We start from the raw sequence: 70,691 nt of genomic DNA on the forward strand, positions 1-70,691 counted from the left end.
GCTAGAGTAAAGCAGCTCCCACTCTCGCTGTAACCTAATCCAGTTGGCAGCCTGTTTGTTTAAAGGGGTGATATTATGCTTTTCCCTTAGCTTTAGACTGTTCTATGACGTATGTATACATGTTTTACGTCTGCTAAGCTAGAAAAATAAAGTCAGAGCAAAAGTGAGTATTCGCGCCCACCGAGAACGCCCCTCAATAAGTGTTTGAAACGGCTTATTTGTGCTCAAACTTTACTTCCCTAATAGTGTGACGTCAGACAGCAGTCAAGCCTCCTGGCTACCCGCACTATTTACAACTTCTCGGGGGTGTGAATTTGCCGACATGCGTGAAAAGTGTTCGACCAATCCCAGCAGACTGGGCTACTCGGGAGGGGGGGCCTTAAAGCGACATGATACTAAACTGAACAATTTTGAAAGACGCTGAAATTGTATTTTCAGAAATGAAGTGTGAGAATGATAAGGGTTATTTCTAATATACAAGTAACCCTATTCTTGTAGTACCCCCAAATGCAATTATTAACCCTAAACAAAAGCATGATATGGGATCTTTAATATACATCGCTAAAGTATCATAAAATGTATTGTAAATCTTGCCTGATGTTAATCTTCTCATCATGAAACCCCAACTGTGTGGAGTAATAATTAGGTATTGATTTCAAAGAGGCTTGCAGTACAGAGTCACCAAGGCAGCCCTGTCCCATGTACGATATATAACCACCCTAACGCACGTTGCCTAGGTTCACGGCAGAGGCAGAGGTGGATCTGAAGGCCCCGTTCTCAGCCCTTGGACTTACAGACATGTTCGCTGATGGCAAGGCTGACTTCAGACACCTCAGTGAGTAGAAACAAGTCATGAACGGGACAACAGGGGAAACTTATTTTGGAATGGATCCTGCCAGCTGAAAACTGGAATCAAATTGTTCCCCGTTGTATTTCCTCTTTTGGTCACTGCACTACTTGTGGATTGTGCTGTGAGTGGACGCTTGAGGAGTGTAGCACCCCTTTATGGTCCAACGCCATCACTCCACTCGGTTGACGGTATGTGGTTGCTCCTTTCTCCAGGTTCTGAGCCTGTGCATGTGTCTGCAGCACTGCAGAAGGCTAAAATCGAGGTCAACGAGGATGGGACGAAGGCATCAGCTGCCACCAGTAAGACATAATTCTAGGCTGTTTTTGTCTTTAGTCAAACCTTAATGTCATCTTCCTCAGTTATTCTGGCTGATAATAGGCATGTGTGCTTGCAGAGGAGTTGGATTTATCTTGGCTTTTGTTTGTTGTTGATTCCTCTCAAATGTTAGCCGTTTAACAAGTTGTGTTAGCCTTCACACAATGGTATTAAGTGTTAGGAATAATGCATTATTAATTTAAATAAAATCGTTTTAAAATGTCATACTATTTGTGAGTACCTGGGGGGGGGGGGGGGGGTGGAACAATGCTATAAACCGAATAACAATTGATTCTACCTTTTCTGTCCGCCTGGTAGCTGCCATTTTGTTGGCGCGGTCCTCCCCTCCCTGGGTCATTATAGACAGACCTTTCCTCTTCTTGGTCCGACACAACCCAACCGGTAAATATTGTCTCTTGTTTCCGCTCCCATTTTGTTAATTAGATGGATGGATAGACGGGTCAAAATCAGACTTTAATTGACCAGAAGCCTGAGGTCTAATATTGCTCTCTTGTACACAGGTACTATTCTCTTTGCAGGCCAGATAAACCAGCCGTGAGCCCACACGTCCATGGCCACGTCTAGAAACCCAGGACACACACAGACGGCCTGGAAATGAATCAGAGCATCAAATGTTTTTGTTTTAATAATGCCTTTGTTACCTTTTTTGTAATATATCACATACCTTGTTGTGTGTTTTGTAACAACTAAACATTTTCAATAGTTACAATTTCTTTGCTACTGTTTTTGAATTCTTAGTATTTGTGCTGAAAATCAAATAATGCATTTCATTGGAAATGGAGATCACCAGTTTATTTAAAGTTTTCCTGCTTCAATTTGGGAAGTATTCAGTGTGGGTCGTATTATTTGTCCTGAAGGTTAAGATTCTGCCTTTTTTTATTTTTATTTTTATTTAAAATGTGTCAAATATTGACACATTTTATATTTATTCCATAGTAAATACATATTTCTAACCGCTGGCTGTGTTCTCCTTTGTAAATCAGCTGGAGGGGGGTGTCGTTATCTCTGTCGGGTGTACTCTGGTCATATTGGTAATCCTGAGTGTATTCTGGGCCCAGTTTTTGAAAAGTGATCCATTGGGATTTCGGATCACGGATTGGATCAAATCATGGAAATGGGTTTTTCAAAGCAAAAGAGGGATTCCGAACTAAAATCAGATCATGTAATCGGATTTGACATTTGATCTGGCTCAAACCTTTCCTTTGGGGAATTCAAAACTTTGAACTCGGTTTGGGATCTATTTGATCCAAAAGACCAGGATTACCCTGATCCCATCGGAAGGGTGGATTCAGTTGGTTATCCTGAAATGTGGTATTTGGATGACAGTGATCCAATCCAATGTTCCTTTAAAAACGGGCTTGAAAGTAAGATGGATCAGCTGATCCTGGACAGCAAAACATGGGATTTCCAAATCGGGATCAATTTGATCCAGATAATTTTTTTAAAGGTGACCTATTATACCAACAGGTGTGAGTGTGATTAGCCAAACAAGCTGTTTCGGAAATCTGCCCCATATGACATCACTAGTTGGCGTGTCCACCTAGATCTGTGCTGGATAGATTAGCAACGTGCCCTTTCAAAAAAACTGGACCCAGGTCATATTGGTAATCCTCGGTGTACTCTAGACATTACGGTATTCTTGACTGCCTCTCAGCAGTCAGCTTTGGGGGGGGAGGGGGGCGTTATATCTGTCTGGTGTACCCTGGTCAGGCCTGCCTTAACCTGCCATTGGGCCCTGGGGCTGAGAGGTAAGTCCCCCTGAGAGGGGGTCTTACAATGAAAATGTGTAAATGCCATTTGTCTAGAGTGCAAAACGTATGAGTGACCCTCTCGCGACATAACATGATATACGTATATCTATACATATATTAGTAGTTTATAGATGACCAAATCATTTAAGGATAGACAAGGTGATTATAAAACAATGTTCCATGAAAGTTTGATTTACCTCCAAAAGAACACGTGATGCGGTCTGCAGAAACACAAACATGCCTAATAACAGCATATTAACAATTAAGAGCTTCCTCTTTGGCCTCGGCGGGCCTTGGGAATCCATCACACACACACACATTGCAAGTCACCGATGGTTAGTATGGGGTCAGAACAGTCTAGAGGATTCACAAATGTATTAGGGTTAGGGCTCCATCACCGGCATCGCCGCTTGCTATCGCCGCACCGTTGCCACTCGTTGATGTTGACTTGCCTTTTTCATTTGAAGGTTTAAAAAATCCAATCAGCTTCGGGATCTTTTTCAGTAATTCTTTATCCCGAATCCCTTTGCAGTCTTTTTGAGCGCCACTCTCAAACTTTTTATTTTCCGACATTTTGCCAACTAGCCATGACAACCTTCACGCCTCTCATTTCAATCTATTTGAAGCACAAGCCAAAACATTCCTCTACATTTTGTGATAAGCTGTTGTTTGATGGTGCCCACGTGGGTCAAAGGTAAATTGGGTCATTCAGAAGCCACAAAAATTTATATCAAGAATTCGACAAATTATAAAGTAATGCAATTATTTTTTTTTTTTTCTTGGCTCATGATAGGCCTCTGATCTTTGTAGGCCCCAAACAAAAAATCACATTGTTTTGGGCCTACACCGATCGGGGGGCCTATATGAGCCATATAAAAATAAATAAATATATAAAAGCGATTAAAAAAAATTATCTGATTAATTATAGGCTCTGTGATAAATTTATCTAAATTAATCGCATACTAACATTTTTCCAAGAAAGTATTTCAAAATAATTTAATTCAAGTAAATTATGGCAGATGAGTGATTCAATGAATACTAGACATAATAGACTTTAAAGTTTATTTGGTAGCAAAACATGTGAAAATGCTGGGTTCGCGTGGACAGGGAAGACTGAGGCTTTCAGAAACATAACGTTCGGTTGCCATGACACGGCCATGACGCTGCCACAAGCTTGCGCTCGAGACCGAGACGCTCATCAAAAAAATGGCAGGTGAAATGCAAATGATGATCTCTCTGTAAAATGTACTAATTTACCTCCAGATACAACTCGACATATTAGCTAAACTCAAACATATTCGTTGCTCCAATGCCGGAGGCGAGCGCTGTACTTGATCTTCTTCAGCGATGGTAAAAAATCCGAAAGACGGCAGTTCAAACCCAGTGTTGGGGGTAACGCGTTACAGTAAAGATATACTTTTATGGGTAACGAAGTAAAGTAACGCATTACATTTCAACTATAGGTAGCCTAACTACACTACTTTACTAGACTATAGTAACGCGCTTTCCTGCGTTACCCAAGGCGTGTTTGCCTGTTTGTAAAGTTATGATCTGTTTAAGTCTGCACGTTTGAATGCAGAGTCGGGTAAATAGCCGGTGGCTCTGCTACCACTTGTTGAAAGGGCAACATCGCCACTTATGCCGCTTTTCCACCGCATGGTACCAGCTCGACTCGACTCGACTCAGCTCGCATTTTTTGCGTTTCCACCGCGAAAACATGGTATCTGGTACCTGAAGTGGCTGCTTTTTCTAGTACCGCCTCGCTCTATAGTTCCAAGCGAGCTGAGCCGATGCTAAAAGGTGACGTTGGCAGACGGCCGGCCACTGATTGGCCAGAGAGTGTGACGAAGTCACGAGAGCGACATGGCAACCATGCTGGTAACAGCCATAGCAGCGCCGCAGCCAACATATTCCACTTCTTCAACTTCTTCAACATGCCAGCTAATAATACGAACACGAATACCATCGCATCGATGTCCTCCATTGTTATGTGGGTTCTGTCCATGTGTGGGTTGCGTAGGTGTTGTTTGCGTCGCGTACAAAAATACGTCACGGCCCTTTCGCGCAGCCGACCACGCCCACGTCCAGGAGGTACTATTTGCGGTGGAAAAGGACCCGTGCTGCTACCGTGTCGAGTCGTGTCGTGTCGAGTCGTGTCGTGTCGAGTCGTGTCGAGTCGAGCTACATGTGCGGTGGAAAAGCGGCATTAGTGTAGCGGTCGGAGTAAGCCATGCTCCGGCAATAGAGTACTTACGTGTGACGTCACGTTTCCACAGCAACCGATTTTCGGTTCTGCACAAACGAAATTAACAAGGGGAAATCCTATATAGCCACCTAAACCTTTTATAGGTTTGTGTGGCATAGGATTCTTGCCTCGGCACGTTAGCCTATCATAGTGATCGATTTAACTTAAATCGATCACTATGGGCTTTTGGGATGGCGGGAATTTTCTGTTTATTTAATTAATTAATTGCATTTCTGTTTCCTTTTTATGGGCTTAAGTTAATTTGTTTTAATTTTAAGGGATACCTTTATTTTTATATTTTTATTGACCATGAATCTAATAACAACTTGGTTTTGTTCTCATGTTTCCCAAAGGCTGTGTTTTGAAACTTGTTGCTGATTGACCACCACAGCCTCCTTTATCCTGTTGGTTGTGGATTTATTGTTGTTTCCTATGGTTTTATATGCCATTTTGTATACATGTATACAATAAACACAAGGTGATGATAGAGCTATGATGTTTGTCAATTCATCTACACAGTAAATTAAGAAACGGGAAAAGTAAAGTAATAAGTAGTGAAGTTACTTTTTAAATGCAGTAACTAGTTAAGTAATCTCATTACAATTTACAGAAGTAACTAGTAATAAGTAACGAATTACTTTTTTTGAGTAACTACCCGAACACTGTTCAAACCGTACTTGGAGCGGCGTTTCTGGACAAGACCGGGTCGAAAATTATTAACCAGCTGATCAACTGTAAATATCAGCTGATCGCGCGCCTGTAATCTAAACAGAGAGGCGTGGCGGAGTTGCGTAACCATGACAACAACTGTCTATCAAAATAATTTCAGTGTGGAATGTGGATGCAAAACATTCCGAAAACGATATGAAAACGATAGTGTGGATGGAGATCGTTTTCATGGCGGATGTGCGTTTTTACATTTACCCGGGTTAGTATGGACGGGGCCTTTTTAGTTTCAAAGCAAATGACGCACCGGGTGAAAGGGCACTATAGAAGCGCGATTAATCGGCGTTATTTTTCTGTGATTAATTAATCTAAATTACGGCGTTAATTTGACAGCCCTAATATAGGCCTATATATTAAATACTGCAGCTCAGGATAGGCCCCTGATTGTCGTAGGCTTCAGCCTGACTCTGGTCATTACGGTAATCCTGAGTGTAGTCTTGTCATTACGGTAATCCTGACAGCCTCTGAGCAGCGGTCAGCTGATCCACAGTAGAGCGAACATGGCGGCGGAGATCCACTCGAGGCCCCAGACCTCCCGCCCGGTGCTGCTCAACAAGATCGAGGGGCACTCAGACGGGGTCAACGCGGCCGTTCTGATCCCCAAGGAGGATGGGGTGATCACGGTCAGTGAGGACCGGTGAGTACCTCGCGGGTTATCGAGGGTCGGTAGCACAAGGGCCGAAACGTTAGCCCGGGTCGGTAGCACGACGACCGGAGCATTATCCCGGGTCGGTAGCAGGACCGGAGCGTTAGCCCGGGTCGGACCCGTCTATTTGCTGAGCATCAGCACAGCGGTAGCCATGGATCAAATGCTTTCTCAGAGAAGAGTATCTGTAGACTCAGTTATATATATATATATATACATATATATATATGTATATATATATATATGTGTGTGTGTGTGTGTGTGTGTGTGTGTGTTTAGATATATATATGTTTATGTATGTATGTATATGTATATAATGTGTGTGTGTGTGTGTGTGTGTGTGTGTGTGTGTGTGTGTGTGTGTGTGTGTGTGTGTGTGTGTGTGTGTGTGTGTGCGTGTGTGTGTGTGTGTGTGTGTGTGTGTGTACAGTGGTAAGAATACGTTTATGCACCCATGCTAAAGTTTACTAAAAAGAGGAATAAAAAGCCATTGATCTTAATGTCTTAATTAAACAAATTAGGAAAAACCCAACCTTTTTAAACGACCAATTTTCTTTGTAAATGAAAAATGTATCGTAAATAAATAAATGTTCATCATTAAAATACAGGGTGCATAAGTATAGGATCCCCTATGTTAAATTCTCAAGATGCCGGCACATTTTTTTTAAAGGCCATTTATTTCATGGATCCAGGATACATGCATCCTGATAAAGTCGACTAGGCCTTTGGAATTAAAATAGCCCCACATCATCACATAACCTTCACCATACCTAGAGATTGGCATGGTTCTTTTCAGTTAGCCTATGATGTGGGGCTATTTTAATTCCAAAGGCCTAGTCGACTTTATCAGGATGCATAGTATCCTGAGAGAGAGAGAGAGAGAGAGAGAGAGAGAGAGAGAGAGAGAGAGAGAGAGAGAGAGAGAGAGAGAGAGAGAGAGAGAGAGAGAGAGAGAGAGAGAGAGAGAGAGAGAGAGAGAATATGTGTGTATTACTTTTGTAACGCGTTCCTCCCAACACTGTATACATATATATATATATATATATATATTAGGGGTGTAACGGTACACAAAAATCTCGGTTCAGTACGTACCTCGGTTTTGAGGTCACGGTTCGGTTCATTTTTGGTACAGTAAGAAATCAAAATGCTAAATATAAATGTGCTTCATAACATGTGCTTCAAGTTGTTCATAACACACTTTTGTGCTTTTTACAATAGGAACATTAGACAATACAAAACTAGAATTCTGCTCAAAAATATAAAGATTCTGAAATGTAGAAATAAAAATAAATAACATTGGCTCACTGGTTTTTTTAAGAAATATATGATCTAATGTGCAACAATGAACAATTGCAACACTAAACAGTTTCAAGTTCTTGCTCTGATTAAATAACATGAATAAGGCTCAGACTGTTTCTTTAAAAACAAATCTTTTCTCAATCTAATGTGCAACAATGAACGATTGCAACACTAAACAGTTTCAAGTTGTTGCTCAGAAGAATTTTTACTCCCCCCCCCCAATCTTTAGCCCTGATTACTTTCACTCAATCGTTATGTTTTTTGCCAGAAAAATCTCCTTATCCACATTATCTGCAGGATAATAATACCAAAAATTTGAGTGTACATACGATGTACCCTACATGTTACTCCCGTATACCACAATGCAATGCGGTCGTGTTTTTCCGGAGGAGAAGAAGAAGCTGAATAACCGCGAAAACGAATATATTTAATGATGGAGTCTCCGGCTTTCGTTTAGAAATGTCAACAATTTATTTGTGATTTAACATAGACACCTCCGCGCAGCGGAGGTGTCTTGCTTCGCCATGAAGGGGCTTATTTTACGATAATGACCGGCACAGTTCTATACATTATCCCGCTTATTACACGGCTACTTCCCAAAACGAAACAATTTATTTACAATGTATTTGTTACCAGCATTCACAGTGTTGATCAGCAAAGAAATAGTCTGTCCAAGACGTTGACGTCGTCGCTTAGCAACCGACAGCGCTTGGGTTGATACATATCCCGCTTATTACATTGACAAGTTACCGGACTACGTGCGGAGTGATACCAAAGGCAAAAAGTCATTTTGTTTACCTTGACAGCGGTCATTATTCATCCGTTGCCAATGAATTATCAAAAAATAATTCACCGCCGGAAGTTGTGAAGTGCCTATGCAAGTGAACGGAACGTTGAAATGACCCGTGTAATAAATAGGGAATAGTGAGTGAGTGAATAGGGAACGATTTCGAACACAGCTACGGTGTGCGCAACTGTCCATGTGCGGCCGCAGCATGTTCAACACATGCGGTCCTCTACTTAATATGTCCGTATGGAAACTCGTTCGGTACGCCTCCGCACCGAACCGAGCACCCCGTACCGAAACGGTTCAATACAAATACATGTACCGTTACACCCCTAATATATATATATATATATATATATATATATTACTTTTGTAATGCGTCCTTTTGTAACGCCGTTCCTCCCAACACTGTATATATATATATATATATTCACACAGTGTTGGGAGGAACGCGTTACAAAAGTAATGCATTACTGTAATGCATTACTTTTTGCTTTAACAAGGAAATGTAAGGCGATACAAAAAAAAAAAGTAATATTTAACTCGGCGAGATTCGCAGGGGAGAAAAAAAATCTGCTCAAATGTTCCTTCCTTACTGCTAGAAGAGAAGATCACAGCAGCAGCAGGGGAGTTGGTTGTAGTCTTTTTGCTCGGTTCTCCGTATCAATAGTAGGCTATAACGGAGCGACCAGCCCGCCTTTCCGTTTCCGGTCAAGGAGCAATGGGTCTTCCCACCGAAATCAATGGATTTACAAAATGCCAAATAAAACACGACAGAAACTGTATTACGCTACGATAATTGATTTGGAACATCAACTAACACCACAAACCACTCGGTGAGTTGGACATTTCTGAAAACGAAATGTGCAACTAATTACTTTAAAATAACAGTAACAAGTAATTAATAATGCATTACTCTTTTGAAGTAACTTGCGTGTGTGTGTGTGCCCGTGCGTGCGTGCGTGCGTGCGTGCGTGCGTGGGCGCGTGCAAATGTCCGAAATCATTGCTAATATTCAGCATTGGATCAGATCAACTCAGCCCAGTGCTGTCATTGTATCTGGCCATCCCATCTGCAGACCCCTTTAACGCAAAGACCAAGGGCACACTATGTTAAAGTCTGCCAAACCAGTACGTATGAGGACCCTGCTTTGCCATCATAAGGCGCAGGGCTTCCCCATCAGTCGGGAACCTCTGTGTCCGGCACCTTATGATGGGGAAGCAGCTTTCACTCATGTGCAGATCAATGCCTTTTTCTCACTTGGTGTGGTTCCTCTCCATTAATGCAATTCCCATTTATATTAGTGTAAGTTAGACGGTCCTATTGGTAGCGGGCTGGCTAGTCCAATGAGTGGATAACCTCTGCGCTAAATCAACGACGTGAAACAGGAGTCCCTAGACAGAGCGTCCATTCATCAGGCCGGCCGGTGGTGCCATCATGGTGTGTCAAAGCTTTATCAAACTACCACAAAGTCCAATAGAATAACCGCAACTTAATTGTTTCACTATGTGATATGCATATTTGTGTATGTAGCTACATCCTTTATGGTATAGCAATATCTGATGTATGCAGTCTATATTCTGTGTTGATCAAAGTGGTTAACTTGGTTTTCTTTGTTATGTATCTTTTTTCTATTATGCAACCAGCTGTTAATTCAGAATGGAGGTTAATTCGGGGAAGTGCTATTTTGACACTACTTGATCACTAATGAATGTTGTCTTCACCTAACGGCCAACTTACATCCTGATGATTACTCCTCCAAAGTGAACGTATAGTAGCTCACATTATCAGTAATACTTGGATAGATTTAATAGATACAAATGGTTTGCGTTGTTGCAGAACCATCCGAGTATGGCTGAAGCGGGACAGCGGGCAGTTCTGGCCCAGCATCTACCACACCGTGTCCTGTAAGTACGGTCCGAGTTGATATATGACAGCATTATAAACACCAATAAGCTGTTAATACATCAACATTCATAAACAACGTTATCTCTAGAATCTATAGAACATTAACAGGTGATGACTGTCAATCAATCACCCAGGCAGTGTTATTAAGACAGACAGACTGCCCCAAAAGTGAAACTGAAGAATCCTCCTCTTTTCTTCACCCAACCAAACCCCATGTCAGTCGAAACAGCACTTCTGTTTCTATCAAAGTCAAGCACGTCTGCCTGCATGCATTATTTATGTCGGAAATATGCAGCTTAACTGACTCAGGCATATAGAATATTGTGGAATACTTTTAGGGCTAAATGTATGCAGGGGAACAGGGTTGTGTATAAAACGTTGTTTGCTTTTGTGACTTTGTTAGCTCCATGCTCTTGCATGTCGTACCACCATGACAGTCGACGCATCTTCATTGGCCAAGACAACGGAGCCATTGTGGTGAGTGCCCATTACAGGCTCTCATAAATAGCCTTGTTTGGAAAAGTAAAGCCAGTCTAAATGGTTATTTTAGTTTTAAAGAGGCCCATTGTTACTTTTTGGCTGCCTATAAATGTCAGTGTGTCAGAGCAGAGCAGAGCAGGCTTAACTGAGACTCTGTCCTCTTCCTTAGGAGTTCCTCATATCTGAGGACTTCAACAAGATGAACCACGTGAAGACGTATCCAGGTGAGGCCTCCTCTGAGTATGTGTGTGGTTCACTGAGAGACGTGCGGATAGATACAGAAGATGTTGCCCTCTTTGGTTATGTAGTCAAGAGGAAAAGCCCTTTCTAGTCTGGTAAAAAATTATCTGGTGTGGTTTCCCAGCATGCCCTGGGCCAATGGCCCATCAGTTCTCTCTGTTAGGCAACTCTCAGGAATCACACACACTCGCTTCCCCATGCACACAGGGTACTATTTATATAATAGGAGAGGAATATATTTATATTCACCCAGCCTTTTCTGGTTGCCAGATATTCCAATTGTAATACTTAAAGGGGGGAATATATTTGTCTCGACTAGTTTTATTGGGAAAAGTACTTCTCCTTGTCACTTTAGAATTCTAGTACTTGGAAATGGTGAGACATCTCCAGAAATAGTATCCCGCACATCTTCTGTGGTCTATGTAATGCGAGTGCTACTCTTAAGATATGTTTTCCTATTTGCTGTGAAACAGTAGCAGAGACATAGAGGAAGTGAAAATAAAAATAGAGATAAAACAAAAACATAGCTAGAAACAAAGTGTTTGTGAAGTGAGGTCAGTTCTTTTCATGCAGAAGCGGATCTCAGCTCCTAACAGGGAGAAGGGGGTTGCTTCGTGGATGGAGGTATCCTCCTGAATGTTTTTACCTCTAAGGGAACGGCTTGTTCGTCAACTCTAGTTAACATCAGAATCAGAATTATTTTTAATGCATCTTATTGTACAAGTATGCAAAAGTACAATTCTTAAGGTGCGTTCACACCAAACGCGAAGGGGCAGCATTATCCCATACAAAGTGAACGTAGATACGCAAATCGGGCAAATTATTCGCTAGAGAATACCGGTGACAAGTTTTGATTTGTTGCGCCACACTTTCGCCCTGCACAGGCGAGCGCGTTCACGAGGATCGTATCTAGTAGATCCTACGGACTTCAGTGGGGGTTTCATTCCATCTGCGTGCGGCACCTTCTCAACAATCAATAATCTTCCTCCCACTCAGGGTGAAAATGATAGGTCTTAGCTTGGTCTTAGCTTGTTTCCCCTCAGCCATGCCAACTCGAGCGACAAATTCGCTCGAGTTGAAATATTTCAACTTTGCGGCGACATTCGCGCGATGACAGCCAATCAGCGTTCAACAACGTGGCCACTGAGTGACATGTGTAAGGTAACAGCAAATCAGCGTTCAACCGGCCAACCGTTCCCTGCAGTGCAGTCCAGGGTGAACTGCAGCAAATTCGCCTGACAATGTGTCTTGGTGTGAACGCACCTGGCTTGGTTCCTCAACAGCCACATATCAACGACAATACAAGATCAAGTAAATAAAGATCAGAATAAAGGTAGAATAAAGATAAGGAAAATAAAAATATGTAAAAATGAGTAGCAGCATAGATAACAATAATAACTAGAAAATGCATTTCCTGCAGAAAATGCAGTGAGTGCCATAGTACAAAGTGAGGTTGAAAATATCTTTTAATAAAGCCACATAGATTAAGACATAAAGAAATGTTAAATGGCTTATATCAAGTGAAAGGATTTGAACAGAGTTAAAAAGTCTAAATGGAGTAAACAATGTAAATATGCACACCATTTAACAATAATGTAGAGGTGGGAAACAAAGTGACATCTGAATGAAAAGCGCAAAGCATTGCTAAAAATGCAGAAATTTAAATGGAATTGAACTGAAGAATCTGAAAGGTCAAATGTATTGCCCTGCACTGCTGAAATCTGAAAGGTCAACTGTAAATGAACTGAAATGGAAAACTGACTTGCATTATCTGAAGAAGCAAAGTACATTGTTATTACAAAAGCTGGAAGCTAAACTGTAATACTGTAATACTGTCAAAGCTTGAAGATAGAAGTAGTAGTGGTACTCGCTGTAGTAGTAGTGGTAGTAAATGAAGTAGATGTAGTAGTAGTCGCTGAAGTAGTAGTAGCAGCTGAAGTAATGGTGGTACTAGCTGCACAAACGATATGCCTTATGGCAGGGGTGCCCAACCAGTCGATCGCGGTCTACCAGTAGACCGCCGACAGATCCCAAGTCGACCGCGAGGGGTGAATTATTTTTTTTAAAAATAAAATAAAATTTGCGCGGGACATATACGCGCGGTAGCGCATGCGCTGTCAACAGCAGTTGAAAGCCGTCAACAGTAGTTACGCACTCCTAAACGTTGGCATGGCTGAGGGGAAACAAGCTAAGACCTATCATTTTCACCCTGAGTGGGAGGAAGATTATTGATTGTTGAGAAGGTGCCGCACGCAGATGGAATGAAACCCCCACTGAAGTCCGTAGGATCTACTTGAAAAGTAGATCTTGGGTCAAAAAAGGTTGGGCACCCCTGCCTTATGGTATTGATTGATGTTTGTAGAAAGAATTGTATTAATCCCGCCATTTTTTTTTTTTAAACCAGCCAAAATTGCATATGTTGTAAGAAGTAATCCAATTGAGCGAAAGTAAATCAAGGAGACCAACTGAAAACAAGCCGACATGGAACTTAAACTGTTATTTTAAAAAAAGTATAAAGGTAAATAATCAAAATTCAGTTTTCTTCAATATTGAAGGTACAAGTGTGTTGATTTGTTAAACCTTTGAACGATAACATTTTGAAAAAGTTACGAAGTATTAAATGTCAGAATGACTTCCATTGTAAGGGTGCACTCACACTAGGCCATCTGGCCGTTTTCACACCTCAATTGGTCCCATTGTTCTCTGGCCTGCACTCACACTAGGCCATCTGGCCGTGGCCGTTGGCCATCGCAACTGTGGCCTGGCCACGGTAGGCTCTTGTACATACGTCATCACGTCGTAACACGTCATCACCAAGCGTCCGCTGCATGGACCATAATAAAGTCTGCCGCCAGTCAGAGTTTCAACAACAATGGACAACAACACAGAGAACACAGTTCGCACTTCGCTGAGTCTGTTGTTTTTTTGGAGCCGAAATGCCCAAATGGCTAACAGACACTCGACTTCTCTATGGGACCAACCTGAACCAACAGTTGTACCGCTTGAAGCCATGTTTACCGTTTAATGGGAAAGAAGGCTCGTCGCCTTTTATTATGTCCATGGTCGTCGCATGGACTATACGTCATCCAGCTCTGGTTGCGTAGCCGTGCGTGTGCGTGTGTCGGCTCATTAGCATCTGTACCGTGGCGGGCCGTACCGTAGCAGCACACATCTCCCAAGTGGCCAAATTGGCCTGGCCAGCCTGGCCACACTCACACTGGCAGATTTGAGCACTGTTGGGTGTGAAAACGGCCACGGCCAGATGGCCTAGTGTGAGTGCACCCTAAAAAAGTATAAAATATTTTAGAAATCTGAAAAGAAGTGTGCGATTCCAAGCTAATATGAACATTTAAAAATTGGAATGGAGTCTAGATGAAAAATTGAGGAAGGAGATAGGTCCCAAAGTTTGTAGAGAATAAGAAAGAAAGAAAGAAAGAAACTTAAGAACAATAGTTGAGCGCTACATGCAGCACTCACCTGAATAGTAATAATAAAATAAAATAGAGTAAGTAATTATAAGAGAAACTTAAACTGAAGTAGTAAGTAACAATAAGTAATTCGTCTCCAGAGTTAGCATTGGTCTCATTCAACAAAAGAGATGGGACTCGCATCTAAGTCAGTGTTGTCTGGTATTTGATTGTCCTGATGTGTGTTTCGGTTCAGCCCATCAGAACCGCGTGTCGGATATGGTGTTCTCACTGGAGAGTGAGTGGGTGGTGAGCACCGGCCAGGACAAGAGCGTGAGCTGGATGTGCACCGAGAGCGGCAGCATGCTGGGCAGACACTACTTCAGCTCCTGGGCCTCCTGCCTCCAGTATCCTTTTGCTTCAACTTTATATTGACTAGGGGCGGGATACGGCAACATATCGTCACCCTTCCTCGTGTGATACGAGAATCGATGCACTGGACTCAAATATCAATATATTTTTTGATTTAAATTATTATTAATATTTATAAGAATTAATTTTGGATTTTTATGCTCTATTCCTGAAGAGTTAGACAATAAATATTGCCCCAAAATCCTTATCCTCATCTTCAAACCGCTCCGGGGTTGGGTCGCCGGGGCAGCAGCTCTAGCATGCCCAAAATATCGATATTTAAATTAATAAAACAAGGCGCTTCAACCAGATTTCTCCGCTCCTCGAGGTGGCGCTCAACACATGAATGAAGAAACTTGAACAGAACTTTACTAACAAAGAAAAGTAACTGAAAAACTCAGTTTGGACCATGAATAAAGACCGAAATCCAGCACTTTACCGTTTCACAGGTATTTTGTATTCATCGTTAGAAATATATCGTGCTGTATCGTTAACCAAACGGCTCGTCTTTGTATCGCGTTCTACCGTAGAATCATTCGTGTGAGAGTACCCACCACACTCATGTTCATGTGTATAACGCTCTTTGTTCATACACTGCAAAACAAACACTAAAATCCACTTCTTGTGTCCCATTACCGGTTGAACCAGTTTGGAGAACATCTATTATTTGAGGTTAGTTTTGCATAACTTTATTTATTTCAAATAATGTTTTACCCCCCTCTAATGTGTGCATGTGTGTTTGTGTGTGGTAGTGTGTGAGACCTTAACCCAGCCCGTCAGATACGATCAGGAGACACAGCACGCTTTTGTGGGCGACTACTCGGGTCAGATCACCCTGCTGAAGCTGGAGAGACAGACGTACTCCATCATCACTACCCTCAAGGGCCATGAAGGTGAGCCCCCACCCACGCCTGCGTGCCCCCCAGCTGCAGCCATATAGGAAGGAGATGGCACCAGGAGATAAATCTGTAGACTAGGGCTCCGTTCACACGGAGCAGATTTTTTTGTGAAACCGCAAAACTCTTGTGCGTTTCGGCCGACCGTCCAGACGGATCCAGCGGATCCGGTGACCGAAACCGCACTTTTCTGAAACCATGTCCCAGGGTGGTTTCAAATATATCCGGACCTATGCGGTTTCGTTTTAGGATTCATGGGGACGCCTGAAAACGTAAACGATGACGTCATTAGCCCCCCACCAGCTGTGGGACGTCAGAGTTGCGTTGAATTATTACTATTATTATTTTTAATTGTATTCTTTTTGTAGCTTTAAATACAGCCCCTTGATAAATGTAATTACTAACTCTACATTAAAAAGTATTTCTGCTCAATTTAAAAGATTGAATCTCCTCGTGGCTGGATGTTTGTATAGGGAGATTATTTGTTTATCAACACAGCGGATGCGCGCGCAGAAAGATGGCAAAAAGAACATTTGTTTGACCGGTTGCCATGGTTATCTCTGTGTGGTTAATTTGCAGTTGCAGTGTTATTTAGCGATTTTGTCAGCTTACTGTTACATTAAACTGTAATCAGAAAAGGCGGTTATATGCTATAGACCCTATACTATCTGTTGTATAATGGCTGGGACGAATTTCGAATTATAAATATGTACACTTTATGTTGAAAGTATAGAGTATATAGACCGTCGCGATTACCATTGAAACGAATGGCGCAGTGTTTATTCTTCAAAACGAGAGCTGGTAAGTTGTGAAAAATGAATTAAACTGCAATCAGACAACGCGGTTATATGCTATAGACCCTAGAGTATCTGTGGTATAAAGGCTGGGACGAATTTTGAATTATAAATATGTACACTTTATGTTGAAAGTATAGACCGTCGCGTTTCCCTTTTAAACAAATGGCGCGGTGATTATTCTTCAAAACGAGCGCTGTCTGGCTCATAGCTCAGCGGACTAGAATACCTCCCGTTGCCAAGTCGTAGCTACGGTCCGTCCTACTTATGTGAAAAACTTTGTGTTTGGATTGTAAAATGCATGAAAATATAAATGAATGATCTTCATTTCCTTTCTTTGGCAAGTTTTATCGATCGTAATTAAAGGGGACTACTTTTTGAGGGAGGTAAACTCAAACGAGTATATATTTAATAAGCATGCAATACGAATAAGAAAAAGCATGATTATTAAAGTATTTGAATTGTTTTATTATGGTGGCAAGCAAGAAGTAGAATAAATCGGATAATCAGTCTTATTAAAAGGGTTTGTTCAACCAAGCGCACAGCAAGATATGATTGCGGTTGTTGTCGGTCTCGTCTCTTTCTGCCAACGACATGCGAGTAGAGCGGGGAGTGATGTAGACTGATCCCTCTATACAGCGCGCAGGCTGTATGCGTGCAGGCTTGATGCGCTCCACTTTTTTTGTGGAGACCCAGTGCCTTGAATATTTACTACAGTGTTTCTACAGCTCGATGCGGTTTCGCAATGGATCCGTCTTTACGGAGATATTCCTGTACCGCATTAAACTAAAACGGATCGTTTTCGCCCGTGTGGACGGGGCCTAGGAGTTGGCTGTTACTCCTTCCCTTGACGCCTCATGGGAATTCAGAGTGCTTGCAGCAGCAATCAGGCTTACGGCTCCAGGCTAGCCCCAATTGGCCCTAATCCACACTCACACACACACACACACATGGACACGAGGGCCATCTTAATGGGGATTGCATTACATTTGTCGGTTTATTTTCCTAACTTTTCTTTGATTGATCGCAGACACAACAGACGTTTAGCGATGTGAGGCCAGATGAAACGTGTGATGACTCAACGATTCCCCTTTTCTTCCCTTAACACTAAGCGCACACACACGCACATGCAGACACGCACGCCCTGACTGCCAGCTCAGCCACTTTATTGATCTAAATAACTATTTACGTCCTGGCTATCAACACAAGCCCCTTGACATGGGACTGGCAAGTGTGTGTGTGTGTGTGTGTGTGTGTGTGTGTGTGTGTGTGTGTGTGTGTGTGTGTGTGTGTGTGTGTGTGTGTGTGTGTGTGTGTGTGTGTGTGTGTGCGCATAAAGATTTTAGTGGTATGATTCTGAGCTTGTCCTGTGATCAAAACACTGGGCCAGCCATGTGATGCAGCGCTCCCTGCTGCCACTGGCTGGCGCCAAATAACTGCTCCTCCTGGCCGCTCGCCACGCTCACTCCTTCATCATCACATCGCTCAAACACTCATCTGACGTATAAAACATCTTTAAATATACGGTAGGAGCTAAGAGAGGCAATAGAGGAAGCAGAAAATGGCACCATTTATAAAAAAAAAAAAAAAAAAAGAAAAAAAAAAAAAGTGTTGCAGTTACATCACACGCCTGTGATGGGCAGGAGGGGTTCCCAAGCCAATCAGAGAGAGACGCCCTGCTGGGCGCGTTCTCAAGTCTGATTTGGGCACCGTCAACTCCCGGGAGTACTCTCATAGCACAGGTCATTCACCAATAGCCGAGGTGTGGCATCACATGACACTAAACAGCAGCCCTTAAATCTGACCAATCAGTCCTCCCTCCACCCCGCCCCCTCCTCCAGGCAGTATCGGGGCCCTGTGGTGGGACCCGGTGCAGAAGCTGCTCTTCTCAGGGGCCTCCGACCACAGCGTCATCATGTGGGACATCGGCGGGCGCAAGGGCCGCACCCTGCTGCTCCAGGGACACCAGTAGGTGCACACGCACACTTCTTACACACACACGAGCACACACAGGCAGCGCTCTGACAGGGAGCTGTGGTCAGGTTCATGAGTTAAGGTTGCTAGGTGCAGTGTGTAGTTCTGAGTCTGAGTTCTGCTTATAGAGCGAGACCCACCCACCCAAGTGTTTTCTATCTCTTTAACTCTCACTCCATCTCACTCTGTCTGCCTCTTTCAGCAACACGTCTCAGTAGTGTCAGTTCCAGCGGTCCCACCATGGGCTGTGTCTCTAACAATCCCCTGAACTCCCCATACATATTTCATCAGCCAGTACTAGAGCGGGTGTCTCCCGCCCCCCTCCCTGGTGCTCACCAGGCCTGTCACTCCCAAGCTCCCTGGGGGTCCCTAGTTGGTCGAATGAAAGAAGGAGAAATACAATTAAAAGGAAACGTTTACGAAGTACAGTTTCCCAAAGGACTCCGACATCCACACACCAATCCTCTAAGATCAGGCCAATATAATGATATCATTCCAATTATCTCATACAAGACAACATTTTTGCTATTGTATTATTCTATTGTTGGATTCGATATAGTCTCTATCACAGAGGCTGCATGAGGTTTCTGATGGTGATAAAGTCCCGGCTTTGAAGTTAAAGTAGGATTTAATGAGGTCCTCTCATGTCACCCATATCCAAATTAATAATGGGGACTTCTCAATAGGTTTTTATTTAAAACGTGTGTTTGTCAAATGCCACAGTCCAAAGTGTTAAATCAGCTTACTTTGTGGGACATAATCCAAAAGAGGTTATTCATTTGGTATTCCTAATATGAGTCTAATATCAAAATCATTGCAAACAGTTTTTTCTCGCTCCATCAACTAAATAAAATATTGACCTATAATCAATATTTAGGGGTTGTGTCTTTTGAATTCATGAATATTGCTAATCTATCACATAACTCATTAATCTCTCTCTCTCTCTCCCCTGGTTCTCTGTTCATTTGTTTCTGGGCTGCCCAGCGAGCGAGTGCAGGCGGTGCGCTACCTTCAGCTGACCAGACAGCTGCTGACCTGCTCTGTGGACGGAGGCATCACCGTGTGGAACATGGACACGCAGCGGGAAGAGGTTAACTAGTTCATAGTCTTTATTATACTGCACCACTGTGTGATGAGAGGTTCACTAGTTCATAGTCTTTATACTGCACCAGCATGTGAGGAGAGGTTCACTGGTTCATAGTCTTTAATATTCCTCACTAGCGTGTGATGAGACGTTCACTAGTTCATAGTCTTTATACTGCACCAGCATGTGATGAGTGGTTCACTAGTTCATAATCTTTATTATTCTGCACCAGCGTGTGAGGAGAAGTTCACTGGTTCATAGTCTTAATTATACTGCACCAGCGTGTGATGGATGAGAGAATCTGAGGTTTACCGACTGAGACAGCTGTCTCTAGAGCTGGGGTCCTCTGACTGAGACAGAGCTGGGGTCCTCTGACTGAGACAGAGCTGGGGTCCTCTGACTGAGACAGAGCTGTCTCTAGAGCTGGGGTCCTCTGACTGAGACAGAGCTGTCTCTAGAGCTGGGGTCCTCTGACTGAGACAGAGCTGTCTCTAGAGCTGGGGTCCTCTGACTGAGACAGAGCTGTCTCTAGAGCTGGGGTCCTCTGACTGAGACAGAGCTGTCTCTAGAGCTGGGGTCCTCTGACTGAGACAGAGCTGTCTCTAGAGCTGGGGTCCTCTGACTGAGACAGAGCTGTCTCTAGAGCTGGGGTCCTCTGACTGAGACAGAGCTGTCTAGAGCTGGGGTCCTCTGACTGAGACAGAGCTGTCTAGAGCTGGGGTCCTCTGACTGAGACAGAGCTGTCTAGAGCTGGGGTCCTCTGACTGAGACAGAGCTGTCTAGAGCTGGGGTCCTCTGTGTGTCTGCAGGCTCCTCAGTGGCTGGACAGCGACTCCTGTCAGAAGTGTGAGCAGCCCTTCTTCTGGAACATTAAGCAGATGTGGGACAGCAGGACCATCGGCCTCAGACAGGTAGACACACACACACACACACACACACACACACACACACACACACACACACACACACACACACACACACACACACACACACACACACACACACACACACACACACACACACACACACACACACACACACACACACACACACACCTGGCCACCTCGTGAGCAATGTACGTCACCCTGACACTTCCTGTCCCCAGCACCACTGCAGGAAGTGCGGCCAGGCCGTGTGTGCCAAGTGCAGCTCCAAGCGCTCCACCTTCCCCCTCATGGGCTTTGAGTTCCAGGTGCGGGTGTGTGACAGCTGCTTTGACACCATCAAAGAAGAAGAGTGAGTATGGTAGAAGATCTGTGTCTGTCCGTCGATAGTGTAATTAAATAAAAAATGTAATAAGATAATGTGTAATTATGTTAATGTTTATATCGGGTTTTTTATGTAGCAGTAGTTACGGTGTGGCCCTTATTGGATACCTAAATGTGTTATTGGATCCGTCGTACTGGGATGTACCCCTTACTGTAATCCTGCTTTCCCTCTAACTCACTTAACCTGGAAACTACTGTTTGTGTATGTGTTTGTGTTTGTGTGTCTGTGTCTGTCTGTAGTCGGACAGCGCTGGCTACCTTCCACGAGGGGAAGCACAACATCGCCCACATGGACATAGATCCTTCCAGAGGCCTGATGGTCACCTGTGGCAGTGATCGCATCGTCAAGGTCTGCATCCCTCTCTGTCTCTTTATATATAGCTTAATTTCTCATCACAGATTGCTTACTACATTCAGTGATGTGGTGAAACACTGGAAGTAGAATAGGATCTAGCACCTTAAGCCATATCAGATAGGCTGTATCCAAACCAATGGAACATGGATCATCATTTGAAACATTGACAGTAAGGCCATGCCTATTGGGGTGCAAATGTGTTAAATGTTAATTATGATTTGTTAAAACTACAGACAATTATATATACAATTTACAAGATACACATTTATGATAGGTCTATGATGGTAGTTTACCGCTATGGTTGATCAATACATAGAACAGATCGTGATAATTAAAGATCGATGATGGTAGTTTAGCACTATGGATGATCAATACATTTAACTAGGGGTGTAACGGTACACATATTTGTACCGAACCGTCACGTTACAGGCACTTCGATGCGGTTACAGAGGTGTACCGCGGTTAGTAAATGTGGCGTACATAGCGTTAATATGGCGAAAGTAAAGGCTTGTTTTGCGATGAGGAATTTAAAACTTGAAGTCGGAGTTCCACCCGGACCGTAATCCGACTCCGTAACTACGGAGACCCCTCCGCAGCTCTCCGTCGGGATGTCGGATACGCAATGCAATTCGCCGCTCGATCTATCTTTTATGTTGACTACAAACCATGAAAGCACTGTGTTGTAAATAAACTTCCAAAGCTTTTCAAATCTTATTTGGTGTTTTATTGGTCCTTAAGGTGCAAAGTAAACAATGTACAAAGTAATTAAGGTGCAAAGTCAAACCGGAGAAGTGATTCAGGAAATGATTTTGTTAGAGGCCTGATCACAGCCCTTGCCGTCTCCGTTGCGTCGACCAATACCGTCCATGGCGTCGACGGATAGTTAAAAAATATTGGATGTGCACGTAAGCTACGGAGAGGGTCTCCGACATGCTCTCCGGCTATGGAGAGGATTTCTCCATGTCTACGTACAGCACTTTAACATGCACACGCATTTGAAAAGTGTCACCGTTGCTGTGCCAAAAAAAACACAACACTATTTCAACAACCCCTGTCTGGGAATTCAGAAATGCAAATGCCCTAACCAAGTTTATTTGTGTTTTCATGCCTGCTTATCTACGGCCATTCTCCGTTGTTGAGAAACAAGCAGTTTTTCTTAATTTTCCCCTTGACTATTAACCATACCGTACCCGCCGTGACTTAAAAACCGAGGTACGTACCGTACCGTGACTTTTGTGTACCGTTACACCCCTACATATAACAGATAATTGTAGGTCTATGATGGTAGTTTGCCACGATGGGTGCAGTAAGAGGAGAAACATAAATAGGCTGTTACCTCTGACCTATCTCTACATGTACAGCGACCGTGTGTGTGTGTGTGTGTGTGTGTGTGTGTGTGTGTGTGTGTGTGTGTGTGTGTGTGTGTGTGTGTGTGTGTGTGTGTGTGTGTGTGTGTGTGTGTGTGTGTGTGTGTGTGTGTGTGTGTGTGAATATATATTTGTTACATCCCGACGGCTAGCTACAAATATATCCAAAATCCGGGATCAATGACTCACCCGTCTGTCTACCTACTGACCCACTTTCCTGCGGACCCTCCTGCTTTAATCTGCTGCTTTGATCCGAAACAGACGAATGTCATAGATACCAATGACTGAGGTCTGGTCATAGTGTGGACCCCACTGAACACTGGTGGACGGCTGGTGGGATGTGGTGGCTTCAGCGGGCTGTCATGACGTGTCCTTCTCTCCTCAGATCTGGGACATGACGCAGGTGGTGGGCTGTAGCCTAGCAACAGTTTTCTCTGCACGCTGAACGCCGGCGCCACCCTTCAACAAGAACCCCTACCCCCCCTAGTCTCCGCCCACTTCTGTGCTGAGGTGGGGGGGTGGATGCAGTTGTCATGGAAACACATTGATGTTTTTCCACCCGCTGTATGCCTAAACTCCCTTATCCACCACTGGGCTTACGTGTGTGTGTGTGTGTGTGTGTGTGTGTGTGTGTGTGTGTGTGTGTGTGTGTGTGTGTGTGTGTGTGTGTGTGTGTGTGTGTGTGTGTGTGTGTGTGTGTGTGTGTGTGTGTGTGTGTGTGTGTGCGCGCAAATGTTCCTTTGTGCTAAGGATCAGAGCTGATACCTTGTATTGAATTTGCCATCAACAAATCATTTCGATCCCCTTTGTAAATGTTTGTGTAAAATGATTGTAATTTAAGGCATCTAATTATCTCAAGCACAATGCATGTGTGGCTGTACATGTTTGCACTCCCTCTTGTCATGATTGGGTCCCTAACCTTTGGGAAGTTATATTTGTATTAGTCATGGTATGCACAGCCTATTTCTAATTGTCTCATTTCATCCAAAGTCAAATCAATGCGTCTCATTCTCAGCGTCACAAGGGCCTGCTTACTGCATTCCAGTTGTGTGTGTGTGTGTGTGTGTGTGTGTGTGTGTGTGTGTCTGTCTGTGTCTGTGTGTTTGTCAACTTGTTAATCTTTCAATCTGCCCATGAGTTCCTTGTCCCCCCCCCCCCCACTAGTCTGCCTTACTCGACTCTCAGGAGGTCCCATGGTGGAGGTTAGGGTTTGGTTAGCTACTGGACCTTCTAAAGCAACCTGACCTTGGAGTAGCCGCTGAGATGTTTGGAGAGCTCCAAAGAGCTCTTCAGGTGACGCCCCTACAGATGGATGCTGTATAACAGTAGCGGTGGTATAGAGGAGACTCGAACGCCTTTGTTTTGAGACTGAACTTTGATTTGTTAAGGGAGAAGAGGGGTCTCCCCCTTAGGGTCCTCAACAGGTACTTAAACTAGGTGTATACCAGAGTACTAGCGGTGTGTTTTTCAGAGCTCACTTCCTCGGTTGCCTTATTTAGGAAACACATGAACATCCTTAGATCTTTAGGGATCTGCTGATGATCCATGTTCACTGAGACCCTCTGAACCCACTCATGTTTGTATTGCTTGCAGCGTATTTGTTCTTTTCATTCAACACTATTTTATGTTTCCTCTATTTATTTGGTGTCCTGGTCTCCTCTCCTAACTGCACTGCACTCAATTGCACAAATTGTGGTTTAAAAGAAAACTGATGGTGATTTGGTGTTTTTTTTCTTCATGACCGTGGAGGATGAGTTGAACTTGGCATGGTGGATGGGTTGGACTGATTGAACTGGGCACGGTGGATGTAGCATTCTCTGTTGGTTAGGTGTGGCCAACATGGTAACAGTGTAGACTTCCTTAACTCTATCCTGAATATTGGCTGATTACAGCAGGAACATAATGTTAACCTAATACTAATCTGTAGAAACATTCCAGTTCTTTGATCTTAATGTATATTTATATTGGTATTGGATATATTTTTACGATGGTTTCTGCTGGTGCCCAAATGTTGTTCTTTTTTCTTATGACACAACGCCTCCTGCATGTTCCCCGGGGTTATCTGCATGGGAAATAAATGTTTGTGACAAACTACACGGTGGTCTAGTGAAAGCAAATGCCTACCAGTCGCACGACGTCCTGGGACTGCATTATACGGGGGGCCCTCACAGTCCCCAGAAGGCGCCGGATATCTCCATACCCCAAGACCCTGAGAGGCCCCAGAATTAAGATAGGCTGACATCTGCTCCAGGCCCCTACAACCCTTCAGGGCCCCTACAGGGCTCAGAGATGGTACCTAGAGGTTACCTAGTGGGCCCCTACAGTGTATCTGTAGGGCTCTTACAGGGGGCTCCTACAGGGACCTTACAGGGTTATGAGGTTGCAACAGTACAATCAAGATTCATTCCAGCCAATGGCAGAACATCTGTTTGGAAGACATCACTTGGTGGTGTTGTACTTTCTGCTCAACCCATCCGTCTGTGAGGGGGAGATATAGGACACGAGAAAGGGGAGGTGGATGCAATGTACATCTAATGAATCACATCTAAAAAGACTGGATATGAGTTAACCTTTAGTTCCGGTTTAGTGTTACAGCCGTAGCACTTCACCAACAGCATGAGTATCAATGATCTACTTCTTAGTGAAAAGGTCCACTCTTTGTTTTTGCAACACTGCAAAATGTAGTCGCATATTTAGTTAGAAATAAAACTAATTTCTGGGATTCTCTTTCTTTAGCTCTCTCTCCCGTATCCGCTTGTATAAGACAAATCCTTCCACTATGTTCTGTTGTATATCTCAAATAATAGTATTTTTAAGAACGATATGATACTGACATGTAGCTCACCCCTGTCCTCCCGTGGGTCTGGGGGAGAGAAACTGAACGATGCTAAATAAAGACATTACAAACAATGATCCTTCTCCACATTTCTTCACCAAGCAGACTCAGAAAAAAGGTTTTCACCGCTGTAATTTTATCTCAATCTAGCATGCGTTTACAGAACAAGTTCAACGTTTATTAGTGGATAAGAAACATTAATATTGCACATTTCCAGTGTGATGCTGCCCTTGGGGGGGGGGGGGGGGGGGAGAAGCAGGCACACTTGATCTTCAGTCTGAGCTCAGCCAGGCGAGGAAGCAACAGTAGCAGCAAGCACAACAGCAGCGCGCTTAAGGAGAAAAAAAGGACATTTGACGAGACAGACAAGGACGACAGTTGGTGACGACGGGTGGGCTGAGACTAGAATGTCACGTTGAGTGTGTGGCCATGGATGGACCTGTGATACAAATGTGCACCGTGTGTGTGGGTGAGAGTGTGACTTTGGTCACATCAGATTCCCATCTGATTGACAACTTTCTTGAAGTCACTGAGTGTGATAGTAGGGCGAGACTTATTGTGCCCTCTCATTTTAGTTTATGTTCAGAAAGACCAAGACTAAGTGCAGCATCACTGATAAAACATGCTTCAAAGGTATTCAGGTAGTAATTAATCAATAATCAATAAATGTCAAGACCTTCACAAACAGTTCAAACATGTTAAATACAAAATCATTTTGCATGTTGCGAACTTTTAAATTGTAGATGTTAATTAAAAGGGAAGGCTTTGTTTTTTTCCAAATGGATTTTAACCGTCCTGACAAAGTGTTCCTTGTGATAATGGCTCAGCTGCAAAATGAATCGGAAGAAAATCGGATTAATGTTGATGTCTTTGTACTTGGCCTGAGTACACCCCTGGGTTAGGAAACCTTAGATGGTGTTAGTGCTCACTTTAACACGCCTTAGAGCGTGGAGGTGAAAAGAGGTGCAGCTCATTAAGTTACTGATGCTTCTGTTGCCAATGCACAGATTAAGGTCCTGAAGTGCACCTGTGTGGGCCCCTGAACCCCCTAACACGGTGACTGTATCCAGGAGGGTCTGCGGGGGCTTCAGTGGGGCTGGTGACTCTTGGCCAAGTCCTCCAGTGAAGACATGAACTTCTGCTCCTCCAGGGAAGAGCTGCGGGTCCAGGCCAGAGGCAGGTGGGCGGACACCATCTTACGGTCTGAGGGTACACAAAAAGGTCACACTTTAAACACTTCCGTGGACTGCCTCCCACATTGTGGTGATGTTTAGGATTAAGCCTTGAATTAAGGCAATAATGTTTTCAATCGCGACTGTAAAACATCCCGGGTCTATCGGCCAGTGAGGACAATGGGTGGCTTAAATGTTTCCGTCCGCTTGACCGAACGGAGCCATAAGATTGCTTTCCCCACCATGAATGTCCACAATGTATGCTGGGAAGCATTGAGCCATGAAGCGGCCCTCTTGTTTGCTCCGTCTCCGCTGAGCGAGGCCCTGATCCGCTAAGTCAGTGGAACCATTGTGCTGTGGGAGTTTGTAGGAGGACACTGTAATCTGCGGCACTATCTGGCACCGAAGCTGCCCACTGCAGCTGCTGGGGACAAAGGCCATCAACAAACACACACACACACACACACACACACACACACACACACACACACACACACACACACACACACACACACACACACACACACACACAGACAATGGACAACAACCAGCCCCTTCTCAAGGCCAATCACCCCCAAATACACACCAAAGCCCACAAACACACAATGGCCAACTATCCCCCATTCCAAGCATCTCCGTATTCCTCTATTCTGTATCTCTGTTTCCACGGCGGGGATGAATTCCTCATGCTTGATGAGTTCATCCAGGCTAACCTGGGACAACGTTTGATTTGAATGGATTCATCATGCTTTCTTGTATTGCTCTGGCTTCGTTCATTGATGCTTTGGTTCCAAGTCTTCTGCTGATAACCTAGCCTGATCAGAGGGCTGATGCACTGACCTTGGTTAAGAAAACCCCGCTGTCACTTGAAGTCAGTTATCATGGGTGTATATCAGGAGTGTGATTGGTGTATATCATGAGTCCAATTGGTGCCACCATGATTCTAATTGGATGATCCTAATAGGTGTAACACCATGATGCTATGGGTGTGTCTCTGTATTGGTTGTGATGGTCGGTGGCCCCAGGCCGCCTACCTTGGTAGAAGTGTCCGCTGGGCATGGTTGCGGCGGCATCGGAGACGGCCAGCCACACAGCGGTGTCAGCCCCCTGCTCTGGGGTCCGCAGGCTCTCCCTCATGGAGCTGTGGAACTCTGGCATGGCGTTGGCCACCGCTGGAGTGAGAGGGTGGGGAGCGGTCTATATATACACGTGGTGGTTGGGTGGTTGGGTGTGTGTGTGTGGGGGTGTGGGTGTGTGTCTGTGGGGGAGAGTGTGTTTGTGGGAGAGTGTGTGTGTGGGAGATTGTGTGTATAGGTGTTTTTGTGTGAGGGGGGGGGGGGGGGGGGTACCTGGGGTGTCCACCCAGCCGGGGTGCATGACGGAGAAGTGGATGTTAAGGTGGTTCTTGGCCAGCTGCTCTGTTATGACCACCTGCTGTCTCTGTAACATACACACGCACACACACACGCACTCACGTCAAATCTTTATATTACAGAGATATTTTCCATGGGTCTCATTTTGATGAAAGTACATTCTTGTACGTTCTAGTGTGAGCTAGTGACCTTGTTTTCATTCTTGGAGACCGGTTGCCTGGAGACCCATTTGTGTGTTTTAGGCTTGTGTCTATTTTTGTGTCAGTACACAGTATGTGTTTCTATGGCAAAGGGATTTAGCTCCTACTTCAACAGGTACAAATGTCATTGTTATATATATACTGACTTGCTGAGAGATTTGTACATTAATTCTTCACCAAAGAACTATTCATCATGCCTCTCTCTTTAGGTTTGTGCGCTGCCTTGTCAGGCTGTCTTTAAAACAGTGATCTCCCCAGCTCACCTTGTCAGAACCATAGACTGTATACCACATGGCCCCTCACACAATGTTCAGCAAACAACCCATTTGGAGGTGTCTTCGCAGTAGTCTATAACTAAAGCCAAATAATTAATTAACAGTATTAATATTGGATCCCTAATAAGGTTTTAAAGAATCAAACAGTCAAACAGAACCTCCCTAAACAGCGAGATGAACACGCCCCAAGGCCCTCGCCCAACAAATGATCTGCTTTGTGTTACGAGACAGAGATCCCCATTGGTCCAGTGGCCTCAGAAGGCTGGCAGGTCACCTAGCGCCGGGCCAGGCCTCAAAGCCCAGGACTAGGGTTGTGGTCGGTCTTAGTTGGTGTCTGATCGTTGCCTGGCTCACAAACAGGCGGTCATGGCTGCTGCTTGGTCTGATCAAAATTCCCCCCCCATGTAAGGATAGAAAACCATTCAAAATAAGAGACAGCAGAGGCCTAGCAAGGTGATGATTAGGAAATGTTTTAAATGTTCCTGCCGCAAGGAACGAAGGCATTATCGCCTTTCCTTTCGTAATCCTTTCGACCAATCAGATGGTCAAATCTATCCTATTCTGAAGGAGATAAGAAAGGGAGCATTAAAGCACCTTTCCTTAGCATTTAGAGATCAAACAGCTCTTACCATGGCTGCAAGAGATACTTTCGGCTCATTGCATGGAAGTAACTCCCGCACCTTGCTCTGTCTGAACCGTGGCTCCTCCCGCACCTTGCTCTGTCTGAACCTTGGCTTCTCCCTCACCTTGTTCTGGGCGTACACCATTGCTCCATCGTAGCGGCCCCGGTCGGTCTGCAGGTTCCCGGTCCTCAGCTTCTGCACCAGCATGCCCCCTGAAGAGACTGTGACCTGGGCAGCAGGTAGAATTATGACACATTAGCAATTTTGGCTTCTAAAGTGGCCACTATTACAATTGCCAAATATTGACCGCTAACAATTTCAATACATAGGGAGCGCTTGAAGTGGTATGTATGTTAAAGCGACGTCCCAAATGAGCGAATAGTGTCTATAACTTGATAGAAGATAGAAGGTGTGAAGCGTTGTGTGTATTCCGTTCTCTTCTATTACTACACAAATGTCCTATAGTTTGTATATGTGCTGACCTACATGCAGTGACCACGTGTTAGGGTGCCACAAGGTGTGAGAGGACAGGGAGGGAGGGAATTATTAAGGTTACGGTGACCTTTCACCTCACCTCTTGAATGTCCCACTATGTCTCCATTAAAGGGTTTGCGTATTCTTGTGTGCATGTACGTACGTGTGTGTGCATGTGTGTGTGTGTGTGTGTTTGTGTGTGTGTGCATGTCATTTATTGTGTGTGTATGCGTGTGTGTGTGCCATAGGTTTGAACACTCACCACCCTGGGCTCGGCACTCTTCTCCAGTAGAGCAATAAGACTCTTAGTCAGAATGTACACACCTAAACACAGACAGAAGACACTTTATTTCATCAATCATCCGTTACCCGAGTGTGTGTGTTTCTGTGTGTTTCTGTATGTGTGCATGCATGTGCATGCGTGTGTTTGTGTGTGCATGTGTGTGTGTGTACTGCTAACCCAGGACATTGCTGGCAAAGCTTTTCTCCAGCCCCTCTGTGTTCTCCTCCCTCTGGCTCATTATGCAGCCTGCATTGTTGATCTGGACACACACACACACACACACACACACACACACACACACACACACACACACACACACACACACACACACACACACACACACACACACACACAGGTTTATACTTTGAAACTTAAGTTTGCTTTTATGTCCTTAACAGATTTGTATCTTTAACTTATCTGTCTCTGTAAAGCAGTGTTAGAAATGTGTATTATTATTATTATTATTATTTTATAATTCTTAGTAATATTCTCATGATTCTCACCAATACGTTCAGGGACTTGTACTTCCTTTTGAAGGACTCTGCAAACTCCCACACCTTCTTTGTCTCAGAGAGGTCCAGGATGTGGACAAAGATCTCCTGAAGGTTCATAAACGAAACAGAGGTGTCAGTACCAAGGGTTAGGGTTAAGGTTAGGGTTAGGGTTATTCTTAACATATCTTCCCTGAATGAGGTTGAACGGCATGAATCCCCATCGGTTTTTCTACACGTGCAGTGATTATAAGGTTAACCAACAGTTCCCCGCTGTCTCCTTGTAAATACGACCACAGTAGTAATCATAAAAGGACCAATGCCGGCAAGAAGTATTGAAGTAAGAAGGAGTTGGACTTAGATGACATACACAAAGCATGAATGCCCGTTCAGATGGACAAGAGCTTCATGTCAGTGACCGATCCATTCTTATCCCGGGTGTAGAGGGTACGCTACCTTGTTCCCGGACTCTTTCACGATGTCCGCTCTGGCCTCCTCTGCCTTGTCCTTGTTTCTGCACACCATGTGGACGGTCCCACCTGGCAGGGAGACAGCACACAACCTCATCCTGGGCTCTTCCTCTTCTCTACAGGCTTCTCTCTTTGCCGGCATATCATAGCAACAGGGTTTATTTTACTTCAATGTTCCTGCCTATTTTCAGTGCCTTAGACTTGCAGTCCAGAAATAGCTCATTTGTGCAGTTGTTTCTGCGGGTCAGAGCAACAGGCTGGCTCTGTGACTTAAACATTATCGATTTTAGTTTCCTACAAAGAGTCAGGTAACTTATCAGAACATCAGACATTATAATTTATAAATTAGTTGTGAGGGTAATAGACTGTAGTCTGTGAATGTGGTTGACTGCATAGATCACCACGTGTTGGGCCTTGGTCTTGAGGGTTATACTTGAGGGTTATATAATATTTAACTAAATAATATATTTAACTCTATAATATCTCGGTCATCTGTGAATGGTCAGTGGAAGAGCTGGGGCCGACAGAAAGGTAGGGGCCCTACCTTTCTTAGCGGTAGCTGGGGCTGACAGGAGGCTAGGGGCCCTACCTTTCTTAGCGGTAGCTGGGGCTGACCGGAGGCTAGGGGCTCTCCCTTTCTTAGCGGTAGCTGGGGCTGACCGGAGGCTAGGGGCCCTACCTTTCTTAGCGGTAGCTGGGGCTGACAGGAGGCTAGGGGCCCTCCCTTTCTTAGCGGTAGCTGGGGCTGACAGGAGGCTAGGGGCCCTACCTTTCTTAGCGGTAGCTGGGGCTGACAGGAGGCTAGGGGCCCTACCTTTCTTAGCGGTAGCTGGGGCTGACAGGAGGCTAGGGGCCCTACCTTTCTTAGCGGTAGCTGGGGCTGACAGGAGGCTAGGGGCCCTCCCTTTCTTAGCGGTAGCTGGGGCTGACCGGAGGCTAGGGGCCCTACCTTTCTTAGCGGTAGCTGGGGCTGACAGGAGGCTAGGGGCCCTACCTTTCTTAGCGGTAGCTGGGGCTGACCGGAGGCTAGGGGCCCTACCTTTCTTAGCGGTAGCTGGGGCTGACAGGAGGCTAGGGGCCCTACCTTTCTTAGCGGTAGCTGGGGCTGACAGGAGGCTAGGGGCCCTACCTTTCTTAGCGGTAGCTGGGGCTGACAGGAGGCTAGGGTATGAAGGTATTATTGTAGCAAAAGTCTTTAGCACCTGTAACTGCAGAATTTGAATGCGTACACTAAAGTCACAGTAAATTTGAAGTCGTATATATTTATTTTGCATGTGTACTCTAAAGTCACAAATGTGTAACAGTACATTTGTAGTCGTAAAAAAAATATAAATATTTTTTATACCATTGTAAACACAAAATAGGGTCTACGAGTACGCTAATCTGTGTTACAGGTGCACAAATCCTTTTGCTACAATTATTGCAGCGCAGTTGGTGCAAAACACATTCGCACACCCGTGTTTCATAATCTGAGAACATGCCCAAAAGGTGTGCATTCGTAAACCCAAATTTGAACAAATGCATCAGAAGTTGCACATCTGTGAACGCTATGTTAATTCAGCATTTTAATGAGCGAGCACAAAACCATTTTACAACTGCTCGAATCTGCTCCTGCAAGTCTCAGCTGTGGGGTTTTTTGCAGGTTGTTTTGCAACACCCCTAGGTGGTAAATGTGTAGCAAAAGTATTCGTATCCGTAAATGACAGAGCGTCCGTGAGCGGGACTAAATAGTCCCGCCCATAATTTCCTAATCCAATGAAAATCGCCGGCAGGGATGCATTTCTCAAATTACACTGGGACCCACCCCGTGCCAGCCATGGAGCTATAAAGATCGCAGCATACTCAGCACGGGATACGTTTCTTTCTGGAGAAGTGAAGAGGGCGTCCTACTGAACGGAGATGGGTATCCTACATTATGTTAAATGAAATGACTTAGTTCAAGTGAATTCCCCCCAAAGTATTTCATTAACATGCCGCAAATGTCCTTGAATGTATTTTAATGGTCGCCATAACATAAATTCAGAAATGCTAATGCAATACTTTGGGGAGAATTCCCTTGAACTAAGTCATTTCATTTTACATAATGTAGGATACCCACCTCCGTTCAAAATTTTGGTAGAACCTAAAGGAGCAACAGCACCAAAAAGTGACAGAAAAACCCAGGATATATATATCTTCGTTTTTTTCCTGTGAATGGGCTAAATGTATTCAGCCCAAGCGCAGTAGCGTAAGCTTCCATTGACGTTTGATTGACAGGTGCCCTGACACGCCCCCTTCATATGCTTCCCATTTGGGCTAAATTAGTTTAGCCCAAAGGCTGACCTAGCACAGTAGCTACAGTACAGTGTCCTTCGACTAATCACAGCACAGTAGCGCAAGTGCAGTATGGCGGGCGTTAGCATGAAAATGAATGAAGTGGATTATTTACTTTCTAATCGGTTTTCTTTAATGTCTTTGGAGGAAAAATTGGAAGTGAAAAGATTGGGGACACATCAACCAAACGATGTACAGATTTACTGTCAGGAGTGCGGTCAGAATATGGCCGGTAATAGTGCATTTGTAAGCGGGTCAACTACGTTTCGTATCGAAACATTTTAAAAGCTGTCTAAATAACCCAACATGACGTGACAAGTGTGTAGAGATAGTGGCCCCTCTCCAAACTGCATTTCAGCGACAGGCAGTAACAATAAGGTTCTCTAAGGAATCGGAAATGATCTCATTTAATGTTGCATACAACATTGCCAAAGAGGAGTTGCCATTCTCAATTTAAATCCGAAATTATTCTCATGAAGAGAAATGGATTAAACATCAACCCGACGTAGGCCTATAGCAATGAGATGGCATGTGCACAATTCATTGCAGTAGGCCTAATGGGCGACACCTTAAAGCAAAAGACAGCTGCGGACGTCGGAAACGCCACATAGGCCTACATGTCCTTCATGATTGACGGCGACACAGACGTCTCTACCAAAGAGTGTGTGATCGTCTACAGCCGCATTTTGCGCAAAGGGAGACCAGTCAACATTTTAATTGTGTAATACTTTAAGTACAAAAAAAGTTTTATTTTGCTTAATGGTTTAGTTCGAAATGTTCAATTTCAGCTCAGTGAAGCACTTTAAACACCTTATTTTTCTTTTTATTTATAATTGTGCTTCAAATAAAGAAATGCCTTTCTCTACACCTTAATCTTGTTTAAAAATCATACACATTATATGAAAGTTATGAACAGAGATATAAAGGTGACCTCATGGCGTCTGGAGCCCTGTGAAGTATTGATAAATGTAATGCATTCTTTAGCCCACCCACCCAAAATCACCACCAGCCGTCACTGTAATTTGAGAAATGCATCCCTGCCGGCGATTTTCATTGGATTAGGAAATTATGGGCGGGACTATTTAGTCCCGCTCACGGACGCTCTGTCATCTACGGATACGAATACTTTTGCTACACATTTACCACCTAGGGGTGTTGCAAAACAACCTGCAAAAAACCCCACAGCTGAGACTTGCAGGAGCAGATTCGAGCAGTTGTAAAATGGTTTTGTGCTCGCTCATTAAAATGCTGAATTAACATAGCGTTCACAGATGTGCAACTTCTGATGCATTTGTTCAAATTTGGGTTTACGAATGCACACCTTTTGGGCATGTTCTCAGATTATGAAACACAGGTGTGCGAATGTGTTTTGCACCAACTGCGCTGCAATAATTGTAGCAAAAGGATTTGTGCACCTGTAACACAGATTAGCGTACTCGTAGACCCTATTTTGTGTTTACAATGGTATAAAAAATATTTATATTTTTTTTACGACTACAAATGTACTGTTACACATTTGTGACTTTAGAGTACACATGCAAAATAAATATATACGACTTCAAATTTACTGTGACTTTAGTGTACGCATTCAAATTCTGCAGTTACAGGTGCTAAAGACTTTTGCTACAATAATACCTTCATACTAGGGGCCCTACCTTTCTTGGCGATAGCCATGGCAGTGGCCCTGCCGATGCCGCTGTTGGCTCCTGTGATCATGAATGAGCGGCCGGCCATGGAGACCTCCAGGTCCTTCTCCACAAACCGCTTGGACGCTGATATGAAGGCATTCCTAGTGGACACACACACACACACACACACACACACACACACACACACACACACACAATTTAGAATCTTTCAGGTAAATGTCAATCTGTTTTTGTCAATCTGTGCGTGTGTGTGTGTATGCGCGCGTGTGTGTGTGTGTGTGTGTGTATGTGTGTGTGTCAGAGAGGTACTGAGGAAGACGAGGTCATGCCTTGACAGACGAGAAAGGGCTCCCTGTTTTACAGTACAGACACAATGCGGCTCAGAGAGAGACGGGGTCCGGTGAACCCTCGGCCCCGGGTCACCCAGACCCCCGACGGGGACAGACACAGAGAGGCTCAGAGAGAGACGGGGTCCGGTGAACCCTCGGCCCCGGGTCACCCAGACCCCCGACGGGGACAGACACAGAGAGGCTCAGAGAGAGACGGGGTCCGGTGAACCCTCGGCCCCGGGTCACCCAGACCCCCGACGGGGACAGACACAGAGAGGCTCAGAGAGAGACGGGGTCCGGTGAACCCTCGGTCCCGGGTCACCCAGACCCCCACAGGGACAGACACAGAGAGGCTCAGAGAGAGACGGGGTCCGGTGAACCCTCGGCCCCGGGTCACCCAGACCCCCGACGGGGACAGACACAGAGAGGCTCAGAGAGAGACGGGGTCCGGTGAACCCTCGGCCCCGGGTCACCCAGACCCCCGACGGGGACAGACACAGAGAGGCTCAGAGAGAGACGGGGTCCGGTGAACCCTCGGCCCCGGGTCACCCAGACCCCCACAGGGACAGACACAGAGAGGCTCAGAGAGAGACGGGGTCCGGTGAACCCTCGGCCCCGGGTCACCCAGACCCCAGCAGGGACAGCAGTGTCGGCTCGTTTGTGCGAGTGATCAAGTGCCTCAATTAGTCCCATTGTCCTGGGGAGAACTTAGTGAGGGGGGAGGGGGGGGGGAATGAAAGGCTTAATGGATGCTCTGTTCAGTGGTGTCAAGCAGAGAGCTAGTAGTGCTGGGCTGGGGTCAAACGTTTGTCTCTCTGGAGGAGGAAAAGACAACACAGAACAAAGCACATCGACCAGGAGGGCTGGTCTGAGGACAGGGGTGCCAGCAGAGGGCTGGTCTGAGGACAGGGGCCCCAGCAGAGGGCTGGTCTGAGGACAGGGGCCCCAGCAGAGAGCTGGTCTGAGGACAGGGGCCCCAGCAGAGAGCTGGTCTGAGGACAGGGGTCCCAGCAGAGAGCTGGTCTGAGGACTGGGACCTCAGGGGCCTCAAGCTAACACAGGGTGACAGTAGCAAAGGGAGGTAGAGCAGGTTGAGCTGTTTCCGGAAGGTTGCTAATACGATCCCCGGCTCCTCCTAGAGTGTCGAGGTATCCCTGAGCGAGACTCCTCACCCTGACTAGACCTAAATGTAAAACATTAGTACTAGTACTCATTGGTACATCAGGTGTTCCCTGCTTAGGGGCACTCAGGTTCAAGAATTAAAGTTTTATTAAGCCCATGTTTGTTAAGGTCTACATTATTTTTGTATGTTTATCTTGATTCTTCATCTGACAATTCTCAAATGTACAATCATATAATATCTCAACCGTATAGTAAAGTTAGTAAAGTTTAAGTTTTTTTGAATTTGAATTTGAATTTGAATTTGTATCCTGGAGTCCCCCTCAGCGATGAACACATCCCATTCTAGCTCTAGCGCTCCACACCGTATGTCTGCTCACTGGGATTGTAACTGGCACGTAACCAAGAGTCAAAAAAGGAGGATGAAAAGAGAAAGGAGAATGTCGTAGAAGGAAATAAGTTTGTTTAACCATTTTTTGTATTACGGCCTCTTCAAACGTGTCCTTTATCGCTGGATGGATATGTTTTAGTAGTAGTACTGTGTTATTTACCTATAAACAAGCAAACAAACAACACTTTTTTCAAAGCACTAAGTTCCTCTAAGTTTTAAGGATGGATGGATGGACACCCGAAAATCCCCTGCAGCAAACCCTGAGTGTACTCACTTAGTGAACTCGGTCACTCCCTTGAGGAACCAGGCGGAGTTGCGGTACAGAGACATGGTCCTTCTCCTCTCGGTCCTCGGTGCGCTCTCTCCTACGCTTTAATAGGAGCGCCACACCACGTGGGGGCTGATCCATAACCCCGGGGGACTGGTCCATTACCCCGGGGGGTTAACACCTCCGCGGGGCCCCTAGCGGGCCCAAGTGGTTCAGCTTCTACAAATGGCCGATTAGATTTGCCCTTTTTAATTTCGTTAATTAAGTGTCCATGGTTCGGTGACATTTAACAACACATGTAGTTTATTGTTAGGCTAAATCATGCATTATAAGGATATATGTGTGTATTTCCTCGCGTCACAATCGAAGGATTTAAAGAAATGCTCATTTATTTTTTAAATCCATGCAACAAGCCGAGCTCCTTTTATAATGATATTGGTATGAAATGGAGATGCTGGCCAGCTTTGATTGAGCATAGTCCAAGAAAGCGGAGGCTCCGCCGCCAGCCTTCCTGTATGACCAGTTGATCTGAACCCTCCGCTGTAGAGAGGGGCGTGGCGTCATAACCAGGTGTTGCGACACCTTCGCGTTCAGCCAGTGAGGTCTGGTGCCGAGCAACGTCTTCGCGACTCCAGATAGAAAACTGTAGCAGTGGGACCTGTACTTCGTGGATCGTCGTATGCGTGTGTGTTCTGTGTTCTAATCCGGGGTCAGCATGGTGAGTAGCCCCACCCAGCCTGTAACATCTTTGCGCCTGTAACATCTATCAGCCTGTAATATCTGTGTGTTACGCGCTGTAACAGCTGTGCGTAACGCGCTCTGTTAACACCTGTGCGTAACGCACTACACCTGCTGATGAGGGTTTCTGTGATGGACGTCCTGTGCCGTTGAACCTGTCTACACCCTTTATGATTAAGGGTCGCAGTGCGCGCGCGAACACACACACGCGCACACACACACACACACACACACACACACACACACACACACACACACACACACACACACACACACACACACACACACACACACACACACACACACACACACACACACACACACACACACACACACACACAGTTGCACTGCGATTCCTATTGGAGTTGGGTTCAAGTGTCAAGACATTAGTTTGTGCTATTCTTTTCGTTGTTTTTTTAATAACTTTATAAAGTATTTGATGTAGAAAGTAAACATGTAAAGCCTACCTACCACACAAACATAATTTAGCCAATGCCTACATTTCATTGTTCAAATATCTGGTGTTGACAGATGCTCAAGGGCAAAGTCATTTTCCAATAAGTCCCGAGAGTCTTGTTTGTTAAGCGGTCCCAATAGGCCTGCAAAGAAGCTCCATGTGAAAGAATATGGATACAGCTTCAATTGTATGCACATGCTTGCCTGAGTAACCTACGCACATACCTGTGGGCATCATAACCCCATTTTAGCTACATATTAACCACATGTGGACCGCTGTCGCTCCCTTCATGAATGTCTTAGCCTCGTGTGGTCGATTAGTATCCACCCAGAAATTCTCCAGTGAGTCTGTCCAATGTTCTTGGTCTTAGTTTTCCAAAGAGTCATAGGCCTACATATGACTATACATATCATTCAGCATCTACTCTGCCCTTTGCTAGACCCCTGTTATTAATTATAAATTATGGATTCATTGACAGCTATTTCCCAGAACCCAGGTCTTTCAACTCTCAACTGAATCATTTGGCTAAAAGCACTTTTTGTTAGACACACAATTCAGGCACCATGACTTTGATGAGAGTCTTATTTATAAATGATCTCAAACTTTCCCACTTGGTGGAGTGTATTCCTTTGCTGTTAGTGAATCACATCCATTCCCACCCCTCTGGACAGCCAGGGTAGACTGTGGGCTTATGTCTCAGAGCTACTACTTGTTTTATGGGGCCCATGGCACTAGAACCTTTGAACACACTCTCTCCCCCGAGCCACTCCCAGGGTGGAGGAATAGCAAATACGTTAGCTTAGCTTAAGCTCTGAGTGCACTTGCTGTCTTAGGCCAGGTCATACCAGATATCTGTATCACTTGTGAACTACAATGTCTGAACACTCCCTCCAACCACGCAGATATAGCAAATACCACATAGCAATACACTTTTCTTGAATATCAACAATGTTAATAATACACTGTTTGTGTATTCGTAAATTTTCTTATAGAAAAGGACGTGTCCGAACAGCGATGAAATATTATTACAATCATTGAGAGTCGGAACAAGTTACAGACACAGTATACAAAGCAGAGATCCAATGCATCTTCCTCCTAGTTGAATGTCTGTAAACATGGTCCTCTGACAATTGTCTCCTGTGATCCACCACTGAGGAGAGGGAAGCTGCGTTCCCTGGGGACATCTAGAAGGCCAAGAGGACATGAGCGCAGTGAAAGGAGCTCATCTTCTAGAGCACCCTTGGACATGGAAGTGGAAGGGCTTAAAGGTTGATTCTAAAGAGAATGATGGAGCTAGGCCAACACAGAGTGGTATTTTCTTCCTTTTTGGATTTAATTATAGTGGCTGACATTTGAAACTTGTAAGACCAGTAAAAATGGTCCATTCTGGACCAGGTGGATTGATTACCTTGGAACCATCATGTGGTATTAAGGAGGTATTATAGTGAGGTGAAGAAAAGTTGCTGTGAGCTGTAAACCTCACGAGTCACAGTGGACATCAAGGCTTTTCCTTCTGGTCTGATCTATAGAGATGGATCTCCTTATCGGTTCAAATGTAACACATCAAATGTATAGATGTCCACAGAACAAGAAGTAGAGGAGCTCAAAGCATCTGGGTCGTTTGGTTCCACACAGATGATTCATATTCTTATTCTTCTCATGATGGGGAGCATGTATATTGGAGCTGGAATAGGCCACAAGACAGCTCCCTATGCCTGAAGACATCATGAGCATTCATCGCACATCATTACCGACACTAACTTACAACTTTTCCAAACCAGTTAAAAGCAGCTTTCTGATAGCCTACCTGGTTTCCAAGGTAACCAATACAATTATTATTACATAAAATATAACATGCTGCGATCAGATTTGGGTAAATAAGAGACATCTAGATTTGCATTGGCACAAAGTTGTTGGCTACCATTCTTTGTCTGGATATGTACCATGATTTGAACCTTTACATGAAGCTTTGTTTAACAATTTTTTACTAGATTAACAACAAAGTACTACTTCAACCTTCAACCTCTCCTGGAACCGTCACCTTATCGTGGTGGAGAGGTTTGCGTGTCCCTTTGACCTGAGGGCTCTGTTGTCTGGAGCCTTGGAGCCTTGGGGATACTCATAAATCCCCGGCTGAGCGCCGTGGTGTTGGAGTTTACCCCGGTGGATGAGAGGGTCGCCTCCCAACGCCTAAGGGTGGTGGGGGGGATAACTCTGACTGTTGTTTGTGCGTATGCACCGAACAGCAGTTCAGAGTACATCTTGAAGACCCTGAATGGAGTCCTGTATGGGGCTCCAGTAGGGGACTCCGTAGTTCTGCTGGGAGACTTCAACGCCCACATCGGTAACGATGGACCCCTGAAGAGGTGTGGTGGGAAGGAAAGGCCTCCCTGATCTAAACCTGAATGGTCGTTTGTTATTGGACTTCTGTGCTAGTCATGGATTGTCTTTAACAAACACCATGTTCGAACATATGGGTGCTCATAAGTGTACCTGGTACCAGAGTACCAGGTAGGCCTTCCGGGATATGATATCCCAGAGGACTCCTGAGGCAGTTGCAGGGTACCGACAGTCTTGAAGGGCTCTGGGTGTTGAGGGGCTGTCTTGGTTAACTTAACACACCTCTACAACATTGCGTGCAATTCTGATACAGTGCCAAATGAGTGGCAAACTGGGGTAGTGGTTCACCTGTTCAAAAAGGGGGACCAGAGAGTGTGTGCCAATTACCGGGGTATCACATTTCTCAGCCTCCATGGTAAAGTCTACTCTAAGGTGCTGGAAAGGAGGTTTCGGCCGATCGGTGAACCTCAGATTGAAGAGGAACAATGCGGTTTCCGCCACGGACGTGGAACTATGGACCAACTCTTTGCTCTCGCAAGGATCCTGGAGAGGGCCTGGTAGTATGTCCATCCAGTGTACAATGTACATCCAATGTGTTTTGTGGATCTGAAGAAGGCGTATGACCGGGTCCCCCGGGAGAAACTGTGGGAGGTGCTTCAGGAGTATGGGGTGAGGGGGTCTCTTCAGGGCCATCCAATCTCTGTCACTTGACCTCTGCCAGGGCTGCGCTTTGTCCCCAATCCTGTTTGTGATATTCATGGACAGGATAACGAGGCGTAGTCGTGGTGGGGAGGGGTTGCAGTTTGATGGCCGGAGGATCTCATCACTGCTTTTTGCGGATGATGTGGTCCTCATGGCATCATCGGCCTGTGACCTTCAGCACTCACTGGATCGGCTAGCAGCCAAGTGTGAAGCGGCTGGGATGAGGATCAGCACTGCAAAATCTGAGGCCATGACTCATAGCAGGAAACCGGTGGAATTGCCTACTCCGGGTAGGAAATGAATCCTTAGCCCAAGTGAAGGAGTTCAAGTACTCAGTACCTTGTTCGCGAGTGAGGGTACGAAGGAGCGTGAGATTGGCCGGAGAATCTGAGCAGCGGGGGCGGTATTGTGTTCGCTTTACCACATCGTTGTGACCAAGAGAGCTGAGCCGGAAGGCGAAGCTCTCGATCTACCGGTCGATCTTCATTCCTATCCTCACGTATGGTCATGAGGGATGGGTGATGACCAAAAGGACGAGGAACTCGGATTAGAGCCGCTGATCCTCTGCTTAGAAAGGAGTCAGTTGAGGGGGTTCGGACACAGGCGCGTGCCGTCCATATGGGCAGGTGGGGCGGCGAACTCCCTGCAAAAGCATGCTCCCAAAAAAATAGTTCCTCTGTAAATCATTGCTCCAAGTTTATTTTTAATAATGCGATTGTCACATTAACTATCTATTGTTTCTGTAGGCTTTCCGACTATTTTTGGTCTGTTGATATCAAATTGATGTTGGCGATTCTAGTTGAGTTCTGTTTAACGTGTCATGCAATGTGGAGCGGTGGAGCTCAACGACCGCGTCCTTCAGTATGTTTCTCGCATAACCCTGCAGGCTGCAATAAGAATTGCAATCCGCGCTATAAGACGCCCATATGGTCGTAAAGTAGTCTGCCCCATTGTCATATTCTAGGACTATTGTTGTCGAATTACTCCGCCTGTATCTTTCGGCACTGTTGTTGTCGAATTACTCCGCCTGTATCTTTCGGCATTGAAGCCTATTTATTTATTTCAGCAGGTATTACAATTTTACCTGATTTTCATACCTGATTTTTTTTTAACAGCTGTTATTGAGAAATACCTGATTTCAAAAGTGTTGTTATTGAGAGATTTGCACGCATCGTCGGGCCAAGTTCCAAATCGAAGGTCTGCTTGATTGATGACTTGTATTTCTACTTTTCATGTATTTGCAATGTACTCGCAAAGCCTGTTGTTAAATTGTTGTTAGATTGTTAAAATAAAATATGGAAGAAATAACTTACCTATAATGTCGAATTTGTCCTTTGAAATGTTTGACTTTGCAGAGTTGGTGTTGCATTGCACATGGGCTATTCTAATTAGCCCGACTCGACATCATATGACGAGTGTTGCGGATGGCACTTCAAAAGCGTGCAGTAACATTAGGCGATTAGTTTATTTTGTAATTCTTACTCACAATTAGTTTAGTTAACATGTTTTAATGTAGCTCAAAATATACATGTTAAAAATATATATAAATTGTGGGTGTGGTCATACGCCAGTCGTTTCTGCCACCTAAATGAAGGGGCACCGCACGCTACTGTTCGGACATCTGGTGAGGATGCCCACTGACCGCCTCCCTTGGGAGCTGTTCCAGGCACGACTAGTGGGGAGGAGACCACGGGGAAGACCCAGGACTAGGTGGAGAGATTATATCTCAACTCTGGCCTGAGAACTCCTCGGGATCCCCCCGTCAGAGCTGGTCAATGTGGCTCGGGAATGGGAAGACTGGGGGACCCCTGCTTGAGCTGCTGCCCCCACGACCCGACCCCAGATAAGTGGATGAGAATGAGGATGAGGAGGTACTACTTCAAAGAACACAACTTCAACATGAAGGAAGATCTCTGGGGACTAGGTCAGCTGTTCTGCTGAAGACCTTAAATATGGAAAGGCTTTTGGATGTGTTTCTGAGGTTAATCCAAAGGGGTGGGGCTAGTGGAGCATGTGGAGAAATTAGTTTCCATCTGATTCCATAAAGTCCACTGTCCTTCATGGCTCTGCTAGAGAACTGCTAAACACAATGAGATGAAGATAGATACCTCCTTCAGAGGTCACCATGCTTTAATCTGCACCCTCCCCAGATGCACTTCCTGCTGCTGTTTAACCGGCAGTCCGGGCTGCGGCTCCAGAAGTGGTTCACGCCGGTGAGCGAGCGGTACAAGAGGAAGGTGATCCGGGACATGACCATGATGGTGGTGGGCCGGCCTGCGCGCTCCTGCAACTTCCTCCAGTGGAGGGACCTGAAGATCGTCTACAAAAGGTGAGGAAGCACCCCGTCATGTTACCAGTTAAGATTAAAGGTAGAAATAGGACGCCACCGTCATGTGACCAGTCCATTAGAGATAAAGGTGTCTATAAGACGCATCCGTCATGTGATCAGTTAAAGATAAAGGTGGCTATAGGACGCACCCGTCATGTGATAAGTTAAAGATAAAGGTGGCTATAAGACGCATCCGTCATGTGATCAGTTAATGATAAAGGTGGCTATAGGACGCTCCCCGTCATATGATCAGTTAAAGATAAAGGTGGCTATAGCACCATTCTTCCTATTCTCAGTCTGATTATTTTGGGAAGGCTCAGTTTAATTTGAAATGTTTGAATTGTTTTGCATATCCATCCATTGTCTAGAAATGAGTAGCTGTGTAGCTTGCATGTTTCATCTCAAGTTAATTCTAACCTGAGATACTACTAATACCTAATGGTTAACCACCTTGATCTAATCCAATGCTTGGCGGTCAGGTTTGACCACAATAGCACACTATAAACTAAACATTCATTCACACACTCACACAGACGCACACACACACACGCACACACACACGCACGCACACACGCACGCGCACGCACACGCACACGCACACACACACACACACACACTGACTATTCCCAATGGTTTTATGAGGGCTACAGGGTAAAGGTCTAGATAGGCAGGGAGAGCTAACACCCACACAGAGAGCTGTAAAAGGGTAAAGCTCCCAGGCCCAGTCACAGCAGCCAGGTCCCCAACAGCTCAACATACATTATTTTCCAAAAATATTGTAAATCACAATGGATACAGATAGTTCATCAAGAAGTGACGGCTGGTGGTGATTTTGGGTGGGTGGGCTAACGAATGCATTACATTTATCAATACTTCACAGGGCTCCGGACGCCATGAGGTCACCTTTATATCTCTGTTCATAACTTTCATATAATGTGAATGATTTTTAAACAAGAATAAGGTGTAGAAAAGGGCGTGTCTTTATTTGAAGCACAATTATAAATAAAAATAAAAATAAGGTGTTTAAAGTGCTTCACTGAGCTGAAATTGAACATTTCGAACTAAACCATTAAGCAAAATAAAACTTTCTTTGTGCTTAAAGTATTACACAATTAAAATGTTGACCGTTCTCCCTTTGCGCAAAATGCGGCTGTAGACGATCGCACACTCTTTGGTAGAGACGTCTGTGTCGCCGTCAATCATGAAGGACATATGGCAAGCCATCCCCGCCAGAAAACGGCATCATTTAGACGCGTATCACCTTCATTACGCCGTAAAAAACGCCGTAAAATGTAGAAAAACTGCGTATTTTACGCCGTCATGGGCAAAAAAGTGCCGCTTTTTTGCGCCGCAATTAAGCCTTTCAAGAGCGTGCGTAAAATACGGCGCGTTTGTGCACATCACAACGGCGTAAAATACGGCGTTTCTCTAGTATGCTAATAATCTCCGCCCTTCTTTTCTCTCAGCCAATCCATTTGAAGTGTTTGCGCCCAATCGCTGACCAAGACAAGCAGACCAAATCAGTTCAGCACAGATCTGCTTTGAGGATTTCTCCTCTCATTTGGCGTTGGTTGTAGCGTCATATAGATATATATATTAGTAAATGCAGCTGTGGTCGCCGTGGCCCAATCGATAGCGACACTTTATCTGTAGGCAGGAGGTTGTCGGATCGAATCCATTTATTTTCAGATTTCTGCTTTTGTCAGATGGTCACGCTTTTATGATCGCAATGCTTTTTAGTCAGCCAGCCAGATCATCTCGGTGTCTTGTAACACGCTTTATAAGTTAATTATATTTAAATTATACAGAGCATTTTATTTTCACGCCATTTTCCCCGACAGACAGACAGACACTTTATTTACCCCAAACTAACTTTCATAATCCAGCAGGTTACACAATACAAATAACTCTTACACAAATACAGACAGCCTATACAGTAGGCTAATACAGCGACCACCTCAGCAAAATGTAAAAAGAAGATATAAGCTAAATTTAAAATACAGATGCTGTAGCCTACATAAAAATACAGATGCCACATGAAATATAAAAATAGGATACTGTAGTGCCGGAGGAAAAGGAGGACGTAGGCAACGTAATAATAACCGTTTAATCCAAGAAACAGAGCAGAACAATCACTCACAGTGCATGGCTAGATCTCTTCATGCTGGGCGGGGCGGGGGGCCGCGACGACCGCAGGGCCGCAAGCTGTGGGGGCTTGTAGGGGTTGGAGGGGGGAATGGCCACGGCGTGGCAGGGGGGCTAGGACAGGGGGGCGGCCCCTGCGCGGTGGCAGAGCCAAGTCCGGGGGCAGTTCAAGGTCCAAGTGAGCCAGTTTGAGGCAGACACACACTCAGGCTTACCCCCCATGTCAACCATGAAGCTCTTGACACGGAAGGGTCCGTCATAGGGAGGTCGTAGCGGAGCTCTGTGGCCGTCGTGGCGAATGAAAACATAACCCGCAGACTGCAGCTCCGGGGGCACCCGCGAAGCAGGGACGCCATGCTGCGTGGTTGGGACCGGGGCGAAGGTCCTGGCGCCATCCAGCAGGGAGGCGCGCTGAGCGGAGGCGGACCAGGGCTCCGTCGACTTGGGGATGAAGTCACCATGGACCCGCAGCGGCTGTCCGAACACCAGCTCGGCCGACGACGACCGGAGGTCCTCCTTGGGCGCTGTCCTGAGCCCCAGCATGACCCACGGCAGTTTGTCGAGCCAGTTGCTGTCCGTGAGGCTGGCTCGAAGGGCGGCCTTCATGGAGCGATGAAAGCGCTTAACAAGTACGTTAGCCTGCGGGTGGTAGGCGGTAGTGCGGTGGAGCTTGACCCCCAGATTCTCTGCATCTGCCGCCCACAGCCCCGAAGTAAACTGCGGGCCACGGTCAGAGGAGAGGTCTTGGACATGGCGTGTGTGAGTGGCTTGTGGTCCACGTAGGCAGTAAAATCACGGCCTTCCAGTAAAAAACGGAAGTGTCTGACCGCGAGCCACAGCCCGAGGAGCTCCCTGTTGAAGGTGCTGTACTTGCGCTCTCTGGGAGACAGCTGGCGGCTGAAGAATGCGAGTGGCTGCCAGGCATCCCCAACCCACTGCTCATACACCGTGCCCACGGCAAAGTCAGACGCGTCCGTGGTGAGAGCAGTGGGCGCAGAGGGTGAGGGGTGGGCCAACATGGCCGCGCGGGCCAGGGCCGCCTTGGTGTCCTGGAAGGCCTTGACGCGTTCCGCCGTCCAGTCAACCGGTTGCTTCAGAGCCTTGCCCTTCTGGGCCTCGTACAGCGGCTGCAGGATGTGAGCTATGTGGTGGAGGAAGCGATAGTAGAAAGTCACCATCCCGATGAACCCCTTGAGCTCGCTGACCGTGCAGGGGCGTGGGAAGGCTGCAACAGCTTCCACCTTCGAGGGGAGGGGATCACACCCTTCCGCGGAGACCTGATGCCCGAGAAAGTTAAGGGTGTCCCGTCCGAACTCACACTTTGCCGGATTGACAATCAGCCCATGTTGGCTGAGCCGCGTGAAGAGGGTCCGGAGGTGGGACAGGTGCTCCTCTTCCGTGGTGCTCGCGACGAGGATGTCATCCAAGTAGACTAAGAGGAAGGGCAGGTCCTGGAGCACCGAGTGCATGAGGCGTTGGAAGGTCTGTGCCGCGTTCCTCAGGCCGAAGGGCATCCGCAGAAACTCGAAGAGACCGAAGGGGGTGACGACGGCTGTCTTAGGGACGTCCTCTGGGTGCACCGGGACCTGATGGTACCCTCGTACCAGGTCTACCTTGGAGAAGATGCGTTTGCCCGCCAGGTGCGCTGAAAAGTCCTGGATATGCGGGACCGGGTAGCGGTCAGGCTTGGACGCGTCGTTGAGGCGGCGTTAGTCCCCACATGGGGACTACCGCCGAACACGCCGAACACGCCCAGGGGCTGTTTGAGCGTCGAACGATGCCCACCTGCTCCATGTGCGCAAACTCCGCCCTGGCAACGGACAGCTTCTCCGGGTTGAGGCGCCTGGCCCTGGCGTGGAGGGGAGACCCATTGGTCTCGATGTGGTGCTCCACTCCGTGCTTCACCGTGGGCGCGGAGAAGGTGGGCCTAGTAAGGTCAGGGAATTCGGCCAGCAGCCGAAGGTACTGGTCACTTTCGGCGAGCGTGTTGGACAACCCGTTGTAGACCGCCTCCCCCTGCGTACAGGCGAAGGAAGCGAAAGTCTGTGAGTTCACCAGGCGCCTGTTCCCCACATCCACTAACAGGTTATGGGCGCACAGAAAATCTGCGCCAAGGAGGGGAAATGTAACAGCTGCGACGACAAAATCCCAGGTAAAGCGTTGCCCTCCGAAGCACACGTCCACCGCTCTAGTGCCATAGGAACGGATAGGCGTGCCGTCCGCACCCACCAACTGCGGACCGTGCTCCCCCTTCGCCACCTCCGATCCCCCTGACGGAATGATGCTCCACTGGGCACCTGTGTCACAGAGGAATCTGCGACCGGAGACAGTGTCTTGGATGAAGAGCAGCCTGTTGGTGACACCAGCCCTCAGGGCTACTACTGAGCGCCGGCCCTGCCGTTTCCCGTCCGTCCAAAGGAGCAGGGCGAGCGGCAACGTTTGGCCTTGGCGCCAAAAGTGGCGTGGTAGAAACAATGGCCCGCAGCGTTACCCTGCTGGCCAGAGGGTCCGGCGTCGTCCTTCGCCCTCCTGCGACGGTCCGGTGGCGGGGCAGCCGCGGGAGCAAGCAGGTCGGGGGACCGTTGAGGCATGGCCAAGACGAACCGGTCCGCCTCCCTGGCCAGGGTGCGGGGTCCAACGATGGTGGTGTTAGCCAGCGCTATCCTGACCTGAGCTGGCAGCGTGCGCATAAACAGCTCCGTGAAGAGGATCATGGGGTCTTCTGCACCGACCAGGTTTAGCATCCTCTCCATACGTGCAGAGGGCCTCTCGTCACCAAAGTCTGATACGTCAAATAAGCGGCGCACCCTCTCTGCGGTGGACAGCTCAAATGTCTCCAGGAGCAGGGCCTTGAGGCGCTCATATTTGTTTGACGTCGGCGGGGTGGAGAGAAACCCCACCACACGCGCTGCGGTGGTGCTGCCCAACATAGCCACAGCATGGTTGTACCGGTCGTCGTCGTCGGTAACGTCGCTTTTATTGAAATGTGCCTCCACTATAGCGAACCATGCAGCAGGCGTTGAGTCCCAGAACTACGGCAGTTTAAGAGTGGGGGTGCGCACGACCTGCGTCATCCTGACAGGAGACGGTGATGTCTGCCGCCGTGAACGTCTTCCTCGGGCGGTCATGTTGCAGAATCGCAGTGTTCGCTCGCGCGTTTTTTGTAAACAAATAAATAACAAAAACGAACGTCGGGGTCACCAGTGTAGTGCCGGAGGAAAAGGAGGACGTAGGCAACGTAATAATAACCGTTTAATCCAAGAAACAGAGCAGAACAATCACTCACAGTGCATGGCTAGATCTCTTTGTGCAACCGCATAACCAGTCCCCCTAGACCCCGTGACTCATAACCAGTTCCCTCCCACTCGATCAGTAGAGGGGAACACGAACCCATAATGTAATCACTACAATACAATGTATAAATATGCAAAACTAGGATATAACTAGGCTATAATGAGAATACTTGGTTACAGCTGTGCAATGACTATCCTAAATTAAATTAGTTATATGGAAAGATTTTTGTCTATGGAATGATCCTGTCACTAGGAGAATCCGTGCATGGTTCGTTCTATGAATATTCAGATTTAAAACTAAATCAGAAAAAACAATTAACAGGATTGTTTTTTGTTTTTTCTGATTTGGTTTTGAAACTGAAAAAGGGCAAAAGGAATAAACAAATAAACGGCATTTGTGTTTGTGTGCTGGTTTTTTAAACCCGAAACAGAAAAACAAAAATAGATACATGTAGCCTATAGTTATAGGCTACACCAGAAGGCAGAACGCAGCGAAGAAAAAAGAGCCAACCACCTAAACCAGCAATAGACTGTCTAATTATATTTAGCCTTGGTTATGGCCGCACTTGAACCTTATGGTGATTTTATTCGTGAACTATTTGACACTGGAAAGACACACAACGCGATCAGTGCAGCAATCTGGTGCCCCGAAGTGCTCCGTTATGACGGTGAGGACTCAGGAGGTTCTGTGTGGAGCACAACCTTCAAAGAAGAATTCTAGTTTCCGATTTAGGCCCCGTCCACACGAAGCCGATTTCATGGCGAAACCGCAAAGGTCTTGTACGGTTCGGCCTTCCGTCCACACGAAGCCGGCGAATCCGCTGACCGAAACCGCAAACTTCTGAAACCACCCTCGGAGGTGGTTTCAAATCTACCCGGTTTCGTTTTGGATTCGTGTGGACGCCTGAAACCGACTGAAACCGTAAACCATGACGTCATCGCCCCACCCCTCGACCCTCTAGCCAATGACTGTTAAGCCCGCGGAGTCTCAGAACTCACAACAGCAAGGATTTCTGTAGCAGAAGCATCGCTCCTTATGGGCCTGGAATGTGTACTACAGCGTTTCTACAGATCTACCCGGTTTCGCTTGGCTTCGTCTTTACGGAGATACTGCGAAACCGGATAGATCGAAACCGTAACGGTTTCGCCTGTTTCGGCTTCGTGTGGACGGGGCCTTAGTTTCAGATCGTCCACTCGCAGACTTAGTAGTAGTCGCCGGCTCCCATGGGAAACAATAAAGCTGGCCATTGCAGAATGCGAGAGACTCGATGGAACGTTTGAAACGTCTTCATATGTATTTTTATTTCTTTTTTAAAACAACCTCTTGCCTACAGAGCAAGCGTCTCTATCGATTGGGCCACGGCCACGGTGACCACACTGTTGTAACTGGATTTACTAATATATATATAGATGACGCTACAACTAACAACAAATGAGAGGAGAACTCCTCAAAGCAGATCTGTGCTGGCTGAACTGATTTGGTCAGCTTGTCTTGTTCAGCGATTGGGCGCAAACACTTCAAATGCATTGGCTGAGAGAAAAGAAGGGCGGAGATTATTAGCATACTAGAGAAACGCCGTATTTTACGCCGTTCAGTTCAAAGTACATTTGCATTATCATGTGCTCCCATAAGTACATGGTAATGCATATTACATTTAAGTTTACATGTTTTGGTTTACACATAAGGGTACATTAGGGTCATCACACTTTACACATAAGGGTACATTAATTAACCATAAGTCATCATTAGTTTATGCAATAATAAGCATGATTATATAGCATTATCATAGTGTTAGGGTGTATGTATATGTAGATATAGGTCGTCTTCGTTAACATGAGCACCATTAGTAAATGATTACTAGAGACATTAGTTAACTGTTGATTAACTGTTAGTTAATGCATTGAGTAATGTTAATGAATGGTTGTGTAGCCGTGTCAATGTGTTACCTCATTCTTTGACCACAGAGGGGACGATGGTAGGATGTAGAATGTCTCAGTGCTTCCCCTCCTCCCAGGTACGCCAGTCTGTACTTCTGTGTTGGGATGGAGTCCGAGGACAATGAGCTGCTCACCCTGGAGGTACTGCACCGATACGTGGAGCTGCTGGACAAATACTTTGGCAACGTAAGAGCCCTTTTGTTCAGCCACATCAGACTCTAACACGTTCCGTCATGGTGTCAGGATCCCCTCTTCAGACCACTCCTTCCGGTCCCCATAGCCTCATTACTCATCCTCCTGGTTCCCCCTGTGTGTTTGTTCCCCTCTGTGTTGGTTCCTGTGTGTTGGTTCTTGTGTGTTGGTTTCTCCTGTGTGTTGGTTCACTCTGTGTGTTGGTTCCCTTTGTGTGTTGGCTCCCTCTGTGTGTTGGGTCCCTCTGTGTGTTGGTTCACTCTGTGTGTTGGTTCCCTTTGTGTGTTGGCTCCCTCTGTGTGTTGGGTCCCTCTGTGTGTTGGTTGCTGTGTTTTGGTTCCCTCTGTGTGTTGGTTGCTGTGTGTTGTTTCCGTCTTTGTGTTGGTTCCTTTGTGTGTTGGTTCCCTCTGTGTGTTGGTACCTGTATGTTGGTTCCTCCTGTGTGTTGACTCACTATGTGTGTTGGTTCCCTCTGTGTGTTGGTTCCCTCTATGTGTTAGTTCCCTCAGTGTGTTAGTTCCCTCAGTGTGTTGGTTCCTTTGTGTGTTGGTTCCCTCTGTGTGTTGGTACCTGTATGTTGGTTCCTCCTGTGTGTTGACTCACTATGTCTGTTGGTTCCCTCTGTGTGTTGGTTCCCTCTATGTGTTAGTTACCTCTGTGTGTTGGCTCCCTTTGTGTGTTGGTTCCCTTTGTGTGTTGGTTCCCTTTGTGTGTTGGTTCCTCCTGTGTGTTGGTTCCCTTTGTGTGTTGGTTCCTGTGTGTTGGCTCGCTCTATGTGTTGGTTCCTCCTGTGTGATGCTTCCTGTGGTTCCCTTTGTGTGTTGGTTCCTCCTGTGTGTTGGTTCCCTCTGTGTGTTGGTTCCCTTTGTGTGTTGGTTCCCTTGTGTGTTGGTTCCTCCTGTGTGTTGGTTCCCTCTGTGTGGTGGTTCCCTCATTGTGTTGGTTCCCTCTGTGTGTTGGTTCCCTTTGTGTGTTGGTTCCCTTTGTGTGTTGGTTCCTCCTGTGTGTTGGTTCCCTCTGTGTGGTGGTTCCCTCATTGTGTTGGTTCCCTCATTGTGTTGGTTCCAACTGTGTGTTGGTTCCAACTGTGTGTTTGTTCCTCCTTTGTGTTGCTTCCTGTGTGTTGGTTCCCTCTGTGTGTTGGTTCCCTCATCGTGTTGGTTCCCTCTGTGTGTTGGCTCCCTCTGTGTGTTGGTTCCCTCTGTGTGTTGGTTCCTCTGTGTGTTGGTTCCCTCAGCATGTTGACTCCCTCTGGCTGTTGGTTCCTGTGTGTTGGTTCCTCCTGTGTGTTGTGTGTTGGCTCCCTCTGTGTGTTAGTTCCTGCCTGTGCTCCTGTTATTCTTTTGAAACAGTAACCTTCTTTTGCACATGCTTTTGTGAGGTTCTCTCTGTTTAATTGTGTTAAAGGTCTGTGAACTGGACCTCATCTTTAACTTTGAGAAGGCCTATTACATCCTGGATGAGTTCCTGATGGGAGGAGAAGTTCTTGAAACCTCCAAAATAGATATTGGAGTAGCAATTGAGGATGCAGATGTACTTCAAGAGGTGCAGTGAATTGTAGATTTATTGTGTATTGATTGTAAGACTAGCACACAGGGTATAACTCTGATATCCAAAATGCTTCAAGAAGTCATTATTCTGCTTTCTTCACAGACATTGGAAGAGTACATGAGCAAACCAACCTACTGAGTTGTGTTGGAAGTGTGAAGATTCCTTTTATACCTGTAAAAACCTGCCCAGGAAGGTTGATGATGTTGTGATGAGCATTTGGTCATCTTTCGAATGTTGTATTGTAATGTATTTGAAGGACAAATATGCTGACGGGGCCTTTCTAAATTCTCCATATCTATGAATGTATTTACAATGAACTATCTTGATGGATATCTATTGTAACCAACATTTAATTTTCCCTTTGAATCAAATACTTGTGTTTTGTATTAATGAAGAGCTGTTTCAATATGTTCATATGTACAAGGCCAAAGCAAAACTTAATTGCTAACTAAACATGAAAACTATCTACAATGTGATTCATTTCAATTGGTTTCCATTACTTCATATTGCTAAATTGCCTTGCGGTAAAGCTACTTTAATCAAATTAACATGACAACAAATAAGTAAACACTACACAGTAAGGAAAAAATAAAGTCAATGCTCTATTTACCCAATGTACGTCACATATGACTACACCTATAGGAATTAATTAACCAAAAACAAGGGAGAAATCAAGCACTGATTCTGCTTTGAAATGCAAGGATGGTGAGTCAGGTGTAGGCTATAGGTTTAGTGGTTCAAGTTTTGCTAAACAATGGATCGATAGAATGACATCTACTACCGAACCTACTCACAAATACAAACATGAGCTACCATATCTGCTTAGTTAGGACCAATTGAGGCAGGTGTTTCACGGAATTAACCAAATAATGAATTGCATTGTTCTATACATATTTATTTTCAAAATACTTTTTTTTGAATCCCTCTACAACAAAACAATATATAATGTGTGTGTATATACAGTGCCCCCAGTGAGCATTCCCTGGCCCCGCGGGGGATCATTTCTCCTGGCTGGCCTGGCCCTCGGGGGTCAGGAGGGTCATCATCCTCATGAGCGCGTCGTCGTCGGGGCCCTGTGTCTGGGCCACCCCGCCCGGGCCCTCCCTCTCCGACTGTCTTTTCTGCTGCTGCTGTGCTGCTCTGTCTGAGTCAATCTGATCAAAGTAGTCCTGCATGGCCTGCTCCAAGGATCCCAGCCCTCCCTGCTCCTCGTCCTCGTCTGGCCACACCAACCCCAGTGCGGATCGTTTCTGGCCCGTCTTTTTGTTGTACATCGGCGCGGCGGGATATTGTTCCAGGATCTTTGCTGCCATGTACGCCGCCAGTTCGTCCTCGCCGACGTTGTCGTCGTAGTTCTCCTTTAGTTTGTTGGGTGTTCCAGGGCTCTGTGCCGGGGTGTACTTCTCCTGCCTCCTCGGCTGGGGCTGAAATTGTGGCTGTGAGACTTGGTACGGCGGGGGCCTCTTTAGGGGCACTGGGCCCCCTGTGCTCCCTAACCCCAGGAGGCTCAGGATCTCCAGCGTCCTCGCGTCTTTCGCCTTGTAACTGCTTTGCCTTTCGGGAGTGCGGTACCTGTTGTTCTGCTTGGATCCAAGGCTAGGCTGTTTCTTGAAGATTCTGTTGTGCGACCTGGCCAGCCCGCTGCTCTGAGGCGGGGTGGTGTGGCTCCTTGGCTTGCTCCTGTCCTCGGCCTGGAACAGGGCCAGCAGCTCCTCAGGGGGTATGTGGTACTTCTGGGAGAGTCTGAGGAGCTGGTGCATGTCCTGTTGTGGGCTTCTGTTGTCCCAGTATTGAAACTGAGAAACCTTCCTCTCTGCCCTCTCTTTCTGCTCCTCCTCTATTTCTCTTTTATCCTCCTCCTCAGTTTTCTCCAGCACCTTTAGAAGGTAGTAGTCCACCAGGTTGGCCATGTCCTCTGCGTCTTCTGTAGGTTGGGGGTTGATGGACCTTCTAGCCGAGAGATCTTCTCCATCCTCCTCCTCAACCCCGATGTCTTCGTCCTCTCCGTCATCGCCGTAGTCCAGGACCTGGTCGGGCTCGGGTTTGCTGCCCCGCTGCTCCTCCTCCTCCTCCTCATCTCCCTCCACCTCCTCCTCCCCCCCCCGCCTTAGCGGAGCCCAGTCAACCAGCCCTCTGGCCACCTTGTCGTACGCCAGACTCCTCATGTTGAGCTTCTCCTTCTGTCGGCCTTCCTCCCCGACCCCCCCCTCCTCCTCCTCTTCCTTCCCCCCAGTGGCCAGCCTCTCCACCTCGTCGAAGATTGACTGCAGCGTGGCCAGCTTCTGCGGCGTGTACTTCTCCCCCACGCCCTCGCCTGTGCGCCTGACGAGGGGGTTGCCTCGCTCGCCACCTTCCCCCTCCTCAGCGGCAGCCTCCTGCTCTTCGTATGTCCCCTCCTCCTCTTTTCCCTTCTCGCCGTCCTCCTCCTCAAACATCATGCGTGTGGCCTCTTGCGACGCGGCAGCCCTCTCGCCCAGCCTGAGCCCCGTGCCTCGGCCCCACGCCGGCTGGTGGGCCGTGTTGGCGGGCCCCGTACGCTCCAGGGCGCGCAGCACTGCCTGGAACCACTCCTGGGTCTTGTCCCCCTGCTCTGGGTTCTCCTCCCCCTCCAACTCCTCCTCTTCCTCTCCCTCCGCCCCTACCTGCCTCTGCCACCCCGGCCGCTCCTCTTCCTCCCCCCCGCTCGGGCCCTGCTCCAGGGCCCTCAGGGTCAGCATGGCCCTGAGGGCCTGAGCGTTGTCCAGCAGGCCCCCGTCGTAGCCCGGGGCCCCGTGGGGGGGCTTCTGGAGCCGCAGGGAGGGCGGCCTGCCACTCCGGTGGCGGAGGTTCTCGATGTGTCGCAGGGCTTTCAGCATGTCCTGGTCAGGGCCCCGGTGGGGGGGCTCCCTGAGGGGCTCGCTGCCCCTCAGTCGGTAGTCCCTAAACGAGGCCCCCTCGGCGCTGTCCAGAGAGCTGAGGACCAGCGGCAGGAGGAGGGGGGCGAGGCGGAGGAGCAGAGAGCTCCCTGAGGCGGGGGAGGTGGGCCGGGAGGACATAGTCTCGCCTGGGGGGGACAGAGAGACGCAGCGGTCAAAATGGAGGTTTAGGTGGTCATTATCTATCAAAACACTTTACAATAAGGATAAACTAATCAACTATTAACCAACACTAGTCAATGCAGCAATTAGTTTTATTATATAAAAGGCCTAGGGGTTAGGGTTAAGGTAACCCTTACCCTCACCCTATTAAATAGTACCTTTAGTAAACATGATTTAACCATGATTCATGATAACCAGACCATTAGTTAACTGTAATGTAATCTACTGTTAATTGTAATTAATTGTACTAATTATTTGTAAGTGAATGCTTGTACTGCATTAACCATGTTCATAGATTGTTCATTAATGTACCCTAGTGGTAAAATGTTACCCAAAAAGGGTAGGATTTCCCTTCTGAAATATTTGACTCCTGTTATTGCCTTGCTTCATTTTTCTAGGTGAGTGAATTGTTGAGGTGATTGTTCTAGGTGATGTGCTCGTCAGTAAGCCCTCTCAACGTGGCGGCATCACGCCATCCTTATCCAATAGAAACTGTCTGTTTTGTAAGAAGAATTGTATCTCAGATCTTTCTATATTGTGAATGGGTTCCATGTGTGCGGGGTGAAGCCCAGCTTGTGTCGGCATATCAACGACCAGCCTGTTGCTGATACGCAGCATCTGGTGACGGCTGCTCCCAGCAGACAGCATGGGCATTCAGCCTGCCTGCAGATCTCATTAGTGCTTCAATTGCTGCTCCCCGGAGTGAGTCACAGCCCTGTTGTCTTGGAAACCCGGCAGGGCTGATGCCTGGCAAAACGCAGACACTCCCATGGCCATTTAGCCCTTACATCCCCTCATGTAAAACCACATGTAGCCCCTCAACACAACGTCTAAACTACACCACTTACACATGCAGTCAACTAATTTATTAGGCCTATTACTAATAAATTGTGGAATATCCCCTAGTCGATAACCCAATATCTTTTTTTCTGTTTGTATGTAATCTAGAATAGGGCAAATCTATAATATATATATATATATATATATATATATATGTCCAATATCGCGATTATTCAGCGTGCCATCCACCATCCCTCTGGAACAAAGCATTTCAACGGTGCTGAGGCTGATAGAGGAGAGGAGAACAGAGACGCTCTGCCTTACCTTGGTAGTGGTGGTGGTCTTGAGCCGGGCGGGTGCTGAGCCTCCCTCTGGCGGGATCTGGTTCAGCTCAAAGGACGGACGCGCTATAAGAGCAGCCGTCTGACGAGTGCGTCACAACGCGCCGAGATGCGCACGACTCCAAACTCTCGCGGTCCCCAAACACATCAGCGCACACACATACACGCGCGCGCACACGCACACGCACACACATACACACACACACACACACACACACACACACACACACACACACACAGAAGTAAACTCTCACGCACACACACGCACGGACACTCAAACACAAAATAAAACGCGAACGCGCAAACCGTATCCTACTTCGAGCCTTTGAGTAATTAAGTGTTTGGATTAGGAATCAGAATGTACCAGTACTGTATTTATTTAATTAACAGCTGATGGAGAATGGTGTGTATGTTGTCTTTGGTGGATTTAGACAACAAGGTTTCGTTCGATCCGCTATGATGTTATCGTTGTCAACCCGTTCAGTCTTTTGTGCCGTCTCTCGGTCTATTCAATGGTCCACACGGCATCATATATATCATATATCAGAGACCTTCATCAACAAGAGACCTGTCAGGTCTGCTGCGACGAGGCGGGCGGTTGGGAGGCGGTCCGGGATGACGCACAGACCGACTGGAGCGGCTCGGTGCGTCATCCCGGACCCAAACCTGGACCAGAACCTGGACCCGGACCTGGCTTTACCCGAACCTGGACTCGAACCTCGGGACCTGTACCCTGGACCCCGGGACCTGGACCCGACCTGGTCTCAGACCTTGGAACCTGGACCTGAACCTGGACCCAAACCTTGGTACCTTGACCCAAACCTGGGGATCTAGACCTTGAACCCGGAACTGGACCCGGACCTCGGACCTTGACCCATCTTCGGTACCTGGACCCGAACCTGGACCCACCTTGAAACCTGGACCTGAACCTGGACCCAAACCTTGGCACCTTGACCCAAACCTTGGGACCTAGACCCGGACCTGGACCCGACCCTCGGGACCTGTACCCCATCTTCGGCACCTGGACCCGAACCTGAACCCAAACCGTGGTACCTTGACCCAAACCTGGACCCGGAGCTGGGGTCCTGGACCTCGGGACCTGGACCCGGACCTCGGGACCTGGAACTGATCCTGGAACTGAACATTGGACCTGGACCCGAACCTCGGGACCTGGACCCGGAACTGGAACCGAACCTCGGGACCTGGACCCAAACCTGGACCCGGACCCAGACCTGGACCCGAACCTCGGGACCTGGACCCGGACCTTAAGACCTGGACCCAAACCTGGCCAGAAACTCAGGACCTGGACCACGGACCTGGACCCGGACCTTGGGACCCGGACCCGAACCCAAACCTTGGTACCATGACCCAAACCTGGACCCGGACTTGAGTATGGAGTTAGAATCATGCCAAAACCCCGCACACACGCAAAACGTGTTTTGCTCACGCACGATTCACACACACAAAACGTGTTTTACTCACGCACAATGATTCACAAACACGCTCAGTGTGGTTTGCAAACACAAAACATCATTCACACTTGAAAGATTTTAGTTTGTATACTATGTGCAAAACATACTGTATTTGTTTTTGAAGCAAAATGCATTAGTTTGTGAATGATGTTTTGTATTTGCAAACCACACTGAGCGTGTGTGTGAATCATTGTGCGTGAGTAAAACACGTTTTGTGTGTGTGTGAATCGTTGTGCGTGAGCAAAACACGTTTTGCGTGTGTGCAGGGTTTTGGCATGATTCTAACTCCATACTTGAGGACCTGGACCCGAACCTGGAACCGAACCTCGGGACCTGGACCCGGACCTCGGGGGGCGGGGCAATGAAACAGAAATACAGCCGCTTTAAAGAGATGTTTGTGGTTGTTTGTCTGTGTGTTACTTCACTAGGTAGTTTGTCTGTTTGTTACTTCACTAGGTTGTGGGTCTGTGTGTTACTTCACTAGGTTGTGGGTCTGTGTTACTTCACTAGGTGGTGTGTGTTACTTCACTAGGTTGTGTGTCCGTGTGTTACTTCACTAGGTTGTGTGTCTGTGGGTTACTTCACTAGGTTATGGGTGTGTTATTTCCCTAGGTAGTGTGTCCGTGTGTTATTTCACTACGTAGTGTGTCTGTGCTTACTTAACTAGGTTGTGTGTCTGTGTGTTAATTCACTAGGTTGTGTGTCCGTGTGCTACTTCAATAGGATGTGTGTCCATGTGTTACTTCACTAGGTTGTGAGTCTGTCTGTTACTTCACTAGGTTCTGTGTCTGTGTGTAACTTCACTAGGTTGTGTGTCCGTGTGTAACTTCACTAGGTTGTATGTCTGTGCTTACTTCACTAGGTTGTGTGTCCGTGTGTTAATTCACTTGGTTGTGTGTCCGTGTGCTACTTCACTAGGTTGTGTGTCCATGTGTTACTTCACTAGGTTGTGAGTCCGTGTTTAACTTTACTAAATACTGTGTCTGTGTTACTTCACCAGGTTGTGTGACTGTCTGTTCCTTCACTAACGACGTTGTGCGTCTACAGAATGACCTGCAGGACCATGGATCTTCTCCATGGTTCTACTCTCTTGGATCTTTCATTCATGAATTGTTCAATGAAAACCTTATTACACAACCCAAGGCTTAATCAAAGAGTGTATTTTTCGGCCAGTATGCATTAATTAAGGTTTACTGAGAGACAGAGAAATGCTCTTCTGCATCCATTAAAAAGTACTCTTGGAGACAAAAGCGTGCATTATCGATGCCTTACCGGTGAACCCTTTCAATCATAGAGACACCAGCGGCCGTCAGGGCCATTCACCATCAGGGACACCACAGCCCGTAGTCTACTAGAGTTGTGACGTTCACGAACGAACCAAATCAATTGAACGGCTTTTTTTTTTTATCGATGTCACGTTCACAGCATGCGCACACAAACTCCTCCTACTCCACTGAGATGAGAGCATGCAGAGTGCACTCGTGGTGGAATGTTGAGACGCAAATTTCACATGTCAGTCAGAAACGGGAACATGCATTTGTTTGTTTCACGTGTGTGGTCCGCGGCGGAGTACTGCAACTATGAGCCAAAGAAAGCACTGCAGCATCTCTTTCTAAAAATATTGTTTACTAAGATTTGCACGAATGTTACAAAGGACAGTTAAAATTGGAGTGTTAAACTTGAAAGAAACTTGTTTTGTAAAAGTTTTTCTATTTTAATATATTTTTTGTTAATTATATTTTTGCATGAAAGCTCATTGTTCATTGCCTGCTTAGTTTTTATTGTGCTACAATTAAAAAGGTGATACATGATGAACAAGTGAAAAGATCTGTATTTACACTTCGACACATTGTATACAAAGATTCAAAATAGTGATCTCAGTGTCAAAGCAGAGGGATATAGCACAACCTTGTGGAATGTTTACAATGAATGCAGATCAGACATTAAAATCTAGTCCACACATGTTAAATTAAATTCTAATCAACATTTAAAATATATCAAACTCAGATATCCGATGTCTAAGTCTGAATAATTCTGATCCAAATCTTACCCTATCATTCCTCCCAGTGATTATTTCCCAGATAAAGAAGGCTAGCTTCTTAGAAATAAATGAATGAGCCAGTCTTTTGAACGGCTTTTTGAAAAGAACGTCTCCTCAAGATCCGGCTCCCTTCAAAGAGCCATTAATCCCATCTCTATAGTCTACCCTTGCCGCCTTTCTACCGGCGGGTCAGTTCAGTATGCAAAGGTGCGGCATGGTTCACGTTTCCACCGCCAAAAGTGGCCGTGGTTCGGACTGAGCCGTGATGAGCCGTACTCATCTCGTAGTACTCCTCCATTGGGATACTGAGACATCTGAGAGGGGGCAAACAAGTTCGAGCTACATACGCCGTCCGTTGATTGGTCGACAGAATCGTCACTTCCGTGCGACAGGGGGATAATAACAAACAAACCCAGTAACCGCAAGGTATTTCTGGACAACGGCGAAAGCTTTGTTTATTGAGGAAAATGTTGTGCAAAAGTTTGACGTCCTTCTAGGACGTCCTACATTGTTGCTCTTTGTTCATTGTGTCGCATTCTTATTTTTCCTTGGATTTATTAGCAGGCTACACTGTGTCAGGCTGCTATGAGGTCACAAAGCTAACATAGCTACCGTGGCTATCGCCATTCGGCTTAATCCCCGCCCTACCATAAGGGTACTGTCGGCGGTGGTAACGCGAGTCGTAACTGAGCTGGGCTATACCGCACCTTCACTACTGGGCTGAGACGTGCTGGGCCGAAGCGCACCCACTGGTGGAAATGCGCTATCTGAGACCAGAGGACCAGAGGAGAGGAAACCAGGACAAAATGGTGGATTTGAACCCCTTTCTTCCTTAGCCTACACACACACACACACACACACACACACACACACACGTCACACACACACTTGCAAGCATGCACACATGCACGCACCCACGCGCACACACAAACAAGCATGCATACACACACACGCACGCATGCAAGCACCCACACACACACAAACATGCACGCAAGCAAGCATGCACACACTCACAAGCAAGCATGCACACATGCATGCACTCACATGCACACACACACACAGGTGGGAATGTAAGCACGCACACACACAGAAACGTGTGTGAACGTCTAAGACAGACAGATACAGCTGAGACTTTTTTACCTAATTGCTTGTGGGTTTGCATGTGGAAGGTTTACTGGTAAACAGAAACCAATTACTGCTCCACATCCCCCAGCCCAGTCCCCTCTCCATGCCAGGCCCCACTCTCTCTTCACTCTGAGTCCCCCCGTCCCCTCTCCACGCCAGGCCCCACTCTCTCTTCACTCTGAGGCCCCCCGTCCCCTCTCCACGCCAGGCCCCACTCTCTCTTCACTCTGAGGCCCCCCGTCCCCTCTCCACGCCAGGCCCCACTCTCTCTTCACTCTGAGGCCCCCCGTCCCCTCTCCACGCCAGGCCCCACTCTCTCTTCACTCTGTGTCCTCCGTCCTCCTCCCACCTAAACCACCGAATAGCTTGTTTGTATAGGTTGTCCACAACTAACGTATAAACGTTTTAGCCCCTATGGACTGTCCTAGAAACAGCAATACGTCATGTAGTTCAGGGTTCTTTTTGCCCAAAAATGGTTGACAAGCCTTTTAATCTCAGTATGATGTTTAGTTTTTTAGTGAATGCAACGTTTTCTACCGTTGCCATGGGGATTCGGATGCTGCTACCCCCTCAGCCGCTCAGTCTTATGGAATTTGAATCAATATCTTTATGCCGTGTACTCTTCAGGGGGGTATTTCATAGACCCAGGGGTGGCATGTCTGCTTCTCTGGGACGGACCGGGACCACGTGTTTTGGTGGTGCAACCCAGAAGTTTATCTTCTCTTTGCTTTTGCCCGAAAAAACATTACCAATAATGGAATGCTATAATTCTAGCCGTGCAGGAAGGGATGTCATTAGGGGACAGAAGTCGAGGACACCTGAGCGTGAGCTAGAGACCTGGGGTCTCTTGATACGTGAAAGAGGACATAGAATATCCAATGTGGGGGCTCTGGCCCTGCAGTGGTTCACAAAGCATTTTGAAATGCGGCGATGATAGACGTCGGAAATATGAGGCCTTGCAATAAATGGATATGAAGTCATTGGAATTCGGGAGTGGGATGGCTGTGTGAGAACCCAGAGTCTCTGGAAGGCCCCCTCTCTGCTGACCCCCACCTGGACCAGAAGACGCAGACGGAAGAAGCAAAGTGAACATCAAGCTCCTCTGTGATCCACAGAAACACGTCCTCCTGGTCTGGCCCAAAGAAGAGGAATAAAGATCTAGCTTTTTACTGAGATCACATCATCAGTTACATAAGAGAACACATAGCAGCCTAGGTGGCTAATGTTATACAACGCAAAGACGTTGACTCAAACAACATAAAACTTCCTGGGTTCATGGGGTAGCCATCTATATGATTCACCATGGCAAAGATAGGAAGCATTGCATTCACTAAGAAACTAAACATTATATACATTCACTGACTGAAGATTATGAAATAAATGTAACAATTATTGCTAGAAATTTAATAAAATAACATTTTTATGCTGAAATTATCTTAAAATGTTGCTTTTTCCAATCTGAATATAACAATTGTCATCCATTTTGTTTTGACTGACTGTTTCTAGCACAGTCCAAAGGGGGCTGTTCATACAGTCGTTTTGGATGACCTACATAAACAACCTATTCTGTAGTTTAGGTAGAGATCACGTTGGATTCCTCTTCACATAACTCAAAAGGCAGTTAGCGATAAGCCTGGGTGAGCTTCAGGAGGGCCTGGATATAGCAACAAGTGTCTGTCTTCAACTGGTTCAGGTTGAGTACAGTTACTTCATTAATTACTTACCAGTATTTACTCACTTACCACCTTCCTGAGGGCTATGCAAACTTAAATACTGTCTCTGGACCTACTACAACATTGGATAGACCTGACGAACAAAGGTCCTAGGAATTCTTTTTTGAATCTTGACTTTCTAGAAATGCTAGGGCCCAAATGTGCAGTAGGGCCGAGATCGTTTATTGGTCTGTGGCAGAGGTGTCAAAAGTATTCACATTCATTACTCAAGTAGAAGTATAGATACTAGCGTTTAAAAATACTTCTGTAGAAGTTGAAGTATCAACTCAAGCTTTTTACTTAAGTAAAAGTATAAAAGTACTGGTTTCAAAACTACTTAAAGTAAAAGTAATGCAAGGGGAAAAAATGCCATTAAGGAAAAAAGCTTAGGCCGTGCCACAGGGGCCTATAGAATTACAATCAGCTTTTTTGCCAAGTATGCTCACACATACAAAGAATTTGGAATCAAGGAATTCTGCATTCAACCCATCCGTTTCTAAAGGCCATCTAATGACTATAATGTTAAGGCCGATATATGCTCTGTTTTAGACGTAACGCGTAAGCACGTAAGATACATAACCCCCCCTTGCGCGGTAAAATATCCCCCCTTACGTGCTTAAGTGCGTCGCCCAAAATTCCTGACTATGCGACTAAAAAACTACGGCCCTACGCAGCTCGCAAAGACTGTGATTGGCCAGCTAACCACATCCTTTCAGGAGTCTCACATTTCCGGTTTTACAGCAACCTTAACATCGTTCAGAGTGTGGAAAAAGACCGCTAACCTAAACTTAGCTACTGCTACTCTCGTCGAAAATACTGGAAGTGCATAAATATAAACAAGCCAGCGATTTCCACTTCCACGCCCACAGATTTGTTTGTTGCTCCCCCTACTGTTCTGACGGAGAATCCCCTCTGTGATCCTCCGTCCTCCAAGGAACAAGGAACCGTAAATCAAAACTTGTCTAAAACAAGTCCCTTGTGTAAATTACGTGCTTACGTCTCTGCGTCTAAAACGACCCTAAATCGGCCTTTAGTGTGGAAAAAATTGGGATGCACCTGTTTCAGAAACATTTATGCCCATTGAAAATGAACGCATATTAGTACAATGCAAATACATTAAAGAACCATATATGTGTACTACTGAGCATTGACATGTGTTTCATGGAGCGGAAGATATGATGACCAGTTCCCTGTAAGTATTGGCATGGTGCAAAAAGTCAAACTTCAGAGGTATGTTATCAAAAGCCTTTATTGGGAATGTAAATGTATGTATCCAAGCTTAGCTGCAGGAATTGAATATGTAAGGAGTAAGAACTGAGTGGTTTTTGCATCCAACCATTTCAAAAAATTCTTCCAGGTATGGCCAGGGATGTGGAAGGGTTGGCTGGTCTTCTTGGCTACCAACCTCCTCAATGGTGCTTGGTTGGGACATTTCGCTCATCTACGTCTGCTATTTCGTAGCTGGAATGTAGCGCGATTAATGTCATGTCAGAGAATGTAGACGGGCTCTGGTCATGCGCAGGTGCCATGGATCGCGTATAAACCAATAGGGAGTCAGAATGGTATATGTTTGTATTCTCATCAAACCAATCAAATTCACTCTATCTGATGGCGCGAATCATCTGGATAGGTTTTTTTGTTTGTGTTTTTTTCGGAGGAATGAAAACAAGCCGAAATTAGTGAGTAACGAAGCCATTTTTAAAAATTAAGGAGTAGAAAGTACAGATAAGTGCTTGAAAATGTAAGAAGTAGAAGTAAAAAGTAGGCTGAAAAATATTTACTCCAGTAAAGTATAGATACCCAAAATTTCTACTTAAGTAAGGTAACAAAGTATTTGTACTTAGTTACTTGACACCTCTGCCACCGCGACCACTGACATACCATGGCATATGCCGTTCTGGAACGGTAACTGCCGTTCTGGAACGGTAACTGCCGTTCTGAAACGGCAACTACCGTTCTGAAACGGCAACTACCGTTCTGAAACGGCAACTACCGTTCTGAAACGGTTAACTGCCGTCGCGACCACTGACATACCATGGCATATGCCGTTCTGAAACGGTAACTGCTGTTCAGGTGGAACGGCATATGCCGTTCAGGAACGACATTTGCCATTCTGGAACGGTAACTGCCGTTCCCAACAATGGTATGTGACACCAGCATAACTCCTCCGTATAATTTCATGACAAAGTCAAAGTCTTTTCCTCTCCGGTGGAGTAGAAAGTCACAAACTTCCTGGTTCCTCTCCGGTGGAGTAGAAAGTCACAAACTTCCAGTGGCACACAATGTTTCTCTACCAGAGGATACCTGTGCCAACACTCTATAAAATACTAGTATCAAACACTACGTATTCCTTCAACAATTATCACTCTTTTTTCGTTAAGCCCACACACTCCTTTTTCCGTTAAGCCCACGCACTCCTTTTTCCGTTAAGCCCACACACTCCTTTTTCTGTTAAGCCCACGCACTCCTTTTTCCATTAAGCTCCCTTGTTAATTGATGAATTGCCAACTGATTGTGCTCCCAATTCTTGATGATTCATTTCAGGTGTGTGTGTCATGTGACACACACCTATATAAGCTGATGCACCTGCACAAAATAAATTGAGTGTGTGTTTTCTCAGAACTTGAATGCAGTTGTGTTATTTGTCCTCCCAAGTTGATAGAACGTTTCGTAGGTATATCTAGCAGTCAAGCTCTGTTTAACACCCCTCTAGAGTTTTTCTGCTTCTTAACAAGCCCGTCTCTGATTGGCTAAAGGTGCGGACACACCAAAAGCGTATCCCACGTACCATGTACGCGCGTAACGCAGCTAAAATGTTGCTTGACCATTTTGTGTCAAAAATGGTCCTACATACGCAGCTACGCGCCTGTGGCTGCGCTGGATTTAGGAGTCCGAGGAAGGAAACCCAAACGCTGCCGTGTCTGGGTGCATGATAGAGCTTGAATCGGGTTAGATTAAATAATCTCGGATATAAATAACAATAATCTGGTTAAATAACTTCACATGGTGTGTCTGGTGTGTTTCCAGCATTCGTAGTGTTGATCGGCAGAGAAATAGTCCGCCAAGACGTTGAGGTTGCTTAGCAACCAGAGACTCTGTCCATGCAAGTGAACGGAGCGTTCACTCTTCGTCATAACTATCAAACCAAACATCCTTCACATTCACCGAGTGAACATTATGAAAGTAAAATGCACATTTCTCGCTAAAAATGTTTCCATAAACGCATTTAATGGCGTAACTATGTTACTATTTCCACCCAGAATAAAGAAAGATGTCGGCCGTATGCTTCTGTGCAAGGGTCACTACTTTCTGCCAGTGACGTCGGGTCAAGCTCCACGCTGATTGGCTATTGCGGCTAAGTATCACGCGTATGAGCGTAAAAAGTTAAATTTTTTGAACTCCTCGCGTACGCGCGTATATGTACGCGCGTATATATACGCGCCTCATACGCCCCTAACGCGAGTAAAATGTTGCTTGGTACGCATGATACGCGTGTACGCACCTCATACGCGCGTAAACCAATGGTTCCCTATGGAAAAATTGCCGATTTTATACGCGTGGTACGCGGGTAACGCGTTTGGTGTGGCCGTACCTTAAGAGTGCAGCAGTACGTAAATCGTATTTGCTTATGTTACTTCGCTTAACCACATTGAAAATGCCTAACAAGCCTCCACAAAACAAAGGAGTAACGGTCATGCAGTTTATTTGTCTTTATCCACAAATTAAATAAAACACACTATTTATTCATTAAACGGTATTTAGCCGCATATGAAATAAATAAATGAGTATTCATCTAACTGTCTTTTTGTAGGTCCCTACATTCTCCCCCCACCAAAATTCAGCGTGCCCCCATGCTGGCTACATGAATTAGACCAAGATAACTAATTACAATGTACCTTAAAAGGGCCCTCACAATGTGATAACTGGTATAATAGTGAGTGAAAGAAATGATTTCATAGTCACACATGACTTACAGCGTTACAGCACCATGCATGACTGTAGTGTTCAGGAACATGCATTACGGGTACGTTAGCTGAGCGAACACTGTTCTGCTTTACCACTACCGACTCTGTAATAGGCTCACCGAGCCTTGCATAAGTCAAACATTCAGAAGGCTTTCTATTCCTCTCTGACCTTCGAAACGATGGTTCTAGATTATCAGTGTCTGATTTGTCTGTACTACAAGCAGTCTCAACAGAATGTTCCTGTTGTACTTCAATGTTCTCTGCTATGTCAACAGGAAGATCGTCAGAAGGGGCTAAGTTAACTACAACGTCAGTAGCTGGGTCAGGAGTGTTAGACTCTGTAGGCATTACATAATCTTCTAGCTGATCACAGATGTCCTCTGCCTTGTCTGTTATCATGTCTCCTAGGTAATGTCCATACTCTGACTCCGAGTCTGAAGAGTACTGCTCTCCTAGGGGCACATCAACTGGCGAGTCATTTACATCAACATTGGGAGTTTGAGTCCCCTCCTTAGCTCTTCGGCGCCTGAGGGCTCTTGGAGAGGGGGTAGGTGTGAGGTCAAGGGGCAAAAGATGATTGCGGTGCATGACTTTAATGGGTCCTGAACCACTTACAGGCTTAAGACGATAGACTGGAAGATCAGACATTTGACTCTCAATCACATAAGGTGTTGCATACCAACGATCAGCAAGCTTTTGCTTTCCTTTCAGGCCAAGGTTTCGAACAAGGACTCAATTCGATTTGGCAGATGTAGCTTGTGCCAACTGATAGGCTGCTTGCAATTCTTTCCTCATGTTGGACACAAATTTCAAGTAGGACGTCGTCGAGGTTCCATCAGCTGACACACCAAAGGAAACGTCCACAGGAAGTCTGGCTTCCCTTCCAAACATTAACAGGTAGGGTGAAAAGCCGCTTGATTCGTTGGGTGTGCAGTTGTATGCATGCACTAGATGAGCGATGTGCTGACTCCATCTGGACTTTTCACTGGGCTCAAGAGTTCCTAACATGTTCAAGAGAGTTCTGTTGAACCTTTCGGGTTGAGGGTCACCTTGTGGATGGTATGGTGTAGTTCTCGATTTTTTCACACCCAACATGGTCAACATCTCCTTCACCAACTTACTCTCAAAGTCTCGGCCCTGGTCAGAATGTATGCGATTGGGGAGGCCATAGTGAATGAAGTACTTTTCCCACAATGTTCTGGCAACTGTTATGGCTGTTTGATCTCTGGTGGTGAAGGCTTGTGCAGAACGGGTAAAATGGTCAGTTACAACCAACACATTACACACATTGCGGGAATCTGGCTCGATGCTCAGGAAATCTATGCACACAAGGTCCATGGGCCCTGAGCTTGTGATATGTGACAAAGGCGCTGCTCTCTGCGACAGGGTTTTCCGCTTTATGCAGCGTTCACATGTCTTGCAGTATGCCTCTACATCTAGCTTCATGCGGGGCCAGAAAAATCGGTTAGAGACGAGGGCATATGTCTTGTCAAAGTCTAGATGTCAATTATCATCATGCAATGACTTTAAAACGAGGCTTTGTAACTGTGTGGGGAGCACAAGCTGTCGGCGTGAGCGCTTGTCAGACTGTTTGAATGTTCTGTATAGCAGACCTCTTTCAATGGACAGATTCTTCCACTCTCGTTTCAGAAGTGTAACATCTGGATGACTTGTCTGTATTTGACTTGCTGGTACTTTTTGACTGATAGCTAGCCATGCTTTACCAATGCAGGAGTCGCTTTTCTGAGCAGCTTGAAGGTCAGCTGAACTAAAAATGGGCATATGATCGGTTGTTACTGTAGCAGCTCGACAGAATGCTTTGGGAATTGCTGAAACAGGTGCTCCTACTTGTTCAATGACACATGGATAGGAGTGTTTATTTGGTGTGCTGCACGAAATATTCTGACAGAGAGCTCGTACTCCTGGAACTGGGATCTCTTGCCATTCATCATCAGGTGTCATGCTGTTATGCGGCCGTCGGGACAATGAATCTGCATCAAGATTATGCCGACCTGGTCTATACTTCAGACTGAAGTTGTAGGTGGACAGTGCAGAGAGCCAGCGATGACCAGTAGCATCCAGTTTTGCTGATGTCAGGATGTACGTCAATGGATTATTGTCAGTTTTGACTTGTACGACAGCCCCATAAAGGTAGTCATATCATTTGTCCACAACAGCCCATTTGAGAGCTAAAAACTCAAGTTTATGTGCTGGATAGTTTTTCTCAGATGGCGAGAGACTTCTGCTGATGAATGCAACTGGACGTAGACCATCTTCATGTTGTTGGTATAAGACACCAACTAGCCCTTCCAGGCTAGCATCCACATGCAGTACGTATGGCTTCTGCGGATCAGCAAACACCAACACTGGTGCTTTAGTGAGTCGGGTCTTGAGTTCTTGAAATGCATGTTCACATTCCTCAGTCCACCGAGAGCCGAAGGGTTCAGAAGGCTTAAAGTAAGTCTTGTCAGCTTGCTTTTCATTTGTACTCACTTTTGAGTGGGAGTGAGGAGGATAGCCTCTGAGAAGTCCATTGAGTGGACGGCAGAGCTTGGAGAAGTCTTTCACGAAACGGCGATAGTAGCCACAAAATCCAAGGAAGGATCTGAGCTGGGTCACAGTTTGGGGTCTCGGCCAAGAGATGACAGCCTCTATCTTGGAGGGATCAGTTGCTATACCATCCTGTGACACCACATGTCCAACGTAGGTGACAGAAGTCCGTCCAAACTGACACTTGTCGAGTGATACTTTCAGACCCTCCTCTTTGAGTCTGTCAAGCACTTTAAGTAGCCGCTCTTCATGTTCTTCGAGGGTGCGTCCGAAAACAATGACGTCATCCAAGTACACTAGCACCTCAAGAAAGTTCATATCACCAACTGTGCGCTCCATAACTCTTTGAAAGGTAGCTGGTGCTCCTGAAATCCCTTGGGGCATGCGTTCGAATTGGTAGAAACCCAATGGACATATAAAAGCAGACTTCTCCTTTTCAGCCTCACTCATGGGTATTTGATAGTACCCGCTCCTCAGGTCAAGGACACTGAACCATTTACTCCCAGACATACAATGGAGAGCATCTTCAATCTTTGGGACGGTGTACTGGTCTGGTATTGTTCGAAGGTTATGGGTTCTATAGTCCACACACATTCGTACTTTGCCTGACCTCTTGCGTACGATTACAATGGGGGATGTGTAGGGACTACGAGACTCAGAGATAATGCCATTGGCCTGTAGGTCCTGTAGGTGTTGTCGCAGATCTTCAAAGTCAGCAGGTGGTACGCGTCTTGATCTCTCTCGAAAGGGTCTTGCATCCTTCTGTCTGATCTCATGACTAGTGCTTTTTGAGCAACCTACATCCCATTCATGAGTAGAAAAGACCTCTTTCCTTTCCATCATTCTCTCACAG

General features: G+C 46.2%; 5 protein-coding genes across 5 annotated transcripts in view; 3 read left to right on the top strand and 2 right to left on the bottom strand.

Annotated features, from left to right (window-relative positions):
- Window positions 1-2,140, top strand: part of serpine2 (serpin peptidase inhibitor, clade E (nexin, plasminogen activator inhibitor type 1), member 2) — a 26,093-nt gene extending 23,953 nt beyond the window's left edge. The window contains exons 6-9 of the mRNA XM_060075571.1: window positions 738-835; window positions 1,063-1,149; window positions 1,484-1,567; window positions 1,687-2,140. Of these exons, the coding sequence (XP_059931554.1) occupies window positions 738-835; window positions 1,063-1,149; window positions 1,484-1,567; window positions 1,687-1,724 (307 nt within the window). The 3' untranslated portion in view covers window positions 1,725-2,140. The remainder of the gene's footprint in view (window positions 1-737; window positions 836-1,062; window positions 1,150-1,483; window positions 1,568-1,686) is intronic.
- Window positions 2,141-6,382: 4,242 nt separating this feature from the next.
- On the top strand, window positions 6,383-25,737 carry wdfy1 (WD repeat and FYVE domain containing 1). The gene is made up of 12 exons (XM_060075570.1): window positions 6,383-6,545; window positions 10,480-10,547; window positions 10,952-11,025; window positions 11,198-11,252; window positions 14,932-15,082; window positions 15,867-15,979; window positions 18,618-18,744; window positions 19,735-19,840; window positions 20,644-20,745; window positions 20,940-21,070; window positions 21,343-21,451; window positions 23,210-25,737. Exons 1-12 carry the CDS (start codon window positions 6,409-6,411, stop codon window positions 23,267-23,269), a joined length of 1,233 nt encoding a protein of 410 aa, XP_059931553.1. The 5' UTR covers window positions 6,383-6,408; the 3' UTR covers window positions 23,270-25,737.
- Window positions 25,738-25,778: 41 nt separating this feature from the next.
- dhrs12la (dehydrogenase/reductase 12-like a) lies at window positions 25,779-37,206 on the bottom strand. Its single transcript, XM_060075572.1, has 10 exons — window positions 37,097-37,206; window positions 34,990-35,123; window positions 31,008-31,090; window positions 30,564-30,659; window positions 30,238-30,319; window positions 30,040-30,101; window positions 29,427-29,531; window positions 28,182-28,272; window positions 27,867-28,004; window positions 25,779-26,863 (listed from the first exon to the last, which is right to left on the bottom strand). The coding sequence occupies exons 1-10, from the start codon at window positions 37,150-37,152 to the stop codon at window positions 26,748-26,750; spliced, it is 963 nt and encodes a 320-aa protein (XP_059931555.1). The 5' UTR covers window positions 37,153-37,206; the 3' UTR covers window positions 25,779-26,747.
- A 461-nt stretch (window positions 37,207-37,667) lies between these two features.
- ap1s3a (adaptor related protein complex 1 subunit sigma 3a) lies at window positions 37,668-53,107 on the top strand. Its single transcript, XM_060075574.1, has 5 exons — window positions 37,668-37,808; window positions 43,478-43,656; window positions 51,110-51,218; window positions 52,632-52,769; window positions 52,878-53,107. Exons 1-5 carry the CDS (start codon window positions 37,806-37,808, stop codon window positions 52,911-52,913), a joined length of 465 nt encoding a protein of 154 aa, XP_059931557.1. The 5' UTR covers window positions 37,668-37,805; the 3' UTR covers window positions 52,914-53,107.
- A 246-nt stretch (window positions 53,108-53,353) lies between these two features.
- scg2a (secretogranin II a) lies at window positions 53,354-57,103 on the bottom strand. Its single transcript, XM_060075569.1, has 2 exons — window positions 56,957-57,103; window positions 53,354-55,818 (listed from the first exon to the last, which is right to left on the bottom strand). The coding sequence occupies exon 2, from the start codon at window positions 55,808-55,810 to the stop codon at window positions 53,774-53,776; it is 2,037 nt and encodes a 678-aa protein (XP_059931552.1). The 5' UTR covers window positions 55,811-55,818; window positions 56,957-57,103; the 3' UTR covers window positions 53,354-53,773.
- Between the last annotated feature and the right edge of the window lie 13,588 nt (window positions 57,104-70,691).

This window comes from Gadus macrocephalus, chromosome 16 (assembly GCF_031168955.1).
Source record: "Gadus macrocephalus chromosome 16, ASM3116895v1".
Taxonomy (NCBI): Eukaryota; Metazoa; Chordata; class Actinopteri; order Gadiformes; family Gadidae; genus Gadus; species Gadus macrocephalus.

Coding starts and splice junctions, on each gene's coding strand:
- wdfy1 (XM_060075570.1), top strand. CDS start 6,409: ATGGCGGCGGAGATCCACTCGAGGCCCCAGACCTCCCGCCCGGTGCTG. Junction 11,026..11,197: donor AAGACAACGGAGCCATTGTG/GTGAGTGCCCAT, acceptor CCTCTTCCTTAG/GAGTTCCTCATATCTGAGGA. Junction 18,745..19,734: donor CTGCTGCTCCAGGGACACCA/GTAGGTGCACAC, acceptor TGGGCTGCCCAG/CGAGCGAGTGCAGGCGGTGC.
- scg2a (XM_060075569.1), bottom strand. CDS start 55,810: ATGTCCTCCCGGCCCACCTCCCCCGCCTCAGGGAGCTCTCTGCTCCTC.
- dhrs12la (XM_060075572.1), bottom strand. CDS start 37,152: ATGTCTCTGTACCGCAACTCCGCCTGGTTCCTCAAGGGAGTGACCGAG. Junction 35,124..37,096: donor GGAGTGACCGAGTTCACTAA/GTGAGTACACTC, acceptor TGTGTCCACTAG/GAATGCCTTCATATCAGCGT. Junction 29,532..30,039: donor AGAGTGCCGAGCCCAGGGTG/GTGAGTGTTCAA, acceptor CCTGCTGCCCAG/GTCACAGTCTCTTCAGGGGG.
- ap1s3a (XM_060075574.1), top strand. Junction 43,657..51,109: donor CTGAAGATCGTCTACAAAAG/GTGAGGAAGCAC, acceptor CCCTCCTCCCAG/GTACGCCAGTCTGTACTTCT. Junction 51,219..52,631: donor TGGACAAATACTTTGGCAAC/GTAAGAGCCCTT, acceptor ATTGTGTTAAAG/GTCTGTGAACTGGACCTCAT.